Source organism: Neltuma alba, unplaced genomic scaffold (assembly GCF_004799145.2).
Source record: "Neltuma alba isolate B1F8T4 unplaced genomic scaffold, ASM479914v2 tig00010245_pilon, whole genome shotgun sequence".
In the NCBI taxonomy this organism is placed as follows: domain Eukaryota; kingdom Viridiplantae; phylum Streptophyta; class Magnoliopsida; order Fabales; family Fabaceae; genus Neltuma; species Neltuma alba.
This window is the reverse complement of record NW_021635173.1, coordinates 247,161-319,249: the sequence shown is the minus strand read 5'-3', so window position 1 is coordinate 319,249 and position 72,089 is coordinate 247,161. Positions and strand designations below refer to the sequence as shown.

At 32.4% G+C, this 72,089-nt stretch overlaps 1 protein-coding gene across 1 annotated transcript; it reads right to left on the bottom strand.

Annotated features, from left to right (window-relative positions):
• Positions 1-30,213: 30,213 nt before the first annotated feature.
• LOC114755261 (receptor-like protein EIX2) lies at positions 30,214-59,618 on the bottom strand. Its single transcript, XM_028944125.1, has 3 exons — positions 58,727-59,618; positions 56,307-58,172; positions 30,214-30,392 (listed from the first exon to the last, which is right to left on the bottom strand). The coding sequence occupies exons 1-3, from the start codon at positions 59,616-59,618 to the stop codon at positions 30,214-30,216; spliced, it is 2,937 nt and encodes a 978-aa protein (XP_028799958.1).
• Positions 59,619-72,089: the final 12,471 nt, after the last annotated feature.

Below are 72,089 nucleotides of genomic sequence, written 5' to 3'. Positions count from 1 at the left end.
CAACCAAACAAATTTTCACATTCCTTCTCGCATTAGATTTCAAAAACTGAATACGTTTTTGCATTATATCTACACATTGCCATTCACAACCTCTTATGTCTCCCTTATCAACTTTATTAAAAAAGTCTTGGCAATTAGTCTCCATAATCATCACTCCTCCCTATAAGAGTTCCCTATCCTCCAAAACCTCCAATAATGCTAAACTTTCTGCCATAAAAGCTGAATTGGCTTCCACCTTCTTCCTTGTCCCTCCAATAAACCTTTCTTGCTAGTCCCTTCCCACTATTCCAATTGTAGCTTTTATGTCTTTGTAGCAAAAAGAAGTATCAACATTAATCTTCACTGCTTTAAATTCAGGTTTTTGCCAAGTCAAGAGACAAGTTATCTTCTTAGTTGTGCCTACCAGTCTCTTCTTTTTCTCATTTGCTTCCCAAAAGTCTCTGACTGACCTTAAAAAACCTGCAATGCAGAATATAGGATCAACATCAACATGTTCAAAGATAAACTTGCACCTTGCTTTCCATATTCCCTCCAACTTTCATCTGGTCCTCTAACCATTTATCCAATCTAAAGCAACCATTACTTCTGATTCTTAAAGATAAAGGAGAACCATACCAATAATGACTAGTCTAAGGACAAAAAAATAGTGCATGTTCCATAGATTCAACTTGCACTCTGTGACTTTCACATCTTGGACTGGAAGAACATCTTTTTCTTATATAGAGCTTCCTTTGTCGCCAAATCTCCATTAACAGCTTGCCATAGAAAGTGTAGAACTTTTGGGGGCATCTTGATTTGCCAAATCCCAAACTACAATGACTTAGAAGGGTTATAAGAGGAAGTAGGACCTGGTGCCTTTCTTTCTACATCTTTATTTAAGGCCACCTTGTAACCCAATTTGACACAGTACTCTCCATCTCTGCTACACTTCCAAATGTAGCTATCTTTCTGATTAAAAGCGGGAATCCAAATCTTATTGATCTCCACCCTATCTTTCTCAGTCAACTGGTCTTCATAGCCATCAAAACACCAAGTGCCGTCTTTGATTAGGTCTTTCACATAGAGATTTTCCATACCTTCAGTCAGGTCCCTACTCCTCATTTTTCCATTTTCTGAATTTTGCAACCATTTGTCAGTAAAAACTCATATCAGATCCCCATTACCAACTTTCCAACAGAAATCATCTTTCAACAAGTCCCTTCCTTCTAATAAGCTATTCCACCCCCAAGAAGCCTTATTACCTCTCTTAGCATGTAAGAAGTCACAATCAGCAAAATAGATGCCTTTCATAATTCTACACCACAATTCATCAGGATTTTGAATTATCCTCCAAGCCTTACTAAAAGCTTTCATATTTCTAAAGCCCATTCCTCCTTCATTCTTTGCTTTACTTAATTCTTTCCATGCCTTCCAATGTATTTTCCCCCTTGTTCTTTCTATCCCCACCAAAATTTTGACACCATACTATCTAGTTCACTACACACTTTCTTGGAGAATTTAAAACAGGATATTAGATAGACTGGAATAGCATTTGCCACTGCTTTAATCAATATCTCTCTTCCTACAAAACTGAGCAATCTTTGTTTCCAACCCTGTAACTTTTGCCCCATCTAGGGCTGGTAATATGAGCTAACCTGTGGGTTGCGGGTAATAGGCTGAACCTATATGGATCAGGCTGAAAAGGCTCGATTGAAGACGAGTTGGTGGATTGGCCCACCAACCTGCCAACACTTATTTATTTATTTTTTTGAAATTTTTTTTTACTTTTAATTTTTTTCTTATGCAATACCCAAAAATAATAATAAATTTTTTTTTCTTGAAATATTTGATTGAAAGTATCAAATAAATTAATGGGTATTTTTTTAATTTTTTAGATAGGATATAATATATAATAATATAATTATAATAATTAAGAAAATAAAAATAAAAAAAATAAATGTGGGTTAGCTCGCGGTTTGGCAAGCTAACCCACAACAGGTTGCGGGACTGGCGGTGCGAGTTAAAAAGACGCGTTTACTGGTGGGGCCAACCCTAACCCGCTATTTTTTGCAGGTTGGCAGGTTAGACCCGTGGATCCAACCCATATTACCAGCTCTAGCCCATCTTACATTTTACAAAGGAGAGAGCTTCCGCATTCGATTTCCCCTACACCATATGTCACACCTCTTTTATTACCTCATTATATATCTATTGGAACTATTTAAAGTCATCACGCAATGCTTAAGAATGGAAAAAATTTCAATTTCAAAATTTTCAATTTCAGATTTCTGTACATTATTCATTAAATTATGGGCCAACTTTGAAAATTCATAATTAAATGTAGAAAAATCAAAACTAAGTAGTTCCAATTTCTATTTAAAGCTTGTCATGCCCTCTATAAAAAAAAAATACTCATTGGACTCATATCCATTTGAAATAGAGCAGGACAATTTGACAATTTGTACTATTTCTTTGGTCAATTTTTGAAATTTTAGTATTTTAGCTCAACTTTGGAATGACATAACTCTTAGCACAAAACTCCAAATTTAATGGTTTACCACATGTTTTAAAGATAAAAATGAGATTTATAAGACTGACAAATTTCAGATCCAAATTCATCCATTTGCTCATTATTTTATGTGGCACAAGTTTGCCTCTATTTTAGGCAATTTTATCCCCTAATCATTATTTCTTGAATTTTCCTTTCTTTTTCCATGTGCCATCTGATTTGAGCATTCCATCATCCATAATTCCAGCATCCAAACGCATTATATAAACATGGATATAAAGCAATACAAACCATAATACATTACAATGTTGTCATGAAGTTTGTCAACATATGTTACATAACATCATATAAGCATTACATAATTCATATCATTCCTTCAACTCAACACTAATTCCTTGCCCTTGTCCATGGATGAGCTACTTCCTATTTAAGACATAATTTAACATAGGAAGAATGAGATTTCATAAAAATCTTAGTGGCAATGAACTATAATTCTTATGTAAATCAAGCAAGCTATAATGTGACATACTTTAGAACTTCAAGGAATCCTCAAATTACATAAAATCATGTTTTGCATCATAACAAAAAGAGGAACATCATTGTATCACAACACAACTTTCTCAACCAAAGCAATTAACATGGCTCAAAAGATAGCCCACAAACCAAATCACAATCCCAAATCATTTTGAAACTTTATCAGTTACTGTTCACTAGTAACATTCCACAATTTTTTTAGCCCTCCAAAAATTCATTTCTCTCCATGAAAAATCCCTTTTCCATACAAGGGTATGATCTGAAAATTTTCAAAAATTTTCTCCACCTTTAAATATCTATTTTGAAATTTTCCTAATTTGGCCCCTATCGGTGCAACTGTGGGAAAATAAATTCCCAAAAATTAATTCCTAAGCTTTCAAAGCCTAAAATTTTTTTTATAAATTTAAAAAAATATGTATACAATTTATCCTTATTTGTTTTAGAATTATTGAGGCCTCTAACTAATTAAAATAATTGTTTTCCTCTGGCTTTTAATATTTTCCCCAAAACCTTCTTTTATGGAAAATTCCATAACAATTTATTTTCGTAATAATTCCACCTTTTGGGCTTCAATCGAGATTCTAAAACCTCTAATTTACATTTTTTTTATTTTTCAAAAATTTTCTAGAATTTTTCTCAAATTTTCTTGTTTTGCCCTTTCTAGATTGATAATTATGAAAACGCCAGCCCAGACCTTATGGGAGTTTCACATCAAAAGTTGTTTTGTTTCCCTGTGTAGTTTCTACATTAGCCCTTGTCCCAATTTTTAACTTCCTGTGTCCAGGTAAAATTTCTCGAGATGTGACACCATAGGCAAACCCAAGTACTTATCAGGATCATTTCTTGCATTAATGCCTAGCTCCTCATGTACATCATTTTTCACTTCATAGCTGGCATTTTGAGAGAAAAATATGCAGGACTTGTTAAAATTAACTACCTGCCCAAAAGCCATACAATAACAATCTAGCGGTCTCTTCAATTTTCTACAATTTTGCCTTTTTACACTTATAAAGAATAAAGCATCATCTGCAAACAAATAATGTGATAACTAGAGCTGGTAATATGCGTTGGATTCACGAGTCCAACCCACCAAAAATGACTGACTAGAGTTGGCCAAAAGCCAACCCTCCAGTAAACGAGCCTTTTTAACCCGCACCGCTAGGCCCGCAACCTGCGAGTTAACCCACATTTATTTTTTTATTTTTTTATTTTGTAATTATTATAATTATATTATTATATATTATATCCTATTTAAAAATTAAAAAAATACCCATATATTTTATTTGATACTTTCAATCAAATATTTTAAGAAAAAACAAAAATATTATTATTATTTTTGGATATTGTATAAGAAAAAATATTAAAAAGTAAAAAATTTCAAAAAAAAAATAAATAAATAAGTGTTAGTGGGTTGGCAGGCCAACCTACCATCCCGCCTTTGTGGGTTAGGGTTGGGTAAAATCCAACCCGCCTTCAAACAAGCCTTTTCACCCTGACCCATATGGGTTCAATCAGCTGCAAGTCAACCTGTAACCCATGGGTTGGCTCATATTACCAGTCCTAGTGATAACACAAGGCATTTGCTTGCTAGTTTGATTCCCCTCAAAGCACCCCTATCCACATTCCTTTGAATCATCTTTGATAGTACATCTACAGCCATGATGAAAAGGTGGGGAGATAAAGAATCCCCTTGCCTTATTCCTTTCTCCATTTTTATCTCCGCTACATTCTTCCCAGAGATAACCAAATTCAGTTTTGCAGAAGACACACACTTCATTATCCAACCTCTCCAAACTTCCCCAAATCCCATTCTCCTCATTGCTTCTTTTATAAATGACCATTCAAACCTATCATAGACCTTCTTCATATCAATCTTGACTGTGAATGGAATAATTTCATTAATAGTGAATTTGAGGGACAAGAAAGTGAGCCTATCATATGAGAGAGATAAAGTTGAGGAAAAAGCTACATGAAGAAGCAACGTGACACTTCAATGACTTATCTCATATGCCACATGATTAATTTGGTCAAAATGAAGTTGACTTAGCAATTTGACGGTCAAACAAATGATTTTGTTATGAATGGATGTGGATGTATCATTTTAAACAATTTAAGGGTGAAGTTGTACCATAAACAATTTTATGACATTGGATATATCTGAAAAAATACTTTAGAATGATGAGTATAGATTAGCCTTTTAACATTTACACAAGGTTTATTTCAGAAGATTCCTATATAATTTAACATCAGAGATACTTTTCTTTGCATACATATTAAGTACTTAATAACTAACATTATTATTTAAATGACATACATGGAAAGAGGCACACATGGATTTATTAATATTATTATCAATCACTAATTAATGTTGCGTTTGAAATTTGAGGATAATAAAATTGTTTTTAAATTAAAGGTAAAAAAATAAATTAAAAGTTAAAAAAGATAGCTGCATAGAGGGAGAATCAACATTCATAATTGATTATATCATAACTTGGTCCAACTGCATGGATCTTCTCTCCAGTTAAAAATCACTATCCTCCTATGTGAAGTACGCTTATGTCTAATGAAAGGATGGTAATTGCTTTTCTTTGTAATAGTCATCCATTTTTCCTTAAAAAAAAAGCTAAATTATACAAAATTTCCTTTAAATTTGTGAATTATTTTTTCAATCCTTTAAATTTACAATGAACTTTCCCAAACTTTTAAATTTATATAAATAACTTCCATACCATTAATTTTGTTCATTATTTATTTCTAAGTAAAATTTTTATTTATTCTGTCTTGCAATAATAAGGGACTTAAGGACATGAAGCTAATGGGATGATAGGTATATTTAAAATATATATATATATATATATAACAGTTATATAAAGCTTGATATATATATGTATGTATATATAATTATCTACTTTTTTTGCCAGATATTAAATTCTGTACTTTATAGTTGGTCAAAAGCACTACCGTATCAAATGTTTATAATCATAATTTTACTATGTATATCTTAGATAAAAATATCACAAATTCATCATCGTATTTTGAACAAACACTCAAAAAGATAAATTATTCTTGTATTGTAAATTCAAACAATACAAAGATAATTTTAATAAATAATATAACAAACACGTCAGAAAAAGTTACTAAAAAGGTCTAAAATTCCATCACTATTATATTTCATGGGAAAATTCCAAAAAAAGTCCTTCGAATATAGGAAATTCCAGATTGGGTCCTGAAATTTTGAAAATGACAGAAAGGGTCAGTGACCCAATCTGTCATTTGTGAAATTAAGACGAATTGATAATTTTGCCCTTGTCTAAGCAAAAATGAGTAGTTATTCTCTAAACAAATCTAGGTAATGCTTACATTGTTCTAGTGATTACAAAATTAGTTGTAGTTAACAATAAGGTACCTGACTATGAAAAAGTGAGTAGTTATTATCTATACAAATCTAAGTAATGCTTACATTGTTTTAGTGATTACAAAATTAGTTGTAGTTAATAACAAGACACCTGACTATGAAAAAGTGAGTAGTTATTCACTACACAAATCTAGGTAACGCCTAAACCCTTATAGTTATTCCTTAAATTATTATAGTGAATGAATACAAATGAGGACAAATTTGTCAATTCCTCTTGATTTTACAAATGACAGATTGGGTCACTGACCCTTTCTGTTATTTTCGAAATTCCAAAACCCAATCTAGAATTTCTTATATTCCAAGGACCTTTTTTGGCATTTTCCCATATTTCATCAAAATAAACAATTCTACTAGTAACGTCAATTGCTTTCCCATAAGCTTTTTTATTAGAGTTTATATGGATTAGCGATTGTAAAAATGATTTTTTTCTCAATTAATTATTATTTAAAATTTTCCAAATATAGTTACCTACTTCGTTATTAACCAAACTCTCAACATTTTTTTAATTTAAAACCAAAAAATAAATTATATTCTTAATTGTCAATGGAACTTTGAATTTGATTAAAAAATTAAATGACTGAGTTTTATATAATAAAATAAAATAAATAATTCAAATCATCAGATTAAGCTAAATCATATTTAATCATTAATTTAATATTGATTAACTGTCATCATTAATAAATAAAATTAATAAAAAAATTCAAAGCTAACCTTTGAGTATAATATTATCTTTTCCACCGTAAATCTTGAGTTTCAATTTTTCAAATTTAAAGATGAAATTTATTTTGGTATTAATTTTTAAATCAATTATAAAGATTTAAATTGAAGATCCATTGGGAAAAAAAGTATCCGTTGCATTCGGGTTTAACTTCATGGCGAAGCAGCTCTTAGTCTCCTGCACTTCAAAAAAGCGGTTAACCGACAAAGAGAACGACAGCAAAGTAGGGAGCCGAAATCGACGAAGAGGCGACGAACCGGCGACGGCGATTTGATCGATGGAGATGGCAAGGCTAACGTTGATGTCTCTGCATTTCTTCATGCTTCTCCTCTGCTACAGGTGATTCTTCGCTTCTTCTTCTTCTTCGAATTGCGAAAGAGGAACCTTAAAACCCAACTTTCCCCCTTTTTTTTGGACGAAACTTACTTTTCATTTTTCAATAACTTGCCTGTGGAATGTTCTTTGAAGGAGCTGTCCGACGCAAACAGCGACGGTGAAACAGCGGGTGGTTGACTGGACTGAGCACGGCGGACGATGACTGCACTATAGTTGACAGATTCGAATCTCCGAACTGAACGGTGAACATATTTCACATTTGGTTTCTTTTTTGCCACTTTTTTCTGTGTTCGACTTTCCTGATATATATATTTTGGATATATGTTTCCGACACGTCCCTTCTCCCTGAAATCAAAGGAGCCATTTTTATTTACTATTCATCTCCCAACCCTGGCTTATCTCTAGTACTTTTCTAGATGTTTCCTGATATCTTAGTTTGATATGATACTCTCGATATTATTGATGCTTAGAAGTTGTCTACTTCTAAGTCGCAAATTACTTATCCTAGCAACCTTATTACATTTGCTCTTGATTGGTTTGCCGTTTTGTTACTGAATGGATTGTTTTCCTGTGCTGTGAGCCTGTGAGTGTGCCAGGATTGATGTGAGGTAACTTTATTTTCTTTCTTTTATTTTTTTCTCAAACAAAACCTACAACGTTCTTTTCCTGCCCTCTGTTGGTTGGGAGTGCTTTTTTTTTTTTTTTGGGTTTTTTGTTTTATTTTCCAACAATCTTTGTAACAAGGGCGAAACATCCTTTTAAATTAATTTAAAATTTCTAGCGGTTTTAGATATGAGGTACTATTTATATTTTTCTGCAGAAAAAAAGAAGAAATATATATAAATATCTATATTTTGATATGAAAAGAAAATTAGTACTGAGATAGAGCTTATATTTGTATGGGCTGTAAAAAAAGAGACGTTGGCAACGAAATGGGCCATGGCAGATGGTTGGGTGAAGTTTTTAGATATGCCTCACCGTACGTAACTAAATCTTAGCTCTCAAGGGGTGAATAGAATTGTAAGCTTGCTGTGCCCATAAAGAATGATTCGCGGATGTAAAAAATTAAAAACTTGATATTGGTTCAATGGCATGCAAGGCTGTTCTAATTATTTTATGCCTTGTGATTTTATGGAATTGCATAAGTGGCTTATTTGGGAAATAAAAGTTTTTTAAGGTATATAGATGTACATGCTTTAGTATTTGAATTTTTATAGTTAATGCACCCTTGCAAGCCTTATTGAGATTTATATCATTTGATGCCTAATCTTAAAAGTACATAAATACAAGCAAAGGGGTTTACTTACTCTTCAGCATAGGATCTCCATGTCTTTATTGCTCTGTATCCCTTTTACATATATTTCTCAAATTTTTAGTATACGTGCACTTGCAAAGATTGATGATCGATGTGTATTTACAAATGTGAAAAAATTGAGACTGATACCTATTTAAGAATGTGATAAAATTGAGACTGATGCTTATTTATGAATCTGGGAAATTTGAGACTAATGCCTAGGTCTCTTTTTTCTTCTTTACTACATATCTGATAGGATAAGCCCATCCAGGTTCACATTTATCATCTGATGCTTCCCACCAATAAGGTGTGTTACATTCACAATCAGGGTCACATTCTTCTAGCGTATGATCCTATATGAAAGTACCATTTATGTGGGACACATAACAAGGTAACATTTTAGAGGATCTCGCTTAGATGGTTCATAGGTTGAGATGATTGACAAAATGTGTCTAGAATGAACAAAAGGTCCTTCTTGGCCTAGTCTTGAAAGAACAGATTAATTGTGTCATCTGTGAGTCTTTCTACTACTAGAGAAGTGGAGGTGTGGACATACCTTTGAACACCACGAAACTATTTTTCATAATTGGTAATCTACTCAGGAGACATCAATTGAGTAAGTTCTTTTTTAAAAATCTGCTGAGGAATTTGGATGATAGAAGTATTATTAGCTCATTCAAACACCACATATAGAGCATCTTTATTGGAGTTTGGAAAATGAAGATCAAGAGCATCAATTTGAGGTCTTTAAATGATTTGACGATGTAAGGTTGCTACAATGGCTTTGGAATCTTAATCTGCTCCAACTATCTGGATCTAAACTTTCAATCTATCCGTCAGAGTTGGATGTTAAAATCTGGATGACACTTTCATTGCTAAAAGTGGTTAAGATGGAACCAATCAAAGTAGTAAAGATAGTATCAACTAAAACAACATTAGCAGTAGCCAGAATCTCTTTTTTTCCATGGAGTGTTAGAAAAAGATGTATATCACCAACATGGAAATGGATATAGTCTTGAGCCTTTTTATAACATCTCCTTTAATATCATATTATATATTAATTGGAACCATCATAAAGCATTACCAAACATTTTTGGGTGAAAAATTTCAGTTTCAAAATTTTTCTTTTTATTCTGTCCATACACTGTTCATCCGAAATTAGGCCAATTTTGAAAATTCATAACTAATTCCAGAAAAATCAAAATGAGGTGATTTCAATTTTCACGTGAAGCTTGCTAAGAGTTCTATAGAGAAAAAAATATTTATTGGACTCAATTTCATCCAGAATAACACCAGAAAATTTGACAAAGTGCACTATTTATATGGTAAATTTTTTAATTTTCAGTATTTTAGCCCAATTCTAGAAGGGTATAACTCTTAGCACAAAACTCTAAATTTAATGGTTTACTACTTTATTTAAAGCTAAAAATGAGATCTAAATGTCTCAACTTTGCTCCTAATTCTATCATTTGCTCATTATTTTATGTGTCACAACTTTGTCCCTGATTTAGGCATTTTTATCCCTTACTTCAATTTTTCTGAATTTATTTCCCTTTTTCCTCTTTACACATCCTTTTAATATTGCACCATTCAACACTTCAGCATTTGCGCATGTTATACAAATATAATTTACAACATGTTATTATATTCCATTATAAACTCAACATAAAGTTTGTTAAACCATTACTAAACATTCCAAAATAATATAAACATGCACAAAACCCTTTCATCCTAGTACTGATTCCTTGCCTTGATCCATGGATGAGCCATTTCCTAAATGATAAATAAATTAACATAGGAGGAATGAGATATCAAAAAAATCTCAGTAGCAATTGAACTATAATTATCATGCAAATCAAGCAAGTTAAAATGTGACATGTCATAAAACTTTAAGATATTCTCAAGTCACATAAAATCATGCTTAGTTTCATGCTAGGAGAGGAACATCAGCACTTCCACATTAACATAATTCAATGCATTTGGCCAAAGCATAATCCAAAACCATCGAATCAACCAAGATCACAACACAATTCCTCAATCCAAGCAAACAACATAATCATATTAAACAAGCAAGATAAACAATCAAATTATAATTTAATGCAACCTTTTATTACTTGTCCAATTCGGTCACCTCAAGGGACAATAATCCTCCTTGATTCCTCTTCACAAAGCCTATTAAATCAAGCATAAACATAGACCACATTAGTAGCCAAACCACTTAAACATAACATTTTATCTTTAACTTAACATTTCCCTTTTTTTTTTTAACAAAATAATTTCTCCTTTAGAATCAACAATCTCATGACTCACTCCCACACAATTTTTCATGAGAAATCCAAATATGAAATCATATTTTTAAAAATCAAACTTCTTCCCCTTCAAGTTGAGTTGGCCAAATAGGGTGTATAATCTTCCAAAGATTTCATTTTTGATTCTAATGATTCACTTTCCAATAGTATATCCCTACACAAAAACACATTTTAAATTTATTGGAATCATCAAATCGATACAAAACAAATGCCTCAAGCAACAACATCCCTTGGCGGAAATAAATATATATAGCCTTAGGTTGATTTTCCTTCAAAAATCAATCCATACACCACTTAATCATGCACCACTTGATATTTAAGGTTTCTATGCTTCCCTAAATATCACATGATCTAGTGAAAATTTGGCAGCATATACACTTGATTTTTCAATTCAAAATCCTAACTAAATTAGTGTAAAACTTAGGGATAAGGAGGCTCAAACCCTTCACAAATTCAGTCTCCCTTGGTCTGGAATGAAAATGGTAGCACCTCCCATTCTTTTTCTAATTTTCTAACATTTTTTTTTTGTATTTTAAGAGGGGGTATTTATAAAAAAAATCCAATTTGCCCTTCCTCACCCTTAGTTGGATATCCAAAATGGCAAAAAAGAGGGTGAGTTGATAGCCATCAAATGCCACTTAGCTTCAAATTCAACCATGTTTCCAATTCTAGAGTTTTCTAACAATTATCCTTTAACTTTGCATTTTATTTTAATTAATTCTGTGGAGTAGGCAACAAGCAATGAAATTGGGTCCTTATTAGGCTCAATGTGGGCCCCACAAATGGCTTGGGGTGGCCCCAAAAGATGGCCTACATCCCAAAGCAAAATCTCAAACCAATTTAAAAATTTATTAGTTAAACTCTTCTTACTTACTATCACAAATAATATCCTACTTTTGTTTGAATTGTTCTAGCTTTGATACCACACTCGAGGTGTGTTAGCCAGCTAACATAGTTTGATATCTAAAGATCTAGTCTAGGTAAGGCCCACGTTAGGACTCTTATCTTTGAATCTCAGATCCAGGAAAACTCAAAAAATTATCACTAAACACTCTTTAATAGATCGTGGTCAGATTTTATTTCTAACATATAAGATCCTTTTTAAGAGGCAAATACAAAGCATACTCAGAATTTCAGGTGACAAAAGAAAAGTATTATAAGTGAGGTTTTCAAAAGAAGAGAGAAGTTTAAGAGAACTCATGAGGAAATCACACTTGATTTATAGTAAACTTATGACATATCGGTAGAACCTGATTTATATAAAGGCACTGGGATTACAACATGACAAACAACCTGGAATAATTGTACAGACACAAAAGCAAAGATTCTTGACACACATGACATAAAGGCAAAGATACCTTTGATCATTACAACAAGACAAACATACTTTTAATAAAGGTAAATTTAAAGTAAACCTATGACATAAAGTAGATTCCTTGAGTATTATCTCTATTACAAGCTTTTTTGCATATGGGTTCATGAGTTGGGGATAGATTCATGACATCTTTTAGATAAGAGTTTTTTGTATCTGAGTCATAAATTCCTGTCATGTAGTGTGAATGGTGTTTTTTCCTTGTGAGCTAATATTCTTCAAAATGTGAGAGTAGGGACTCATCATTATCATCATGGTAAGGGTCTTGGGATTCATTCTCCTACAAGAAATAGAGTTTGTGATTGTGTTTCCTTTATAGGAACTGAAGGAGTGAGTTATAGGATAAAATTTCTTTGAAAACCTTCAATAGTGGAAGTGCTGGCCCTTTGTGGCAAATTGGGAGGACTTGGAGGAAAAAGTCCAAGAGAGGGGAAGTAATCCAAAGATTCAGATGGTTATCTCTATAAAGATTTTCATCAACATCTTTGTGATAACACGTGTGAAAAGTAAATAAGAAGAAAAGTTTCTTTTATTTTGAAGATGGTGCATTCCAAATATTATATTTATTAAGGACATTGTAAAGTTTTCCTCTCAATTAGGGATGAAAAGCAAGCATTTCAAAGAAGATGACAAGATGAAAATTTTGGTTTCTTAAGTCACATAGATGGTTGTATATGGACAGGCCTGAAAAGGTTATGACACAAGTGTAATTGGCTGAGAGGGACTAAAGGTACCATAAGAGTTCTTCTGGTATAAGTCCTTGAATGATGAGAACAGTACGGTATGGAGTATCAGCATCAAAATGTTTAAGATATGGGTAGATTCTAGTGTTCACAAAAAGAGGGTAGAGTCAATAAAACATAATGCTTCTGGTAAGGTTTTGGACATTTATTAGGATTTCAATACAGGATTCAAGAGCAAAAATGGTGGCTTTCACTTTGTGAGACATTTTTGGTTCAGAGATGGTTAAAATATAAAGAGAGATGTGCGGAAAATAACAAGAGCTTCTTTGGAGAGGGAGAAGCTTTATGAGGTCTTGAGAGATAGTCTGTAATGGTACTTTGGTGCCTTTTGAGATAATGGACAGTGAATTTATAGAAAGAAAACAAATCTTTCTATCGAAGTAATCAATTATTTGGCAAGATATTTCCCATTTGGTTTAAGCATCTTGGGAAAAGATATATTTTCCATTTCTACTCTGAATTGATAATAAGATGAAAACTAAATTTTTCAATCCCTCTTTTAATTTCAAGAATCTCCCTGTAAGAAGTATGATAATGCTTTCCTAACTCCCTAAATTGTCTGCCTGCATATTCACACTAAAATTTTTTTTCCATTTATCTCTTCAATCAAAATAGCACCCCAAAATCATAACTGGAATTTGTTTGTAGAATCCATATGCCTCTAAAGGAGGCAGATGCTAAGCAATTCTTTTGATAGTTTGGATGAATGAAGTCGGATTTGTTCCCCATGCGAGATGATTCTTTTCCAAAAGCTTAGACAGTTGGCTAGTGTGATGGGACACATAAGGGATAAAAACCTTGAGATAAATGTTGATCCTCGAAAATTGCTGAATTTGCTTTGTACTGAGATTCTTATCTAAAAGCTTGAGCAGTTCTTCTGCAATATGATCCTATATTTTTTTTAATGATTTTTCTAAATCAAGTTAATAAAAAATTTTAAGGGAATCTTTATCTTTTGAGAAATGTAAAAAGTCATCTATGTGGATGAGAAGGCTATTAAGAATAGGTTCAAATATTTTGGTTATGGCCTTTTGAAAAAACGATGGGGCGACTTTGAGTCCAAATAGTATAACAGTCGATTAATATTTGGTATTTAGAATATAAAAAGTAGTTTTGTGGTAATATTTTGGGTGAATACCTAACTGTCAAAAACCTGCTTTAAGATCAAATTTGGAAAAGATTTTGGCCTGTCTAAGATGGCCCATAAATGAACTAGGTTTTGGTAAAAGAAATTTGTCATCTTGGAGAAAACATTAAAAGGTTTATAATCAATGACTATTTTCTTTCTGACAAACTCAATTATTTTTATTTATTTTGGTATCTTTTATATGAGTTTTGTCAACTTAATTGGTCTCTTTTTGCCTTAATTGATTTAATTTATTTTATTTTGAATTATTATTTTTTAGGGGTAAAATTGTCATATTTTGGTTTAATTGTGAGTAATTGGTTTTTTTGAGGACAATTAATGCGACCTTATCCTTGAATTTTGCTTACAGGTTCTTGGAAGATTCAAAAAGAAAAAAAGAAAAGAAAAAGAAAAAAAATAAATTAAAAGAAAATAATAATAATAATAATAATAATAATAATAATAATAATAATAATAATAATAATAATAATAATAATAATAATAATAATAAGGTGGGGGCAAAACGTTGCGTTTTGCGCCAACCTAATAATCATCATCAGCTGGAAAGAGGAGGAGGCGAGCTGGGGCGGCAGAGAGAATAAAACGAAACAGAGCAAACTAAAGCACAAACGGAGAACACGACGCCGAACACGAGCTGAAGCGGAGAAAGACGCAAGCGGCACGGAGAAAGATGTTGAACACGCTAGCTGGAGGAGACGCACACACGCTGGGCAGCGACCGACGAGCTGAGGCGGAGACCAAACGAGCTGGGGGCGGCGTGAACTGAAGAGAACAGCGAACCAGAACACTAGTGAGCACGAGCTCGACAGCGACGAAGCAGGGAGCTGAAGGCGTGAACAGTGTTCCTCCATGGAAATTTGCAGCATAACTTTGATTACAGCAACTCTTATGGCAATCCGTGGCTAAGGTCCCATAATTCTCTAATTCAACAATAATGGCAGGAGCTCGGATCATCAAATGGGAGTTTAGTTACTTTAATTTCCTGTCTAATAATCGTTTAACAATTCCTAGGTCTTAGGATAGTTATTCTTATTATTAGAAAATTTTGTATTGTTAAATCTGATTATCTGTGGAGATTATTGTGATTGGATTATTGTTTAGCATTTGACATTGGGCTATTTATAGCTTTGATTTCAATTATGATGTTGTGGTTATGACATTTGTATTGATTTTGGAGTTAATATATTGTGATTTTCTAAGGTGGCTTGGAATCTTGGATCATATTGTCTCTTGCTAGCTTTAAGTCTATTGTTGTGGATTTAAGAATTTAATTAAGCATTGGTTTTTAGTTACTATTCATGGTGTTTAATTAGAAATTCTCAAATCAAAAATCCTTTTTATAATTTAGGTTACTTGCATTTATTTACTAGGATTTAATTCGTTTTCGGCTCCTCAAAGTGAATACGACCCGGATTGTGCACTATATTGCATTAATTCGGTTAATTTTTGGAGTAACCCCAAAGCGACAATTAAGGGCAGTTAAACTTCAAGTGGCGCCGTTGCTAGGGAGCCAAGAAATTGGTTCCCTAGTAATTAAGTGTCAAGTAGCCTTAATTGGGGTTCATTTGTTGAGCCTTTTTAGTTTTTATTTTTGTTAGTTTTTGCATTTCCTTTAGTAATTTGCATTTATTTCTTTTGATTTTTTATAGCATTTCTTTTCTTTGCATAGAAAATTTTTCAAAAACACAACTAAATATCTTGATTTTTCATTTATTGCATTTTTCATTCTCATACACATACACTTGCATTGCATTGCATTCATCTGTTTTCTTTTGCTTAATTGCTTCTGGTTGATTGATTGTTTATGCCAAGAAAGGGTAGGTCTAAAACCCTAGTTCCTTCCAATCTTGAGCTTCAAAGTTCTTTAAGAGAAGTTAGACAAGACCAAAGGGTAGAAAGGGCTAGTGAGGTTGAACTAGACAATTTAACTGATCTAGATTTGGTGGTTGATTTAGGTGACATAATGGAAACAGTTAATAATCCTAATGGTAACAACAATGGTGGTAATGAGAGAGGGGGCAATGGACATAATGGGGAGTATGATAAAGTAGGAGAGAATAATGGAGATAACCCTAGAAGAAGAACCATTAGGGAAGCCACTACTTCTGATGCAAATTATGATCCTTTTAATGTTGCATGCCCTAATGTTGATGTTAATTTTGAGATTAAAGGTCCACTGCTTAATTATTTGCCTAAATTTTATGGTTTGACAGGTGAGGATCCGTACAATCATCTGAAATCTCTCTCTATGGTATGTGCTAGCATGAAGCCGGTTGGGGCTAATCTGGATGAGGTTCTTTGGAAGGTATTCCACTTGTCTCTGGAGGGCAAAGCGCGAGAATGGTACATGAGCTTGCCTAGTTATATGGCAGATGCCTACCATAACTGGAACAACCTCAGAAAAGCGTTCTTGGAGAAGTATTTCCCTGCTTCCCGGACTTCTACATTGAGAAAAAAGATCTACTCTGCAAAGCAAGATTGTGATGAGTCACTTTATGACTACTGGAACCGTTTTCAGGACTTGCTTTCTAGATGTCCACACCATCAGATTCCAGATGAGCAGTTAGTCCAATACTTTTATGATGGACTTAAGACCCAAGATAAGGGGATGTTGGATGCTGTTTCTGGGGGTTCTCTCATTGATTTAACTGCTGAGGAGGCATGGAAACTTATCAAGAAAATGGCATTGAACCATCAACAGTATAGCATCAGGGAGTCTAAAAATATCAATGCAATGCATGCTAATCCTTCTTCAGTCCACATTCCTCAATTGGACACATTCACTTCTCAAATTGCTGCTTTGACTACACAGTTGAATAAGCTTGCATCTCACACTCCCCCTACTGACACTCGGAATCCTAATTCCATGGAGATGACTGCACCTAGTTGTGAGCATTGTAACTCTGTTATGCACATCTCTGCTGCTTGCCCTCATAGATATGAGGAAGTTTCCGCCATGTATCAAGGAAGGGCCAATCAATCTAAGCAATGGAACCCATACTCAAACACATATAATGAAGGATAGAAAGCTCATCCAAATTTCCGATGGGGAGGAGGTGACAATAGGCAGGTTCAAGAGGGGTTTCAAGGGAATATGGTTCCTCAAGGGCAATCTTACTATGGAGGGTTACAAGGAGAATCTTCTAGAGCCATGTCTACCCTACAGCAATCACAGTCTAAGGATGATGAGCGGTTCTCTCGAATACTCAAGGGCATTGAGGCAATGACTGAGCACATATCTAAATCTGAAGCTAAATCTGAAGCTAGATTTGCAGCCCTAGAGAATAGGATGGAGCAATGGGAAACTAGAACCTCTAATTTGACTTCTTATGTCACTAAGTTGTCAAATGGTGTGAGTGAACAACAAGCTAAGACTAGTGGTTCAATGCCTTCCAACACGGTGATAAATCCTAAATCTTTGAATGCAATTACATTGAGAAGCGGTAAGGAAATTGGTGCTAAGACAGTGCAATTCAAAGATGATGAAGAGGATGAAGAACCGGTTGATGAAGAGATAGAAGTTGAGTCTCCTCCTTCTAAAACCACTCAAGACATTCCCAAGGCTACTCAAGAGACCTCCATTCAATCCAAAGAGCCAATAGAGAAAGGATCACCTCCCAAAGGTGATGAGGTAAACATTTCTGACTTGCCTTTTCCTCATTCATATCTCATGAGTAAGAAAGTTGTTGAAAAGAAAGATAATGATGAGCTTTTTGAAATGTTTAGCAAACTTGAGGTTAATGTGCCATTACTTGATTTGATTAAGAAGATGCCTAAGTGTGCTAAGTTTCTGAAAGATCTATGTACAAACAAGAGGAAGTATAGGCATAGTGAGAGAATCCAACTGGGGTCTAGTGTTAGTGCTATCTTCAAACCACAGCTGCCTATTAAGTGTAAAGACCCGGGTTCCTACACTATTCCCTGTACCATAGGCAAAACAAACATTTCACATGCCTTACTAGACTTAGGTGCAGCCATAAATGTTATGCCTACCTCTATCTATGAGAGTTTGGGTATTCATGCCTTGAAAGACACCAGTGTTGTGCTAGGTCTAGCTGATAGGACTGTGAGACATCCTAAGGGCTTTCTTGAGGACGTTCTTGTGCAAGTGAAGGGTCTTGTGTTCCCAGCTGACTTTTATGTGCTAGATATGACTGATGAGATTAAAGCCGATAGCACTTTGATTCTAGGAAGACCTTTTCTTAGAACAGCCCAAACCATAATTAATGTGAAAGACGGGGTCATTACCATGGGCTTTGGGGACCAACAGATTACCTTCAACATTTCTGATGCTATGAGTCAAGGTTATGCAGATTGCTCTTACTTGGGTGTTAATTTGATTGATTGTGCTGTTAATGATGTTGATGATTTGCATGAATCTGAGATGCATGAACATGACTGGTATGGTGAGATTGTTGAGCATGATGATGCATTTACTTGTTTATCTACCCCTCATTCTTCTTCTTTTTGCTCATGTTATGGTGACGTGGTGTGTGTTAACTGTTTAGAAGTTGATCACCTCCTTTCCATCTCTCATGATTTTGATGCATCATCTTGTCTTAACTGTGATTCTGCCTTGAACATTACACTTGATGATAGCCTTGAGAAAGGCGAGTTTGTTGATTCTGCAGGTACTGATGATAAAGGAGCTGTTACACAAGCTACACCGGTAGCTTCTCCTTTGAGTGGTGCTGGAACATTAGAAGAGGCTAGCAACAAGCTTGCTACTGACTTAGTCACTTCTAATCCCACTCTTTCTTGTGATTTACTTGATGTTTCTGTTGATAAAATTGATACCGATCCTTCTTTTTGTAGGTCATCCAAGAATGGCACTGAGTTGGGAAGTGGAGGACATACACATCATGATGAGCTTATATCTCCTTCCCTAAGCCATATGGACATGCCGCTTGCATTGAATGCACTTGACATAAAAGAATTAGTTCCTTCTGTTGTGCAACCTCCTGATTTAGAACTGAAACCCCTCCCCTCTAATTTGAAATATGTCTTTCTTGCTGCTGATTCTAAATTGCCTGTTATTATTTCCAGTTCTTTGAGTAGTTCTGAAGAAGAAAGATTGATTTCTGTATTAAGAGTCATAAAGGGGCTATAGGATGGTCTTTAGGGGATATTCTGGGGATTAATCCCTCAGTTTGCACACACAGGATCCTTTTGAATGAAGGGTCCAAGCCAGTTAGGCAACCACAGAGGAGACTGAATCCTCTCATTCTGGATGTGGTTAAGAAGGAAGTCTCAAAGTTGTTGAGTGCTGGGATCATCTATCCCATATCAGATAGTGAGTGGGTAAGTCCGGTACAAGTAGTACCAAAGAAGAGCGTATCACAGTAGTGAGAAATGAAAATGATGAACTGATTCCAACTAGGGTTCAAAATGCTTGGAGAGTGTGTATAGATTATAGGAAGTTGAATGATGCTACGAGAAAGGACCACTTTCCATTACTTTTATAGATCAGATGTTGGAAAGAATTTAGGAAAGTCTCACTATTGTTTTCTTGACGGTTTTTCTGGCTATTTTCAAGTGCCTATCGCTCCTGAAGATCAGGACAAGACTACCTTTACATGCCCTTTTGGTACCTTTGCTTATCAAAGGATGCCATTTGGGTTGTGTAACACTCCAGGCACCTTTCAAAGGTGCATGATGGCAATATTTAGTGATCTTCTAGAACAAAACATGGAGGTTTTTATGGATGACTTCACTGTTTACGGTGAGAGTTTTGATGAGTGCTTGAATAGCCTAGAGCAGGCTCTTGAGAGGTGTATTGATAAGAAATTGGTTTTAAACTTTGAAAAGTGTCATTTCATGGTTGATAAAGGGATAGTCTTAGGTCACCTCATCTCCCAAAAGGGGATTGAGGTTGATAGGGCCAAAATTGAAGTTATTTCATCCCTTCCTTATCCTACTTGTATAAAGGATTTGAGGTCTTTCTTAGGGCATGCAGGTTTCTATCGACGCTTTATTAAGGATTTTAGTAAAGTTGCTCTGCCTCTTTCTACCTTATTGAAAAAGGATACTGAATTTAAATTTGATGATAAGTGTAGACATGCTTTTGACACTTTGAAATCTATGCTTGTTTCACCTCCTATTCTCACTGCACCTAACTAGAATTTACATTTTGAGTTGTCTTGTGATGCTTCTAACTTTGCAGTAGGTGCCATGCTTGGACAGAAGGAGGAGAAACAGTCTAGGGTCATCGCATATGCCTCCAAGACGCTTGATTCCGCTCAAGTGAATTATACCACTACGGAGAAGGAACTGTTTGCTATTATTTTTGCTTTGGATAAGTTTAGACAGTATCTTATAAACTCTCGAGTGGTTGTCTTTACAGATCATGCAGCGGTTCGATACCTATTTAAGAAGCCTCAGTCTAAACCTAGACTGCTGAGATGGGCTTTGCTGCTACAGGAGTTTGATATCGAGATTAGAGATCGAGCTGGAGCGAAGAATCATGTAGCTGACCACCTTAGTCGGTTACCTGAAGGCACATAGGGAGTTGATTCTTCTGATCTTGTTATTGACTCATTTCCTGATTCTGCACTTTTTGCCTTGGCTGTTCATGAGCCTTGGTACTCTAATATAGTTAATTATCTTGTCACTGACCTTATACCTCCTTCTATGTCTAAATTTCATATTGATAAGCTGAAGAGGGAGGCAAGATACTATATCTGGGATGCTCCAATCCTGTGGAAGCAATGCAGTGACCAGATCATCAGACGCTGTGTTCCAAATAATGAGATCCACTCTATCCTTACCTTTGCACATTCTTTATCTTGTGGGGGGCATTTTAGTGCTAATAGGACTGCTAGGAGGGTTTTAGAGTGTGGTTTTTATTGGCCTTCTCTATTTAAGGATGCTTATTCTTTTTGCAAGTCTTGTGATTTGTCAGAGGTTTGGGAGTTTGGGTAGGAAGCATGAGATGCCTCTAAGACCTATGCATTTTTGTAAAATCTTTGATGTGTGGGGCATGGATTTTATGGGTCCCTTCCCTTCGTCTTTTGGATTTTCATACCTATTACTTGCAGTAGATTATGTGTCTCGATGGGTAGAGGCAGTGCCAACTAGGAAAGATGATGCTTCTATTGTTGCCAAGTTTTTACGTTCTCATATCTTTTGCAGGTATGGCATTCCAAGAGCAATCATCAGTGACCAAGGAACACACTTCTGCAACAGGACCATTAAGTCTCTATTGGCTAAACATGGAGTCAATCACAAGCTGGCCACTCCTTATCACCCTCAAACGAATGGGTTAGCTGAATCTCTAACCGGGAAGTGAAACGAATACTTGAGAAGATCGTGAAATCATCTCGTAAGGACTGGAGTGGAAAGGCTTGAGGAAGCTCTTTGGGCTTACAGGACTGCCTACAAGACCCCTATAGGCATGTCCCCCTTCCGGTTGCTCTATGGCAAGGCTTGCCATCTGCCTATGGAGATCGAGCACAAATCTTATTGGGCAATCAAGGCATGTGATGCAGATCTCGAATCTTCACTTGTCAATCGGAAGATGCAACTCCAAGAACTTGAAGAAATGAGACTTGAGTCCTACGACAATGCCAAAATCTACAAAGACAAGCTGAAAATGATTCATGACAAACAGATTCTGAGGAAGCAGTTTTATGAAGGTGACAAGGTTCTGAAATTTAAAGCCCGGTTGAAGCTGATGCCTGGGAAGTTTGTCACCAAGTGGGAAGGTCTGTTTAGAGTTACTAAAGTATATCCCTTTGGCACGGTAGAGCTCGTAGATGAAGAGACCGGTATAACTTCACAAGTCAACGGCCATCTGCTGAAGCACTACCACGAGGATCAAAGACCCCCTGATCACCCGGTTGTTCCCTTCCACCCTACTCTTTTACTTTCTATTGTATTGTTGGTGATATCTGTTTGCTGAGATAGTTAGGAGTAAGTGTGGGGGAGGGAACTTTTCCAGTAGTTGTAGTTGTAGCTGTTTATTTCTGTTTAGTAGTTGTTTGTTTTGTTTCCTCTTGATTCTGCCATCTCTTCTGATCACTTGATTTATACTTGTCTATTTTCATTTCACATTATCTTAACATTGAGGACAATGTATTGATCAAGTGTGGGGGAGGGATTGTTGTTGAGTTGTTGAGCTTTCTTTTGGAAAAAAAAAATTTGCCTTTGAATTTGCTCATGTTTCCTAAGTATTGCTGCTATAATTGCTCTCTTCTCTGCCTTATTGGTTGATTTCTGAATTGCATCGCATGATTTGAGAGTGATTCTTGCCTGGGAATTTTACTGCTAGTTTCTATGTCCTCCTGTTTTCATTCGCCTCAGTGTTTTGCACTACTGTATGGGCGAGTTGCTGTTTTCTTTGTTGCTGAATTTTGACTTTTGTAATCCTTGGGCATCTTTTTTAAAATCCTTTTGCACAATGCTTGTGAATGTTGCACTGCTGAGTTTGATTGCATTTGAATTGAGTGATTTCTATTCTTAGTTGATTAGCATAGTAGACTACCTTTAGTGCAGTGTTATTAACCTTGTTTCATAGTTTGATCCTTAAGGAGGAAACATCTTGGAGAAAGCCTTGATGGAAGGATTGTTGAGCCATATATTTTCGCATCTTGTGTGACTTTCACCTATTTTTGGTTAACCTCTAGAACTTATCTAGATTCTTTTTCAAAACTGCATTAATACCTAGCTTTGTGAAGATGATGGGGGCATTCATTTTTAAACCTTTACCCAAACACAAACCATTTCATTTAACCTTTGTTCACCCCTTTGAGCCTTCACTTTCATTCCATTCATTTTTTTTAAGCAAGTGTTTTGCATTTGGATTTTTTTTTTATTTTGAAAAGTACATCATTAAAGTCTATATCTTTGCCTTCTTGGGTTTGGATGCCAAAAAAAAAGAGAGAGATAGAAAAAGGCAAGAAAGAGAAGAAAATGTTTAGAAAAAGCCAAAGAAAGAAAGTAAAAAAAAAACAAGAAGAAGAAGAAGAAGAAGAAAATAAGTTGCAACAAAAGAATAAATTTGAAATAAGGCATTCCATGGTGGTTTAAAGAGCAAAGATTTTTGTCTTAAAAGGTTAAAATCTGCACATTAGTGTTGTTTTATGATTGTACTTTAGCTCACTTTGAGTTGATTATTTACTACTCATGCATTTCACTTGTTAGTCCATTTCATTCATTTGGCCATAGTTTCCAACATTACAACCCTTCAAGTCCCCTTGATCATGAGTCTAAGGTATGTTAGTGGTGGAGATATTAGAATTTCTACAAGCTTATGGTAGGTGCTAATCTAGGTGGATTGAGTGAAATTTTTCCCATTTGAGAGATGAGTGAAACACTTGTACCATATGTGAGCTCTATTATGTTTCTCTTCTTTTATCCTGCTATGTTTCTTGTGTTAATTTCTTTACACTGAAGTATTCTATAATTGTTGATTAATTAAGAATAAAGGTTGCTTAAGTTAATTGCACATTCATGCTTAGTTAGTTTTATGTTTGCTTGCATTGAGTGTCTCTATTGGATTCTTCTTTAATGATGTTTTGCCCAAGAGTGCAAAAGGCTAAGTGTGGGGGAGTTGACAAATTCAATTATTTTTATTTATTTTGGTATCTTTTATATGAGTTTTGTCAGCTTAATTGGTCTCTTTTTGCTTTAATTGATTTAATTTATTTTATTTTGAATTATTATTTTTTAGGGGTAAAATTGTCATATTTTGCTTTAATTGTGAGTAATTGGTTTTTTTGAGGGCAATTAATGCTACCTTATCCTTGAATTTTGCTTACAGGTTCTTGGAAGATTCAAAAATAAAAAAAAAAAAAGAAAAAAAAATAAATTAAAAGAAATAATAATAATAATAATAATAAGGTGGCGTTTTGCGCCAACCTAATAATCATCATCAGCTGGAAAGAGGAGGAGGCGAGCTGGGGCGGCAGAGAGAATAAAACGAAACAGAGCAAACCGAAGCACAAATGAAGAACACGATGCCGAACACGAGCTGAAGCGGAGAAAGACGCAAGCGACGCGGAGAAAGACGCTGAACACGCTAGCTGGAGGAGACGCACACACACTGGGCGGCGACCGACGAGCTGAGGCGGAGACCGAACAAGTTGGGGGCGGCGTGAACTGAAGAGAACAGCGAACCAGAACACCAGCGAGCACGAGCTCGACGGCAACGAAGCAGGGAGCTGACGGCGTGAACAGTGTTCCTCCATGGAAATTTGCAGCAGAACTTTGATTACAGCAACTCTCATGGCAATCCGTGGCTAAGGTCCCATAATTCTCTAATTCAATAATAATGGCAGGAGTTCGGATCATCAAATGGGAGTTTAGTTACTTTAATTTCCTGTCTAATAATCATTTAACAATTCCTAGGTCTTAGGATAGTTATTCTTATTATTAGAAAATTTTGTATTGTTAAATCTGATTATCTGTGGAAATTATTGTGACTGGATTATTGTTTAGCATTTGACATTGGGCTGTTTATAGCTTTGATTTCAATTATGATGTTGTGGTTATGACATTTGTATTGATTTTGGAGTTAATATATTGTGATTTTCTAAGGTGGCTTGGAATCTTGAATCATATTGTCTCTTGCTAGCTTTAAGTCTATTGTTGTGGATTTAAGAATTTAATTAAACATTGGTTTTTAGTATTCTTAATTTCATTTTACTATTCTGGTTGCAGTTAGTAATTTGAATTTTTGGGAAAATATTTTGAGGCAATTCGAGATGGCTCGATTGTTGGATTAAAAGCTTAATTATAATTCTTAATTCATTGTTTTAACTCCTACATCTTTTAGAGTGATGATTGCCTGAGTTGTTGAATTGGAGAATTGATTTTTATCAGTGTTATTTGTGTGTCTCATTTTTATTTCTTTAATCTTCATTCATTTTAATCATTTTTACATAAAAACAAAAAAAAAGTATTTTAATTTCAATTTAATTCATGGTGTTTAATTAGAAATTCTCAAATCAAAAATCCTTTTTATAATTTAGGTTACTTGCATTTATTTACTAGGATTTAATTTTGTTTTCGGCTCCTCAAAGTGAATACGACCCGGATTGTACACTATATTGCATTAATTCGGTTAATTTTTGGAGTAACCCCAAAGCGACAATTAAGGGCAGTTAAACTTCACTTTCCTCTTTTGATTTCTAATCTTTTTTCAATATAGAATGCTTGACAAGCTAATCAAATTTTGTTGGCTCAATAAAACCTTGTTTAAGGAGGGCAGCATATTCCTCTTTGACTAACATAAGATTTTATGGATTCATTTCTAGATGAGAATGCCTATCCAAAGTTAGGCAAAAATATTGAAAAAATTAAAAAAAATGATCAAATAAACAATACTTTTTAAAATTAAAACTGAGCTTGAATTTTGAGACAATTTGTTCAGAGCTTATTTTTCTCCAAATGATAATCCAAAGAGCTTCCAATAGAACTTGGAATCATTCAATTTTTTTTTTTAAATTAGTTATGAATTTTAAAGTTTAGCCAATTTATAGGTTGCTGTGAATAGTAACCCGTGAACAACATTTTCCAAAGTCAAAATTTTCAAGCTTTTGGCCATTTATCTCTAATTGGATGGTTACTTGGCAAACAGTAAAGTTGTAGATATGATTTGTGAATTGATCATCATATTCGCATTGATCATAATTCACATACTCATGCACATATCATTGATGACTGGCACTCTCATATTATTGTTTGTTTGGGAGTACTTGTATATGGCATGCAACCATGCTTCATCCATGACTCATACCTATAACAAGTTCCTCTATTCTTTTTCTACTCTTTTCTTCTTCTTTTTCTGTTTTTCTCCTTTTCTCAATTTTTTTAACTAAAATTACAAAGAAACTAGATACTATAAATAAATATCAATAAAGCAACCAAGAATGCCAAAATAAATAAGAAAAATTTCTCCCCAAGACTAGGCAATGGTTCTTAAAATAGATCTTGAGCATGAAGTAGGAGTAGGAACTAGACTCTGATGCCAATTGATATAAGACGAGAAAAATAGGAGGATTTAACAGAAGAGAGAATGGAGAAGGAAATAAGGGCGAAGACAGAAGGAAAGACAAAGAGAAGAAAAGGCTAGGAGATATTAGTTCTTATTCAATTATCAAAGCTGAATACAAATGAAAACCCTAACCCCTTTTTATAAAGCTTTTAGAGATATACAATAATAATAAAATCCTAAATCAAATCCTAATTATAATCAACAATAAAGATGATTACAAATACTAAAAAGCAATTAATGTAATAAATTCTAACTCTAATGGATACATATCCTTATTCAAATCCCAAATGGATACTTTAGATATCTAATGAAATCTTAATTATTTCATATCCCATACTCCATCACCCAAATCTCACTCCATCACCTGAATCTCACCATTTAATACCTAACTATAGTAGGTATTATGAAATATCAATTCTTATTCAATTATCAAAGATTTGTAGAAATATACAATAATAATAAATTCATAAATCAGATCCTAATTATAATAAAAGATAATAAAGATAATTACAAAATATTAAAAGACAATTAATGTAATAAATCCTAATTCTAATGGATACATATCTTTATTCAAATCCCCAATGGATATTCTAGATATCTAATTAAATCCTATTTATTTTATATCCCAGACTCCATCACTCGAATCTTAGCCTATAATACCTAACTACTCTTTCAGTCCTTAATATAAAACCCATTTAACTAATTTGATTAAATTAAAGAAGTTAGGTAAGTTAGTTAATTATAAGAAATGTGACACGTTTTTTCTAAAATACCCCTTCTTTTTATTATACTTGATTATGGTTGAGGAAGTATCCATAGGAGTAATTTAAAGAAATTTGATAAATATGAGAAATGGGTCTTATATTTAGGACCAAAACCAACTCAATAATTGGGTCCTATATTAAGGACCGGAGGAGTATAATATTACTATGATGAGCATGAAGAGAGGAATGCATGAGTTAAAGCAATGAAATTGATATGGAGAATTAAAGACTTGTTTATGTTACTGAGCATTGTATCAATTCTCTTGTCATGCTGAAGTTAAATCCAACAAGATGATAAGACGTAATTATATATAATATTTATAATACGTAAACACATATGTGATGATAAGAGTAGTATGTTGGGATATTCCCACATAAAGGTTCAAAACTAGGACAAGGTAAATTCAAAGTAAATGTTTGAATGTTCCCATGAAATTCTATGAGTGGTTAATACACATCTTGAGATTTAAAAGAAGAAGTAGATCAACTCAATTGGATGTGTATGCTTTTACATGATTTTGCTAAGTTATGGTAGAAAAAATGGAAAATACTATAGAACAAATTAATAACTCTGTGTGATTTCCTGATACTAATGATCAGGTGATCATGAATTGGAAAATATTGAAGACAAAATGAACATTGAGAGAGCTTGAAATCTAGACCGACATTAGAGTTGTCAGAGGAACCAAAAATTTTAAACTTTTTAAATTGTTTTGTGGTACTATACACCAAAGAAGATAGTGAACCTTGAAAAATCAGTAGAGCATTGTTCTAGTTCCAAATCAAAGCTCTTTCTCAAAACCTTACAATTCCACGGGCAACCTTATTATTCAATTGCTACTTCTAGAATTTTTCTAAATTTAATACCTCAACTTAGCATTCAACCAAAACAAAGCTAAAGCTAGCTCTTGATTTCTTTTCTCTTGGTCATGAAGTCTCCCATGACAAATATCAAAGCCTAGTATTACATAATAGTAACACATCAATAACTAGACATCAAGGTTGCAAGATAACTTAAAATAAACCTCCCCTAAGCTTAGTCTCTTTAATTTTTGGCTTCTACAACCGCTTGTTTAAAAATTATTCTAACATGCCTATTCTACATACTTTTTCACGAGGAAACCATTTTTGACCTTAAATTTATAAAAATTGTGATTTTCATTCTCTTGTTATGATTACTCGAATCACTTGTCTTTCTATATATTTAAGTTTTGATCTAACTTTGATCATCTTTTCCTTGACTGAAATCAGTTTTGGACAGCAAGGAACTGAAAGATTCAAACCCATGAAACTACTCTAATCCATCTCTAAATTTAACAACATCACCACCACAAAGTGACTTACCTACAACAATATGAATTCAATCTTAGTCTAAATGAACAATACATAATCTTAGTGTATACGTTATTATGCAATTACAGGATTTTAAATAACTACTGCCACATGACTAAATAGAGCAATTAATGCACATTCAGTGATGGGATAAAAAGTCTCAAGTACATTTCTTGATTTTTAGTTTAACGGAATAGACAGATCTATCTCCTTACTATATATGCTACATAATCAAGTTTAGCTTGTTTCTTAATGACGTTCAAACGAAACAATTACAACCAAATGGAACAAGCACATCCTCTAGTATGTTGCATAAGCAACCTCAGCTTCTTTAAGAAAGCTTGTTTTGGTCCGAGTTCAAGCACATCCTATATACTAGAAAGAGTATCATATTAGAACCAAATATATAGTATCACTATCATGCTTCCTAATTAAGCCTGCATTTTTTTTTTTTCCCAACTAAAACTGTTTGACTGTCTTTGACATCTTGCCTCATAATTTAATTTAATTTTTCTTATGCATACCTTTCCAAGACCCAGAAAAACTATGGGATCACTTTAACTAAAGTATCTCAAACAGATCCTACCACCAAAAATGCCATTCTAATTCAAAAAAACAAAGTTCTTGAGGCCAACATCAAAGTACCTATCTAATGGTTCTTCAACATCAACCATAGGAATATTTGAAGGAATAAAAATAGACTATTTTTAGTCTTGAAAATTCTTCAATTCAAATTGTAAGTCAATACCTTAATCAGCAACAAATAAACTATCTCATTTAGTTTGTGGAAGATCTCACAAAACATTGATATCCAAATAGCAAGCTCATTTATCAAGTTTTGCAAACTTTAGGTTGCATACAGGAGAACTCTTGGGGGGGGGGGGAATACTGTTGGGAACAATAGAACCGTTCTTTTTATACCCCACACTTAGACAACAAGAAGAGTGACTATGAAGTAAACAATCAAAATTTATTCCAACAAGCAGACGAAAATGAATGTGAGAAGGAGAAGATAAAATACCCTGATTCCTATAAGAAGGATCCGTCGCTCTCAACAAAAGCAGGAGCTTCACTATGAATGGGCAACAAATACTTAATTTCAACGAAATGCAAAGCTACGTAAAAGCACCTTAACAAAGTAACATGACAATGACTAATGTTTTGACAAATATAAATTGGTATATGGTTTCTTACTAGTTTCACTCTTGTCGTCAATAGGCTCCTCAAAGGACAAAAGAAATATCAAATATCAAGCAAGACCTATATCCAGGAGGTGTAAAATGCTAGACAAAACAAGAAGAGATAGGAGCAGGTAAACAGAACTGTAGAATCACATCTTCAAACAAAAGCCAAAGCTTAGTGGACGTTAACTGATATAGAAGGCGAAGATAAATAGACTTCGATTTCAATTATCACAGTATTTTTAACCACGATCCTTATAAATCATGCCATGAACCTACAACAAAACCTTTGAACAATGTGGTTTTCCAACTACTCTATTATGTAGCTTCAGAGCACATTTAAAGAAAAGGGTACACGCACTTGGGTCAATTTCCTGTGGGAGAAAAAATACACTCGGATCTATGAAACACTAAAAGCTTATAGCTTCACGATGTAATTGATTAAACTTTGTTCCCAACTCAAATTACAGAACTAGAAAAACAGTAACCAGGAAACTCAATATACAAATAGAATGTGACACAAGACTTACGTTAATAAGAGGCGAAATCTGGAGCCCTTCAGTTTCGTTCATATAGAAATATTTCTCACCCAGAAGCTGAGTCCCCTCCAACGCCAATCGATTCGAATGGCTCTAAAACGCAATCAAGATCAACGGCAACCTTCCTGTTGACAACCTTGCCAGCGAACGCATTAACTATTTCCCCACCACCAGTTCCGGCATCCTTCTTGGCCGGCGGAGGCGAAGCAGCTGTGGCTGTGGCACCTGTAGCATACTCAATGGCACAGTTGAGTAAAATAAGAGCCGAACGTATATATTTCCGAGTCCCAACGTTAAAATTTTTGAAAGACCGACTTCTCAAAATTTACCATCAACTTAACGGCTATTTTTATTCAAATTACTAGAGGAAACAGATCGGCCGAAATCCAATTCTTATTTGATCATTGATCATATGGGTAATTTAGACTTCAAATTATCGTCTAGGCCATTGAAATAACTGATGGCGAAAGCCTATTATGTCTGGTAAAAGGCTAAAAAGGATTGTTAATTTAATTTAAATAATAAAACAATCTGTAAATTATTTTTTAAAAAATAAAAATAGGTTTTGGTTTGGGGGTGATTATTGCAATTCTAAAGTTCATAAATCAGTGGCGAAAGTTAGGTTTGACAATTGATGTGTGGATTGATTCCGACGTACCACAACTAATAATCATTAATTTATTATAGAGGAACCTAATTAATTTTTTTATTTTTAAGAACCGCGTATTTCTAATTATCTTAAAACATCCAATTATATTGTTCAGGTTGGAGTTAAAATTGTTATATATTTTTGAAGTAGTTCAAGTAATCTGGTAGTAGAATCGAATTGCTTATAATTAAGATGTAAATTTAAAAAAAGGTTAATATAATTTTTTGTCCTTATTTACTCTTATTTTGGTTTTGATCCCTCAAATTTCTTTTCATTTTAAATATTAATTTATATAATTCAATAAAAACTAGACTTTTTTACTTCTTGTGAGCCTAAATCATATGCTTTGAAACTTAAGGGGACTAAAACCAAAATTAGAACAAACTTAAAGAACCAAATATAACCCACAAAAAAATGTTAATGTGCTGTGCTATCCCTCCCCTGAATTGTGAGGTTAGATTATAACGGGATAAATGATTGAAATACTAAATAAATCAAATATTAAATAGGAATAATTAATATGTAAGTCCTTATAATTTTAACTGGTTTTTAATCATATCCCTATAATTTTTTTCTTTTTATCAGGTCTTTGTAATTTCACATGTTTTTAATCAGGTACTATTAATTTTTTCTTTTTATTAGGTCCTTATTATTTTATCTTATTTTTAATTAGATCCTTGTAGTTTTTATTCTTTATTCTATAAATAATAAATTATTATAATAATAATCTTATGTTAATATTCTTTTAAATTTTTAGTTAAACATATATAATATTTATTTTTCAGGTCTAATTTTTATAACTATAAAATTCAAATTATAATAATAAAATTTTCTAAGCTTAGAATATAATTATAAATAATTTATAGTCAAGTATGATTAATTATTCTGGTTAATTATTAATTACTAGATGATTATATTAATTATTTTGTCCAATGATATAATTATTAATTTAAAAATAAAATTAAGTTTAAAGAATAAAGTTAAAAAATAATTTTTTTTAAAACTACATATGACCTAATTAAAAAACAAGTGAAACTATAAAGACCTGATAAAAAACTAGAGGGGTCTAATTAAAAATACATGAAAGTAAAAGAATATAATAAAAAGAAAAAATTTTATATGGACCTGATTAAAAATCATATGAAACTATAAGAACCCAAAAATTAATTATCCCTATTAAATAATTATAAATTCTAATCATTCTTTTATTCTGGCAAAAAAAAAAATCATTCGCTTTATAGAACCGGTAATTTTTTTTCTTTTATAGTAATTTCAACTCGAACTTCTCATCTCATTGTAAAATCAAGGGAAAATCACAAATAAAGACTATGGAATTAGAAAAATCATAAAGTGAAACCCATAACAATGTTAGTATGAATTTTGATGACAATAATATGAGTTTTGATATCAATTTTTGTGAACTGGTTCTTGTGTGTAATTTTTCTAATTCCGCAATTTTTATTTATGATTTTTCCTAAAATCAATAAGTATTTAGATGTCAAATCAATCCAACCCTATCTTTCAGGTTGAATTTCATTCCCATCTTCCTGTATATGTTTAATTATAAGATATAAATTAAATTTTTTCTAAACAGGTACTTTTCTCATTATGAAATTAGATTATAACAAGTATGCTTATTCAAATATTAAATACTTTGAAACTACTAAATAATTATAAATTCTAATAATTTCACAGTAATTAAAAGGAAAGCTGATATAAAAAGAAGTTGAAAATGAGAAATTCTTATATACGCTCAGCATACCAAGTCATTTGTGCTCTGACTAATAAAAACCTAACACGTGAGCAACTTTTAATCTTAGGTGTCATTCCTATCTTCTTGCTATTTCCAGTTTTTCACCTCTTCATTTTTACAAATTCACTTTCCTCCCCATCTCTCTTTCCCTCTCTTCCCGTAAAAGCAACATCGCCAATCTCTTGACTGCAAAGTTACAGGACTAAGATTAAGTCGAAAGCTACAACAAATAATCAAGGTCTCCTAATCGGCCGCATGACTTGGTAGACCAAAGAAGAAGCCAAAATCATGAACAAAAATCATAGCTTTTCTAACCAAGTGCGCCAGCTTCAAGCACTTTTAATTTACCAAACACAATTGTCGCCTACATCAAAGACCCACAACCATTGCTTTCATAGCATACTTCCTGGGATTATTTAGGGATGGGTTCGATTTAGGTTGAATTAGATGAAACCCACAGTTTGAGGAAGAGAGGAGAGAAAGAGAAGGGAATCGCAAGACTGATGAAGTTACCTATGCAATGGGCGGCATCGCCAACGGCTAATACCTATGGTAATCGACGGTGAGAAAGTTTCAAGGTGGAGCTTCATTGATGAAGAGGGGCACTGATAAACGATCCATGGATTAGCAAACCTTGAGAAGGAAATCCTGAGAAAAGAGGTTGGCAGAAGAAGGGGAAGCAGGGACTTGAAGCTCCTGCTTCTATAGTTTTACGGAAAGAGAGAGAAAGAGGGAGGTGGGTAGAAAAGTAAATTTGTAAAAATAGAGAGGTAGAAAACTGAAAATAGAGTAAAAATAGTGAGGCTCAAGTGACGTGGTATGCTGGGAGTATACAAGAATTTCTCAGTTAAAAATAACAATATTTCAATTAAGATACTTAAAACTTCAAAATCTCAGAGAAGGAGGTGATGCACAATTAGATATTTTGAAAATGTAGTTAAATGACAAAAATGCCTCTGTATCAAAAAAGTTTATTAAAAAGGTTTGAATTAGCAATAATAAGTGTTGAACAACAAATGATAAGAAATGTACTACTAATGACAAGTTATTCATTAATAAGTTGTGAATTGACAATAACAAGTGTTAAACAATTAATGACAAGAAATGTACTGGTAATGGTAGATTTGATAGCTTTTTTTTTTTTCTAAATTTGATACAAAGGCATTTGAGTCATTGGACCACATTTTCAAAATATCATATCAAGAACTACTTCCTCCTTTGAGATTTTGAATTCTTATATGACTAAATTGGAATATTACAATTTTTTACTTCTTTTTATGTCATTTTTCCTAATTAAAACTTGTATTTGTAATTAATCAGAAGAGATAATATTATTTACATCTCGGATTATTCAAATGCCATTTAAATTCAAAAATAAAATCTAATTATTAAAGAAGTGGTGTTTGTCTTCATTTCTTGGAAGAATGATAGAAAAATAATTTTTAAATTTCAAAATCTCTAAATGATCACTTAAATAAGCAAAATTTTAGTTTAGGTACAAGTGACTAAATTGGGATTTACAAATTTGGTAAAATGACTATATTTCCATTTAAAAAAAAAATACTAAACACCCCCATCGGCTGGTCAGGTGGTGGAGCTTTGGTGACAGCAGCGACTGCCAGAGTTTAGGTGGGCTGCCATCATCAAAGCTCTAGCGGGCGGTCATTTGGCAACTATTTTGTTGGAAACTTTTACAACTTTAATAATGTAGTTAAAAAAATTTTTAACGCTATTAATAAGTTCGGTATAGCAATTAACTATAGGTTTTTCATAAAATTCAAAAAATGACATTTTTGTGACTTTTGTAACGCAGTTAACAACTTCTATAATGCTATTAATAAGTTTAATATAACAGTTAACAACATGTTTCTAAAAATTCAAAAAGATGAATTTCTTTAACTTTAGTAATGTAATTAATAAGTCATGTAATGATATTTATGACTCTCATAGTGCTATTAACAAAATTTTCCTATGAAGGTTGATGTTTTTAAAATTAGTCCCTATGAAGGTTGCGCATCAAAAGCTTTCTATTTATTAGACAGTAACTATGGTTATAAGAGTTGTTAATATCATTACATGATTATTAAAGTTGTTAATGATATTATGAGAGTTGTTAATATCATTAAATGACTTGTTACTCAGGTTATTAAAGTTATAAAAATGTCACTTTTTGAATTTCCTACAAAACCTGTTATTAATTGCTATATTGAACTTATTAATAGCGTTACAGAACTTGTTAACTATGTTATTAGAGTTGTAAAAATACTACTTTTTAAATTTTTAGAAAAATCTATTATTAACTACTATACCAAAGTTGTTAATAGCGTTAAAGAATTTGTTAACCATGTTGCTGAAGTTGTAAAAATTCCCAAAAAAAAAAGAAGTTACAGGACGATCAACCACCAGAACTTTGGCAGCCACTGCACTGGAGCTCTAATGTTCGGCCGGCCGGTAAGGGTACTTGGTGGCTTTTTAAGAAAAGAAAGGTCAACATGGTCATTTTAGCAAATTTGCAAATTTCACCTTGGTCACTGATACCTAAACTAGAATTTTACTTATTTACATAACTATTTAGGAATTTTAAAATTTAAGAATCATTTTTCTATCATTCTCCCTAATTTCTTCATATACAATTTTGGAGGATTTAGATCTATAAATAGTGTAATAATAAAAACATTGTATAGTAAATTCATGGCTGTTTTTTCCTTAAACTGTTGGTCACTTTGTCAAACAAAAACTTATAATGTGATGGTAGTGCAAGATTTTGTGATATACAATTGAGAAGAAGATCAATTCGTTTTATTTATAAAAAGTTAATTAAATGTATTTTTAATTTATATATTAAATGAGTTGTTCGCTTTAAACGGTAGAGTGCTAAAAGGATCCCAGTGAAAGAAATATGTATTCCGAATATATATGGTATACAAATTTAATTTAGAACAAGAAAATGAAATACATAATATACAAATTTTATTAAATAGTTTATTACTTTTTTCTTCATATTGATTATATATCGTTAACAAACAAGTCAAAAAATATAGGGAGAATTTCACAAAAAAGAAAGTTAAAATTACTAAATTTCAAATTTGCCACATTTTAATAAGTTTGACAACATTTGATTTCATTTGACTTGCAAATAATAACATATTTTTATAAAAGCTCCTGATACAAAATTTTATAATTTCAAGCTCTTTTTTGTGCGATTCTCCCAAAAATATATTGTTGACGAATATTAACTAACAGGAAATAAATATAGTGGGCTAAAAAGGAAAGAAACTAATTAAAAATGTGGTTCATTACCATATCATCTATTTCTTATAATGATCATGCCTTTAGAATCAAGATCTATTATCATCCATACCATGTCAAACTCACTAATAATATGTTTTGAAGACGCCAACAATATTTATTTTTTCCTTTTACCATTAGAAAAACTTTTGCTTTGGCTTTAGTCTTTCCCATTATAGTAGAGAGTTTCTCAGTAGGGGCCTATGAGCTCAATTTCCACCTTCTTATCTTGTTTCTTCAATAGTAAATTTTAGTAACAATAGTGCCTTCAATGAATAAAGTTTTTGTTTCATTATTTTTTTTTTTAAACTCATGTTAAAGCTATGGACCTTTGTGGTTAGATTATTCTTCGTTTTTTATAATTTCATATCTTCTGTACTCTGAATTGAATTTTGATGATGAATAATTGCGCAGCAAAGCCTTCCATGTTGCTTTATTTCACATCAATACACACACACACACACACATATTTTACTGGAAACAGGTAATTAAACATGTGATTGTTTGAATCTCTTTCTAATAATACTTTCATTGATGATCCTCAATGGTGTGGGGTTAAGTTTTCACATAATCATATTGGTTAATTGTCTTACTTCCTTAGCGGTGTTCTAAATGCATTAGTAGACTCCATTATGAAACAAATGCTAATCGATGATGAAGAAATTGTTTTTAAATGCATTTATAAATAGGCTTTAATTTGAAATATATATGAAATTAAACAACGAAGATTAAAATATATATTTATGCGTGATATTATAGTTTGATCTCCAAAAGTGTAGACGTTAGATATTTCACGGTAGTCTTTTGAGATAATTTACGAAATAAATACATAATCATGTTACTTATTAAAGGGGAAAAAACAAAAACAAAAACAAAAACTCCTTCATCACAACAAATATATTATTATACAGTGGTGCAAAGTTGAACCACACAGTCTTTGTAAATGAGTTTACATATTCGTCAATTACATTATTATAATTGAAAAGCATAATATGATTACAGGAAACATAAATCACTCGTATCTTCTGAAAATTTATGCATATATCAATGCATCATTTGTGTTAAAGTTAAATATGGGACATTGCTGGTCAAGAAAGATTTCAAAGTCTTGGAGTTTCTTTTTATATAGAGGGGCAGATTGTTGTGTCCTTGTGTATGATGTTTGTTGCGCCCGGTTCCTACTCATCCTGTAAAGAGAAAAGAAAGAGGAGTCGCAACTAAAATTTTAAAAAGTTAATTTTAAAAACCTATACAAAAAAATAGTCTAAGAAAACCGGATAGGGTTTGGTAGTTGATTGTGTGTGGAGAAGGTGTTAGGCACCCCACAACACCCGTTCAAGAGAATAGTTACCCTAAGTTAATTACTCAAAATTAATCTAACCTTTTTATTATGTTTCAATTATCCTAAAAAAATAAAGATAGAAACAAAGAAAAAACTTTTTATTCATAAAAAGAAAAAAATAAATTGTTTACAAAGTTGGACTTGATCTAGGATAAAAACCTAGAGCATACGTACCTTTTAGAAGGATGAAAAGCCCACATAGTTCGGGGGTAAAAGTGCGTGTCACTTGGTTAGCATTTTTTGAAAAATACTTATTCAATTAAAAAAGGTGTTTTTTGGTAGGTCGGTATTTTTAATATGTGAAAAAAAATTTGTATTTTTATTTAGAAAATATTTTTGAAAGAAATTTTGGATTACCTTCCCTGGGAGGTTCTCATAACCTCACAAAGAAGAATAATTGTTCGAGCTTGCGGAGATTCTAAAAACCTCATATAGCTCTAAAAAATATTTTTGAGATTATATATACATATTAAAAAAAGAGTTTTCATTTTATTATTTACTTATAAACATGAGGCCAAAATTATTTTCTTTCTTTTTATTTTCAAAAGAAAACTTGCACGACCACATTGATACTCCTGTAAAGACTCCTATAGTCTCACATGGTTTACTAATGAATCTAAATACCTACGGAGGTTGATAAAACCTCTCATGGTATATATTTAAAAAAAAAAAAGAAGCAGTTTCAAAAATAAAAAGAAAGAACATCCAAAAGGAATTCATCATGAAATTTAAGTTAAATATAATAAATAGGAATGAAAATTCATAATTGATGCTCCACTTATCAATTGGCTAAGAAAAAGAGAATACATTATATAATAAGCCAATAATAAAAAATACTATATGCACATATTAGCAAAATGACATGGACAAAAAAAAAAAAAATAAACATAAAAATAAAAAAGGAAGAAAGTAAGTGTCTAAGTAAGTCCATATGGGGAATAATAGATAAGGGCATATTTCAAACAAATCAAAGAAAATAGGAGTAGTGAGAATTAACTTAAATCATATTTGATTCAACCCTCTAGCTATTACTATTTAAGCTCACAAATGTGATAATAATCACAAGAGCATAGGCTTTCTTTTGGCAAAACAAAGAAGAAGATGAATAATGGATTTTCCTCTAGTTAGGCCTCCTCTCTCTTTCTTCAACCCAAGTCATTGTCATGAAATCAAATGATAGAAGAGCTCTCTACCCTGCCTCCTTTTTTCACAAAAAATTCTGGAGGTCCTCCTTCAGCCCTTGCTTTCCTATTTATAGGCTCTATCTAGAGTTTTTCAATTTGTCTTTACTTTTCATTTTTTAATTTCCCTTAATTATGACTCATAATATAATTTCCTATCAAATTACGATTTTTTTATTTTTTATTTTAAATTTTCACAATTATAACCCCAAAAGATATTTCTAAATTGAGGAGTCAATCATCTTAAATGATGAATTTTGATTTTTTTAATTTTCTTATTTTTCTTTATTTTAAAGGCTCCACCCTTTATTTCCTAATTTGGAGGTCAATTGGCTTTTAATTCTCATCTTTTATTTTATTACTATTTATTATAAGAGGTATATTCTTATTTAATTTTCCTTTTTGATTTGTCACATGGAGGATTTCTCAAACTTAGCTTCAAAAAAAAAAAAGAAGAAGGATATTACTCTTTTATTATTCTTTTATTTTGTTTTTTATTTGTTTTATTTCCATTTAATATTTCTTGTGGGGCTAGACAAAATTGGGTGTTCAAAGTTGCCCCTCTTTACTTGTGAGTTTCTCACCTATGAAGCAAGTAAAGACAAGAACATGTATTTTTTCTGGTCAAGTATGTAATGCAAGAAGATAAAACTAGGTTGTCCCAAAGACTAAAGAAGGTCTGGACAGAATACACTGTCCTTGCCCTTGGTTCACAAGAGAGAAGGTGAGGAAAAAAAGGCCAATAGAACTGAATCTTCTCACATTTTAGAGTGCTTATTTGCATAGCACTTTACTAGATGCCTGCTTTTACAGATTTTGGGAGATTGTGCCATCCGTTACTAGGATTTGAGAGTGCTTACCACTACAGGGCTTTGAAGAGGTGCCTATCATCAATGGCTTTGAGGAGCATCAGCCAGTATTAGACTTTGAAGACTTGCTAGCCGTTACTGGGTTTTGATACTGCCTACTGTTACAAGGCTTTTAAAGAGGTACTAGTTGCTATTGGGCTTTGAAAATGTGCTAGCCGTTACTAGGATTTGAGGGTGCATGTTGTTACAAGGCTTTTAGAGTGCCTGCTGTTATAGGGCTTTAAGAAGAGGTACCAACTAGTACTAGCCTTTGAAAGGTGTAGCCAGTACTAGGCTTTGGAGAGGTGCTAGCTGGTACTGAGCTTTGAAAGGTACCATTCGGTATTGGGCTTTAAGACTACCTGCGGCTACAGGGCTTTGGAGAGGTGCCAACTGTTATTGAGCTTTAAAAGTGCCTGCTGTTACAGCCTTTAAAGAGAGGTGCCAGTTGGTACTAGGCTTTGAAAGGTGCCAGCCAGGACTAGGCTTTAAAAAGGTACCAATCGTTATTGGGTTTTGAGGGTGCTAGCTGCTACTAAGCTTTAAGATGCCTATTGTTATAGGGCTTTAAATAGGGTGTGATATTAGACATGTGATGCCCCTAGTGAAATGATGTATGATAGAATAAATATAAGGTAGATAAGAATGATGATGATGATGATAATGATGATAGCGAAATCCTAATAAGGATGATTATGATGATGTGATGCCCTAGATAAAGTGGCATATGATATGAAGATGACAATGACAATGGTATTAACGATGAGATGGCAGTAATGGTGTGATATGATATGCATGTAGTACCCCAGATAATATGATGTATGATTGAGCAAATCTTGCAATATGGTAATGATAGTATTGATGATGAAATCCTAATGAGAATGATAATAATGATGATGATCATGAAATGTTGAACAAGATGTCATAATTGATGATGATGATAATGATGATGAAGTCCTACTATGGATGTTGTGAATGAGATGATAGTGGTAATTATGAAGAAGATGATGAAAACAATAAAGAATAACCCAATTGGTGATGTCGCCCCTTCTTTGAACTTAATGATTATGAGTTCTCAATAGCTTTTTAATAAAATTTTTTTGCATCCATAAGATAAGTACTTGCATTAATATGCATGATGCTTATTACTCGTACTTAACTCGGGTACTTTAAGACTATTGAGTGTCACAGTTAGAGCTTTAATTCTTACGATTTCACAAACCCTATGATTCCAAAATAGCTCATAGGGATGCCATAATCTTGAGTCTCTGGGTTTATGTCATTTTACTTTATTAGTTTGTCAAATCATAAGAATTAAAGCTCCAATTGTGACACTTAATAGTCTCAAAGTACTCGAGCTAAGTAGGAGTAACGAGCATTATGCATACTAGTGCAAGTACTTATCTTATGGATGCAAAAAATTTATTAAAAAGCTATTGAGAACTCATAATCATAAGAAGGCCTTTTTTCTTTTAAAAACAAAATCAAATTTACCCTAATATGTGAAGCAACTTGCAATGTGTATTAAGAATTGTAACAATATTATTGATGCAAAACCCAGTATCACTTGCTTATGTGGATACTTATTGTAACAAGTATAAATTTTTCTGAGTTATGTGCAATGGGACAAGATGTCATTATCTTCAATGCTTGTATAGCCAATGAATAAAAAATTGTTTTGACTTCATTTAATTATACCAATATTGTGACAAAGAAGAAGCCAAAAAAAGGAAAGAGCTCAATCTCCACCTTGGTTTTTTCTATTGAAAGGTAATTGGAGAGAAAGAATGCCCCATAAGTAAAGCAGTAAGATTGGGAAAAGCTCACATCTCTGGCAAATACTTGGGATGGTAAAGTTCCCTAAGATTCAACCACTCAAGAAATTAACTCTGACAAAAATGCCCACATTACAAGTATAGAGGAAAAATAAATATATTAACGCCTTGTTATCCAAATCATATCACCCACCTTAAATTGACTAGCATCAAGGTAAAAGGTTTAACAAGAATGCAATGTCTAATAAGTTTTCTCTCACTTGGTAAGTGTTTACACTCATCATTCAATGTTTAGGGGTTAATGTTTTCCCTTTATATCCAAATTATCCAATTCCCTTTTTATAGGTTTGGCAATAATTTAAGTTCTCTATCATTTGAAAAGTCATATACTAACATAGATCACAAGGACTTTTTTTATTTGGGTGCGATATTAGAATAGGGCATAACAAAATATAAAAGATGTTTAAGAACCAAAAATGGATACTCAGGATAATGAAGAGCAATTAAAAAACAAATATAAAACAAGCGTACACCCCAAAAGACCTTATACAGAAGGAGAACATAAGGAAGTTCTTACTATATTTTCTTAGTGTTTGCCCATCTTTCTTTCAATCTTTTTCTTTTTTTCATATTTTTGACCAATTTTTTTTCTTTTTCTTTTTTTTTTCTCAATTTCTCTCTTTCTTCAACTTTTTGTTTTATTTTTCTTTTCCTTCTTCAACTTTTTTTTGCAGCTTTGAAACATTCATAAGAGAGAAATTTAACAAGACTAAACTGATAGCATTAACAATTATCAGAGTATACACCCACTTCCCCTGAAAATGAAAGATGAGAAAGATATTTTTTATGGGCCAAGGGATAAGAGAGGAAAGTCATATAGGTACAAATAGCTACAAAGAGTTAGAACATTATGGGAGGATTCTATTTTAGCCTTACTTTTATTAAGGATAAAGAAATGAATGCCTTTACCATCTCTATATCAAGCAAATGAATGTATAATTTGACCTCAAATAAGATACATGTCAAGTTCTAGATTAGGCAGGGGATAAATGGTACACACATAAAAATGTCAATAGGCTCAAATCCTGACATGGTTTGTGTAATCATTATCACATTGCGTCTAGGATAAACAATTTTTCCTTCAACTAGTCTCATCAAGGTGGGATCAAGTCATTGTCAAAACTAAGCAACCTCATATTATTACCTCTAAATAAGTAACTTGTAAAAACCAAGTTTTGAATCCCTTAGTTATTTTCTTGATTATGAATAGTCCAAGATAGTGAAAGGAGAGAGGAAATTTTGCCTCGCATTGGGAAAAAGGAAAAAATGATTAAAGGAGATATGCCATAGATGATAGTGCATGACATAGACACATTAAATGAAGCCAATTTTAATGAAAAACGATTTATGCAAGTATTATCTATTGAAGATAAGACTCCTTATGTCTTCTTTTGTTTTTTTATTTCTTATCTTATTATTTTCTTCACTTCTGTTTTTGTGTTCTTATTTTGTATTTTGGATTTGAGCAGCCAATGGGTTTCTTCTTTTAATGCTTCTTAAATGGTGTTAATAATGAGAACTGAGAATATGCTTTTTTTAGCCCTTAAGCTATTACATTTCTTAGTGAAAGATCAAAAGAGTTCATCTCCTCTAGATACCTATTACATCATAGGGAAATAAAAGTTGCATTTAACTTGGAAGGGATCAAAATCTCTACACGGTCAAAGCCAAGAGCATGTAATCTTAATATATTGATGATGGTAGGTTAGTCATTTTCCTTTTTTAAATTTCTTTTTTTTTTACGTACAAAATTAGGGATAAATTCTTTAGTTACGTGATACATTTGTGAAGGGTTTAGAATCTATATATGGTTAATGCCAGAGGGACATAATTTCCAAAAAAAAAAAAAAAGCTAGAGAGCTAGCAATGATAGATGATTGGATGAAGTGGTATTGAATCTCTTGTTAAAAAACAAGTTGGTATTGAATCAATTAAGTTTATGCTTCAACTGGTCAGTAAGTCATCTAACGTCGTATTAGCATAGGGATTTGCAAGTACCCTCTAGCCTCCTTTGAGAATATATTATTCCATAGGGAGGTCTAGAGTTGATCGTTAGATGAGAAGAACCTCAAATCCTATCACATCTAAGACCTTAGGGTTAATCATTGCCATTTAATAGCCGGTAAAAGCCCTCTAAACTCCTCCAAAAGTGTGTTACTCTACAAGGAAGCTTAGAGTTGATCATCAAGTAGGAAGGGCCTTGAGTCCTATCTAGCTTAAGATCTCATTGTTGATTATCACAACACGTATAAACCCTCTATTCTCCTTCAAGAATGCATTATTCCACATGGAGATTTAGAGTTGATCATTTTAAATCCCATCCAACCTAACCCTTTTTGACAATTGTAAAAACATGCATAGAAGTGAAAACTAGAGCATATATGAAATATCAAAACTCTATTACATTATTTAATTCCTTCATGATTTAGTTAAATAAGTTGAGAAATTCAAAGATCTCGACTAGTGAATTTAGTAGGCTAATCATTCCTTTTGTGTGATTGAAAGTTCTAACGAGTTTTAGAATATTGGCATTAACAAAATTAATAGACTCTCTGTATCTCTTCATCATATTCACCTATTCGTGATAAAGGATCTCTTACTTTGCTAAAACCTCTCTTTGTTGATTCAACTTATTCAAGAGGTTTTGAATTGTCACAATAATGTTTTCCTATATAGCAAACAATTCATTCATCTTACTCTCTAGGAGTTGAGTGAGGTTATTGACTGCTTCTTGTAACTCCTTAAGGGGGCCATCATCTTTCAAGTGACTCTTTTTTCTTGACTATCCTCTGAGGATTTTATCTTCCTTTTCTATATCTGTGACTCTTGAGCATTCCTCTAGGTCTCTTCTCTTTGTCCTTTCTGACATTTTTTCATGTCTACTTAAGCAAGCTCTTCTAACTCCCTCTCTCTTTCTTGTTTCTATGCTATCAACTCTTTGTTCACCACTTAGGCATCATTTTCAAATAAGGGATCTTGAGGGGCATAAATAGGATTAGCCTCTCTAATTCTTTTTTCTAGCCAAACTTTATAGTCATGTGTTACACCTATTTCTCATTTCCCAAGCTTAGCCTTTTCCTTATACATTATCTTACCCCAAGATTATTTGATTCTTTGGCACATCACCTTCGCGTCTTCTTTCTCATGGAGAAAGTGTATGGCCTACACTTCTTTCTCAAAAGGAACTCTTTGTTGAAATGTTAGCTATCTTATGAGGGGCACATTTGGGAAGCCCCCACAATAATAGACAGCATCTTTGCCTTCCTACTAATCTATCTTCCACAAAAAGGAATTTTCTGCCAACTATGAAAAGACTAACTTCCACTCATTCTGATTCGTTTCATTAAGTCTTAGAAATTCTTGAATGAAATGAATGGATTACCATGTTTGTCATCCTTTTTTTTTTTTTTTTTCTGAAGAACAACTTCTTGCCGTACAAGTGGCTCAACATCCATATATCAAGCATTATGGGGCAACATCTCATCTGACCGCCTTTCTTTGTATGGGATTGAGATAATGACATATAAGTCTTTGCCAAGATTACAGGTATCTAATTGGCTTGATGATACTCCACTAATTGGAAGATGCTGATAGTCTCAAGGTTAATTAACCCCATCGATAAAGGAAAAATGATGGTACCGTAAATAGCTAATGCAAAGATTCTGTAAAAAATTTCACAATCTCATTGTGCCGTAAAGAGTGTCAAATGAGCTTCCACGTCATCTCTGAAAATTCCTATGATTTGCCTAGGTCATATGATTTGTATCTTATTTTTGTAAACTTTTGATAGCTTTGCTATCCCTCCTTGGGAAGGCAAATATCCTTGAAATTGATAGACTTGACTATCCTTCTAAATATGCATCCTGAGAATCTCTCCATACTTCTCAATAGTCGAGTTTATTTGGAAATTGGAGAATGTGAAGCACCTTAGTGTCCAATACTAGTCCAATTACACTAAAGCATCCTTATATATCAATAATTGTAACAGATCGAGGATATTGCCGTATTTGTTCTTAAGGCCTAGCTTAATTGAACCCTTGATGAAGCGGCTTAGGTGCACCAAACTCTCAAGCAGCTCAACTTCCACAACTAGTCTAATTCCCTTTCCTTTGTACATCTTTCCCGTGGGGGCTTGATCTGAACTCAATCCTTGTGCCATCAAACCACATGCCAACTTTTCACAATTACTAGATGACTTACTACTCCTCCCTAAAAGAGGAAAAGAGAGGAGAGAAAAATAAAGTGTCAAGATATGCTTTGAATGTGTTTAATAATATGCATGTAGTATGAATGATGACATGTACTTCAAGTTTTAACATGGTTTATGGACATCAAGAAAAAGAACTTTATCTCCTCTGAAGGCCCAATATCTTACAAGGAGAATGAAGTGCACATTAGCTTGTGAATGGTCCAGACTAATACACAGTTAAAGGTTTATATATAGTTATTACGTTCAAGGCCCATATCAAATGATATTATATAACTATTCACAGTATAATGATGTGTCATAAGCCTTAAAAGGTTATCCCTTCTAGGAACATTTCTAAAATGATGAATGTGATGATCTCATAATCTGTTAGGGTTGGAGACCCTTAGATTAGGGTTAGTTATCTAATATATGCATCATAATTGTAATGTATCTATATGCAGAGTGATGCAAGACATATACTCAGATGGAGCGACAGTCAGCCGCTTAATCCTAGGGCTATATTAATTATGTAAGGATAATGATGATGCATTAAAAGGAAAGAGAATATGCACTAAAGGAAAGAGAATATGCCTTCAATTATCCTATTTTAAGAAGAATCCTAGGCTAGAGATTTATTCTAAGAAAGGAGTGTACTGACCAATTAAGAGGGTCATTAGGTTTCCTCTAATGTGTGCATTGATTTTAGGGTTGTTCTAATCCTCATAAGCAAAGTTCTCCTAGCTGCCCTCATTTTAAAGATGAAGACCCTATTTAATGAAGTTGGCCTCCAAGAACTCAAAAGTTCCATAGGGATCAACTCCATTAAATATGTAACACCTAAGATGAGGTCTTCACAGTAAACTCCAAGGGTTCTAAAAACCCCATAGGGAGACCGTTAGAAACTTCCGCTTATTAAGTTACTTACAGACCGGGGTATAAGGCCCAATATGTGTGTGAGGTAGATAGTTAGGTGCTCAGTGTATGTGGAGAGCATACAAACCTGTTGACCTAGATTCTACCCAACTCTTCTCTACTAATCAAATCACAGAATAAATAATACAAAGTATAGAAAAACAATTGAGAAACACATAAATGGAAAACAAATAATATACAAATACAAGAAATAGATAACAAACAAATGAACAAATAAAAGAAGGGTAATAAAATATAATGAAGGCCATATCATTTTGAATAATCAATTTAAATGGGCTTGACTCTTTACATATCCCCAGCAAAGTCGCCAAATTGTTATGCCTGATTCCTGGTTATCCTGTAAAAAGGAAAGAAAGAGGAGTCACCATCAAAATTTTAAAAGGTTAATTTCAAAAACCTAAAAAAAATATGGTCTACAAAAACCAAATAGGATTTAGGAGTCGATTGTATGTGGAGAAAGTATTAGGCATCCCACAACACCCGTTCAAGAGAATAGTTACCCTAAGTTAATTACTTAAAATTAATATGACCTTTTTATTATGTTTTAGTTACCCCAAAAAAAATAAAGATAGAAACAAAGAAAAAAAATTTATTCACAAAAACAAAACAAAAATTGCTTACAAAGTTGGACTTGACTTACGGTAAAAACCAAGGATCTACATACCTTTTGGAGGGATCAAAGCCCATGTAGTTTAGAGGTAAAAATGCGTGTTACTTGATTAATATTTTTTAGAAAATATTTATTCAATTAAAAATGTGTTTTTTGGTGGGTTAGTATTTTTTAATATATAAAAAAAAATTTGTATCTTTATTTAGGAAATATTTTTGAAAGAAATTTTGGATTATCTTTCCTGCAGAGGTTCCACAACCTTATAAAGGAAAATAATTGTTCGAGCATGCGAAGGTTCTAAAAACTCACATAGCTCTAAAAAAACATTTTTGAGATTGTATATATACATATTAAAATTTTTTTATTTTATTATTTATTTATAAACATGAGGTCAAAATTATTTTCTTTCTTTTTATTTTCAAAAAGAAAACTTGCACGACCACATTGGTACTCCTGTGGAGACTCTTATAGTCTCACATGGTTTACTAATGAATCTAGATACCTGTGGAGGTTCTGAAAACCTCTCACGATATAGATTTAAAATAAAAAAAGAAGTGCTTTTGAAAATAAAAAGAAAGAATATCCAAAAGTAATTCATCATGAAACTCAAGTTAAACATAATAGATAGGAATAAAAATTCATAATTGATGCTCCACTTATCAATTGGCTAAAAAAAGAGAATACATTATATAATAAGCCAATAATAAAAATATATATATACACATATTAGCAAAATGACATGGACAAAAAAATAAATAAAATAAAAAAAGGAAGAAAGTAAGTGTCAAAGTGAGTCCATATGGGGGATAATAGATAAGAGCATATTTCAAACAAATCAAAAAGAAGGGAACTATTGAGAATTAACTCAAATCATATTTGATTCAACTCTCCATCCATCATTGTTTAAGCTCACAAACGTGATAATAATCACAACAGCATAGGCTTTTTTAGATAGAAGAAAGAAGATGAACAGTGGATTTTCCTCTAGTTAGGCTTTCTCTCCTTTTTCTCAACCCAAGTCATTGTCATGAAATAAATGATAGAAGAGCTTTCTACCTTGCCTCCTTTTTTTACTGAAAAATTCTGAATGTCCTCTTCCAACCCTTACTCTTCTATTTATTAGCTCCACCTAGGGTTTTTCAATTTTTCTTTAATTTTTTTAATTTCTCTCAATCATGAATCATAATATAATTTCCTATCAAATTGTGATTTTTTATTTTTATTTTTATTTTCTGAAATTTTCATAATTATGACCCCAAAAGATATTTCTAAATGGCAAAGTCAATCATCTTAAATGAGGGATTTTCATTTTTTTTTTGAATTTTCTTATTTTCCTTTTTTTTAAAGACTCTACCCTATATTTCCTAATTTAAAACTCAATTGGTTTTTAATTCTTATCTTTTATTTTATTGTCATTTATTGTAAGAGAGATATTCTTATTTAATTTTCCTTTTTGATTTGTCACATGGAGGATTTCTCAAACTTAGCTTCCAAGAAATAATCAAGAAGGATATTGCTCTTTTATGATTCTTTTATTTCTTTTTTTATTTGTTTTATTTCCATTTAACATTTCTTGTGGGGTTTGGATAAAATTGGGTGTTCACAATGTTAATGTGATGAGGTCTTTCAATACCCTTGACATATGGCATGTTATCCTGATATTTTCATTGCTTTGGTTCATTTGCATGCTTGGTTCCGCATATTTCCTCACGTGAAATGATATTTAAAAACAACAGGCCTCACATTTAAACTGCTTAATTCTCCTAGATAACTACTATTGTAGACTTGTGGTTTTGTTCTGTCCTGAATAAATGCCATGACATCATCAATTGAGAAATTATTATATATGAAGTTGTGTCTTGGCTTTATTTTATTTCTGCTTTCCCATGTTTTATCAAATTGTTTTTAGGGAAGTTTCTTTTCTATATCTTGCTATTTGGACTATCAGCTAGTTTGTTCTTGGTGTTCAAGATGGGAAATTATAGGGAAAAAGAGAAGGGAATAGCATAAACGGTGAAAAGTAAATTACCTGCCTTGATAAAAGAGTGCATAAAATGTTTCTTAAGTGTGATTGTCCTGGTTGAAGTATGTTTCTCATGTTTTACTCTTTCACCTCTTGATTTTATTTCCTTTCATTTAAAAAGTTGTTTAGACACTTTTCACACTGGAATCTTTATCATGCTTTTGCCTTTAGATTCCTGTTTTATACTTTCATCTATTGGACTTTGATTCCTTTCATTTGAAAGGGTGTCTTGATTCTTTTCAATGTCAGTCTTTAGCATGCTTTTGTTTGTAGATAAAAAACTATATTACTACATGATGTCTTGATCAAGATTATCACATAACGGTTAGTAGATATGCTATAGGATCATAATCTAAAGGCTTGGAACTTATGGTTATATTATTTTGTTGATTTACTTGTTCGATCTGAAAGGAATTCATGAATTCTTCTTCATCTTTTATGGAGTAGAAATGTTCATCTTGCTTCCATTGGATGTTCTACTTATAGATTGTTTCTGGGAGTTTCACTTGTGGATTTTCAAAGAGATTGAGTATCCTTTTCCAATTTGACTATATGTTAATAACCCAGTCTCCCAAAAACTTAAGCTGCTACAATTAGGAGGAGGCCCGAGATTGATTTTACTAATATATACTTCCCACCCTTCACATGGAAACCTTGTGTTGAAATTAATCTAATTAGAAAAATGATAGCAGAAGGAATTAAAGTCTTGACTATGACTATGTAATTATCTCACTGATAGCATGTCAAAAATCAGTTTTCCTAATCGGTTAAGTTATTTGGAAAGGTTGAAAACATGTTTATTTTACATATGGGAAATTTTATGATGGTTTTTTCATAATGAAAAGGAAATCCTTGTTTAAGTGACATTGTATTAAGGATGCGTCAGTATCTATTAGAAAAACTACCTTATCATTACTATTCACAAGTCTAAATAGTGCGATTTATTTATCAGATTTTGTATAGTACATAGACCCTAATATCTAATTTATAGTTATAAACAACTGAAATAAATTATTATCTCTATTCACTATTATATATATATATATATATATATAACAAAATTACAGCAAGTTATTCTATTCATAAATTATAAATAGTGTGACTCATTTTTCAAATGTTAGGTAATGCATGGGCCTGATATCTAGTTTAAAATGTTACTCTTCCTGATGATTTAGCAGCAGTTTTTGTAGAGAACTTTTAAATCTTTTATGGTTTCTCCATTATGAAGTATAAAAGAGGCATAGCTAAACGACAGTGTTTACTTCACATATGACCACACTGCTAATGAGTCATGATCCCCCCTCAGAACATGAAGAGAATCCACTTCCACTTCATAATATGCTGCCCAGTGCAGAAAAACTGGAATAAATACTTTAAACCATTGCATCAACACTGGATGAAAATTGAGTCCTCATTTCTGTTCATGTGGTAACAGTGACCAGTCCTGTTATTTGTTAGCCGTTGAGATACAGCCAAAATAAAAACAAAAATATGAAGAAGAAGAAGAGGTAAACATGAAAGAACTTAACAATTAGGCAGGAACTTCAAAATGATTCTGACTTGAGTCAATTGATTCCTTTTAGCATAATCCATGGACCATGTCTCTAATATCTGGAGTCATTTCTATTGATCATTGATAACTTCTTGTTTAGCTATCAAAATACTAGAATTGAACTCCTATAGTGCAGTGGAGTCAACCCTACGTCAGTTTTCTATGGTCTCTAGCCTTTAGAATTTCAAATTAATGAAGTTTAATTACAAATTAAGAGAAGAGACAATGATTTAAATTCTTTATTTCTAATTTTCTAAAACTAATTGCTTTTCCGTGATGGAGGAGTGGAATATGATAACAGATGATATGTGATTAGTAGCTCCTAGAGATAGTGTTCATGCTTGCCGCGCTTTTCTTTGGGATATGGAATTGATTTAACCCCCTAGTCAGATTGCAAACATCAAAGATATCACAGAATTAACTTCAGCCTCTAGTATGCTTTTAATTTCCACTTGGTTTTTAGTTGTCAAAAGAAAGCAAATCTGGACAAAGATTACTCTTCTAGCAACCTCCTATAATTTAATCACATCTACAATGCAATATCATGCCTAAGATGCAAATGCATCAAATCAATCTTGAAAATAGAAAACAATATGCCTTAATCAAGAGGAGTATCCAAAATTGCAAGCAATTACAAAGGAGATTGTCCTCCTTAAATGCCACACTCAATCGAGTGATCATACAAATTGAAAATCACAGTGTCTAATAAACTTAACATCTAAGTTAATCAGAAGTGAGAATCTAAATCTAGAGAAGAAACAAGAAGAAGTCCCTTTATGGCACTTAAGTTCATTAATCGACACCTCCCTAGGAGTCGAATGGATCAATCATTCATTTCCAATATGTCTTACATGGAGCCTCACACACCATGAAGCTTCCAATTCCATCTTGTTATTAAACCTTTTTTTTTTTTGGGAGGAACTTGATTCATAATATCATATTTTCTTGAATATGTGGGTTTAAAAAATGGGCAATTTTGATCATATTGTTGCTTTATTACCTTTAATTTTAATTTTTTCCCCTATTTTCTTCACTTAGCCCTTTCATCTACACTTGGCATTTTTGTCATCAGTATCTTATATGTAGTGCTTTAATAATGTTTTAACCGAAGTAGAAGACATCAACGTTTTGATTATGGGAAATATATCATCTGTACATATGAAGTTATGAGAGTGCACTGCATTGGTTGCTTTTTTTGTTTTTTTTTTTTAATTTGAAGATATTTGAGTCCACCCAGTGTGATGATGTTGATATTTTGTTTGGTGACGATGCATAACTAGAGTACAGGACTTGATCACAATTTCTTTTCTTATGTAATATTTGATTCTTCTACATCTTTATACTTCATTTTCATGTCAATATTTGACAGCTTTTTTTATCCTTCGACTTATGTTTTCTGACTGAAGATAAGCTCTCATTAAGATAAAAAGTTTCATAGACACAGCTAAATGCTCCTAATCTAAGGAAATTTCTGTTTAAATTGCTTGAAAACAAGGTTGACATTAATGGGGGAAACAATCGAGTGGTAAGCAAACGATGATGTGTTTTGAAGTTTTCTCATAGCCTCTTTTCTTTTAATATAAATATGTTTTTCAAAAAGAAAAATTTTATAAGAGAAGTAATTAAACTCATGATCTTTTCCCCAAACTATTGCCCTTCCCACCACCTAAGGAGCCTTATGTGGTTATCTTGAGCTCAAGTGTCTGAGAAGAAAGCATTGGACTGGTGTGCGTCAAAAGAAAATATTCCTTACTTCGAGACATCTGCTAAATAGGACTGCAATATAGATGCTGCTTTTTTGTGTATTGCTAAGACTGCTCCAGCTAATGAGCAAGGGCAGGATATGTAAGTTTTGCTATAAATTGGCTTGCCCATATTCAAAATCATATCAAGATCTTTACATCCAATATATATATAAATATATATTACATGCGCGTGTATATATAAAATGCAGGATGTTTGTCTCAATCTTCAGCAAGATTGATGGAACCTAATAATACTAGGAAATTAGCAAGACAATCTTACTAGCTAAACACTCAGTCGTAAATGATAGCAAGTGATCCTAGAAAATAGAGCAAAGGTGTGGGTGTGCATGCTAATGGAAAAAATCCTTACTGATTTATCTGATATACTTAGCCCTTTGACCCACATTTTTTGGGTCTTGCATTCTCCACCCTTCCTGTCTTTCTTGTAATTCAATCATTTAGATTGGTTTGTATTGGGAACTCACATTTGAACTTTGACTTGATCATTTTGTTGATTGTGATGCAATTGTTCAATTCATTTGCCACGAGTTGCTTAAGCTTATGTATTTGTCACATCCCGAGAAGCTTCACTTGGACATAGGGAATCAAAAATTGGAATGAGAGCCAATATAGAAACTAGATGGGGATACGAACTAATTTTTGATGCGAAACCCTGATAAGGTTTGGGTTGGCATTTTTGTAATTATCGGTCTAGCAAGGGCAAAATAGGAAATTTAGAGAAAAGTTCTAGAAAATTCCTAAAAAAGAGGAAAAGTATAAATTAGAAGTTTTAGAAACTTGGTTGAAGCCCAAAAGATAGAATTATCATGAAAATAAATTGTTACAGAATTTCCCATAAATGGAGGTTTTTTCAGGAAAATATTGAAAAATCATAGGAAAATAATTATTTTAATTAATTAAACACCTCAATAATTGTGGTAAAATCATATAAAAATCAGGAATTAGTTTTTTTAAATTTATAAAATTATTGTTAGGCCTTGGAAGCTTAGAAATTAATTTTAGAAAATTTATTTTCCCACAGTGACATCGATAGAGGTCTAATTGGAGAAAATTCAAAATAAATACTTAGAGGCAGCAAAAAATTCTGAAAAGTTTCACATCATGTTCTCATATCAAAAGGTGAATTATCATGGAGAGAAATAAATTTTTGGAGGTCTGAAAAAATTATGAAAAGTTACTAGTGAATATCAACAATAAAGTTTCAAATTGGTTTGGGATTTTGATTTGGATTATGGGCCATCTTTTTAGACCAGCCCAAACCATTTGTGAGGCCCACATTGAACCTAATAAGAGCCCAAATTCGTGCAGCTTTTGGACAGCTCCATATTTAATTAAATAAAATGCAAAATTAAGGGATAAATATTGGAAAATTCTAGAGTTGGGACACATGGTTAAATTTGAAGCTATGAGACACTTGATGGCTGCCAACACACTTCATTTCCTGCCACCTTGGATGTCCAAATTGAGAGGGGAATGGCAGATTATATTTTCTATAAATACCCCCTCCTAAAATACAAAAAAAATGTTGGAAAAATTGGAAAAAAGAGGGGAGGTGCTGCCATTTTCGTTTTGACCAAGGGAGACTGAATTTGTGGAGGTTTTGAATAAGGAATCATTCAGTTTGTATTAGGAAAACATCAATGTATGCTTAAGCTTCCTTATCCCTAAGTTTTACACTAATTTAGTTAGGGTTTTGAGTTGAAAAATTAAGGGTACATGCTGCCCAAAATTTTGATGGATCATGTGATGTTAGGAAAGGATAGAGACCTTAAATATCAAGTGAAATAAGCATTTATAAGTGGTGTATGGATTGATTTTGGAAGAAAATCCACCTAAAGTTCTAGGGGTTCAATTCGGCCAACAATAGTACATGGGGCAACAGTTTGTTTTAGCTTGATTTGATTATTCCAATGGGTTTAAAACATATTTTTGTGTAGAGATATACTATTGGAAAGTGTTTAAAATCATTGGAATCAAAAAATAGAATTTTCGGAAGTATATACCCCCTATTCGGCCAACATGATTTCATGGCAAAAGAGTTTGATTTTTAAAAATCTGATTTCATATTTGAATTCCTCATGAAAAATTGTGTGGGAATGAGTCATGAGGTTATCGATTCTAAAGGAGGAATTATTTTGTTGAAAATCCAAGAAAAAAGGGAGAAATTGTTAAGTTAACGATAAAGTGTTATGTTTAAGTGGTTTGGCTATTAATTTGGCCTATGTTTATGTTTGATTTAATAGGCTTTGTGCGGAGGAATCAAGGAGGATCATTATTCCTTGAGGTGACCGAATCGGACAAGTGATAAAAGGTAGCTTTGAATTATAATTTGATTGTTTATCTTGCTTATTTAATATGATATGTTTGTTTGCTTGGATTGAGGAATTTGTATTGTGATCTTGGTTGGTTGGACACCCTTGATTTATCCTTTGGCCAAATTCATGGAATCATGTTAGTGTGGAAGTGTTAATGTTCCTTTCCTAGCATATTGTTAGATATGATTTCATGTGACTTGAGGATGTCTTAAAGTTCTATAACATGTCACATTATAACTTGCTTGATTTGCATGATAATTATAATTCAAATGCTACTGAGATTTCTATGAAATCTCATTCCCCCTATGTCCATTTATTTATCATTTAGGAAGTGGCTCATCTATGGATCAAGGTAAGGAGTTGGTATTGGGATAGAGAAGCTTGATGATCATTATGTTATTTTGGAATATCATGTGATGTGTTACTAAACTTTATGTCAAGTTTGTAATGGATTATGAATGGTAATATGTTGTAAATTATATTGGTATGACATGGTTAAGTGTTGAAATATTGAGTGGTAGAATGCCTAAAGAGTATGGAAAAGGAAAAAGGAATATAAAATTCAATAAAAAAGTGATTAAGGGATAAAATTGCCTAAATTAGGGGCAAAATGGTGACAGAAAAAATAATAAGCAAATGATGGAATTTAGACCTGATATTTTGTAGGCGAATGGATCTTATTTTTAGCTTTAAATCAAGTGGTAAACCATCAAATTTGGAGCTTTGTGTTAAGAGTTATGTCCTTTCAAAGTTGAACTTAAATTCTGAAAATTCAAAAATTAACCATATGAACAATGTACATTGTCGAATTTTCTGGTGTTGTTATAGATGGAATCAAGTCTAATCAATATTTTTCCTCTATATAAATTTTTAACAAGCTTCACGTGAAAATTAGAACCATCTCGTTTCGATTTTTTTAGAATTAGTTATGAATTTTCAAAGTTGACCCAAAATCGGATGAACAGTGTATGGACAGAATTAAATGTGAAATTTGAAATTGAAATTTTTCACTCAGAAACACTAGAAAATGTGTTATAATAGTTTCAATTGACATATAATGGGGTAATAAATGAGGTGTTATAGTATTCATGTTCCTTCATAACAAAATTATCTAAGCAAATGTTGTAATAAATGGCATTTTATTGATAGTGCCCTTGATGTTTGGTTAAACATAGAATGAATTGCTTAATTTAGTTTGGTGATCGAATGCTGTGAATTGTGGTAGTTCTCTGGTATCATAAAATATCCTATTCTATTTCTTGGTCAAGCAAAGTTCTTTTTTCTTTTCGTTTTGCTTTTATTATTTGGACTGTACTTGATTATTGATGGTTATAGGTTTTGTAAGATGAAGTATTGCTTCCTCAAAGATAATGCATTGAATCTAATTCATTAAGAAATGCTAATAGTTGATTAAGCTTTGTAAGATATCAAAGCAAGCGAAGTTTAAAATAGAGATTTATGCATGATATTATGGTTTGATCTCTAAAGACATTAGATCTTTTATGGTACTTTTTTAAAGATAATTTATGAATTGGATAAAAAATTATGTATTGCCTAGTTTTATATGTAATGCACCTATTAAGAACAACCCTTTTGTCACAACAAATATATTACACAGTGGTATGACATTCAAAGTTGAACTACACAATCCTTGTAAATGACTTTATTCATCAATTACATCATCATTGAAAAGCATAAGATGATTATGGGAGAGGTAAATCACTTATCTCTTCTAAAAGCACGAACCTTCCAGATATAAGTTTGGCCTCAGTTTGCTTTCACCAGTAATAACGATATTGCAGTTTATACCATATCCTATCAATGAATTGAAAATAAGCATACCTCCATGAAGTACTGTAGAGCAAAGGACCCACTACTACCCAAAATCCCACAATAAATCCCAATGCCATGCTTACAAAGAACCAATGGATTCCATTTCCATGATGGACTTCTTTGTCTTTATCATTATTGGGGCTATTTGATGGACAATTGCTGTTGAGTGGAGGACCACATAAATCATTGCCTATAAAACTTGATGCTTCAAAGCTTTGTAATTGGGTCCCTGTTGGAATTTTTCCCATCAAGTTGTTGTAAGACAAGTTCAAGAAGCTAAGAAAGCTTAATTGAGAGATGCTTGCTGGGATTTTGCCTGAAAGTAGATTTCTTGACAAGTCCATAGACTCCAATGATTCCATATAGCCAATTTTTTGAGGAATTTGGCCTATAAAATGATTATTTGAAAGGTTCAGGAAATGGAGTCCTTTAAGGCTTGAAAGTTCTATTGGTATCTCTCCAGATAATTTATTACTTGAAAAGTCAATACTTGTAACAAGACCAAGGTTGGTGCTGTAATCATAAACTCTTCCTTTCACCAATAATGCTTCAACAAACAACGTGAAATATATCCCATCAATTTGTTGTGCAGAATAAATGTATGACTCTAAACTACTATTTATTACTGACATAGCATGCAAATGCTCAACACACTTTGGAATATATCCTATCAACTTGTTGTGCGCAAGGTCCAAGATTTGTAGGAAATTCATGTCACAAATTTGATGAGGAATTGGACCAGAAAAGTGGTTTGATCTCAAAACAAGAATCTTTAAACTTGACAACCTTTGTCCAACCCAAGATGGAAGTATTCCTGAAAATTGATTATCTCCTAGATCCAAGCAAATCATGTTGCTTCCGTTCATCAAAAAGCTAGGAAATTTTCCAGAAAAATTATTATTGCGCAGGTTCAACATTTGCAACTCCAACAAGGATGCCATGGATGTGTTCAACATCCCAGAGAGATGGTTGTTTGCTAAGTTTACTGTTGTAAGATATGGCCAGCTCATCCAGCAATCAGGTAAGTTACCTGATAAATTATTTGATGCCAACTTAAGAAACTGTAATGACTTTGTCTCCTCTTGTCTATGACACAAAAAGTGAGTAATGGATCCCAAAAACCAATTGCTTGAAAGATCTATGTACATCACATTTTGTGATACACAAGGTAATTGGCCATATAATTTGTTTGAGCTTAGATCAACGGCACCTCCAAAAGTAGTGTTTATCAGTATAGTCGAAAGCTCTCCTTCAATATGATTGTAGGAAATATTCAAATACTGAAGATTGCCCATTTTGCTCCAAAACGAAGTTGGAATAGAATCACAAATCATGGCACTGGAGATATCCAAATACCAAAGATGTTCTAGTGATTGAACCCATGATGGAAATTGGGGACCTAAATTCCAAGAATCCAAACTTAACTCCTCTAAGAGTAGAAAAGAAGGATTCCAATTAGGGTCCACTTTTAAAGTGAGTTGGTTTTTTGGTGCCCAAAATGTCTGCAAATGGGTCAAATTTACAAAATGGGCTTCCTTGACAACTCCTTGAAAGAGATTATATCCCAAACCAAGGTAATTCAATTTAGAGAGGGATCCTAGAATCTCAAAGGGATTTCCATCAAGTTGATTTCTAGTGAGAACAAGGTGCATCAAAGATGTTAGATTTCCAAATGATATAGGAATTGCACTGTTTATAGTGTTGTTCCAAAGAGAAAGATATACCAAAGATTTAAGATTTCCTAACGAGCTAGGAAGTGCACCTTTGATGGAATTGCTAGATAGATCAAGATATTTTAGAGATGCAAGGTTTCCCAATGAGTTAGGTATTAGACCTTGAATGGAGTTGTCAGAAAGATCAAGTTCAATGAGATTTTGAAAAGACCAATCTGGTCAGTGAGATGGCCAGATAATTGAGAACTACTCATATAAAAAATCTCTAATGCTTGGGAAACACATCCTGCTGAAAGAATTTTTAATACTTCAGAAATTTGATGATTGCACTTATTGTTTGAAAGAGCCAATTTTTTCAAGTTGCAAAGATTTCCCATAGAAATTGGAATCGGCCCATTTAAAAGATTATCACTAAAATCAACAGTAATAAGAGAAGTCAAGTTTCCAATGTTAACAGAAATTGTGCCAACTATGTTGCTTTGAAAGAGACTGAGAGACTTTAAATGATGAAAGTTGTACAACCAATCAGGAATAGAAGAGTTGAACTGATTGTAAGATAAATCAAGGTGTTGAAGGAGAGTTAAGTTTTGAATACCAACAGGGAGGGGACCTTGAAAACTGTTATTGTTTAATTGAAGATGAACCAATCTTTTCAGTTGAAATACCCAATTTGGGATTAATGAAGTGCCAAAATAAGAATCAGAAAGGTGAAGGACAGCTAGAGATGAAAAGTTTATGGTGGATGGTTCAAAATGATGGTTGAAATCACATTCTAATAAATGCAACTCTCTCAAAGAAGGAAGTGCATGTAGAACCTGCAACCAGTCAAAGGTGTTGGAGAGGTTTGCATAACTCAGCTCAAGATATTGAAGAGAAGAAAGAGCTGAAACCCATTGAAGATTTTCAATAGGTATTGCAAATCTATATCTGAGATGAAGATTGATTAGATTCGAGAGGTTTCCAATTTGATGGGGAATGCTTCCACTAAATTGATTATCTCCAAGATCAAGATATTGTAAATTGGAGAGATTTCCAATTTGATGAGGAATGCTTCCACTAAATTCATTACCCCTGAGATCAAGATATTGCAAATTGAAGAGCTTCCCGATTTGATGAGGAATGCTTCCACTAAATTCATTACCTCCGAGATCAAGATATTGCAAATTGGAAAGCTTTGCAATTTGATGAGGAATGTTTCCACCAAATACGGCATTAGATAGATTAAGATATGTCAAACTTGTGATTGAGCCAAGAAAAGTAGGAATTTTCATACCTCCAAAATCATTATTGCTCAAGTCTAGATAATTCAGATGCTTCAGGCCAAGCAAAGAAGAATGTATCTCACCACCAAAACTTAATGTCTCATTGAAAACCATGTAGTGAAGCTTTGAAGGAGGTGGAGTTGTGAGGTGGAGCTCAAGAACATGGCCTGTAATGTTGTGGCAGATAACAAAAGCCCAGTTGCAGCAATTTCCATTAGGAGACCAAGAAGTGAGCCTGTTTGAAGGATCTGAGAGATGATGCTTTATCTTAAGTAAGGCATCTCGCTCACTTGGAATGCATTCAACCTCACAAGATGCTCCGCGTATGCATAAAACAACATTTGATAAGGTAAGTAACCAGACAAAAACAAACACAAGAATATTGCAGGGACCATCCATGACCACGTCAAGGCAAAATGTTTTTGCTATCCGATATTTTGATCTAATCGATGGATGCTTTGATGGACATATAGCTCTTGGAGGAAAGAGCTGGTATTTATAATGCCACTTTCGATTTATTTTGTTTGAAGATTATTTTCAGTTATATTTTAATATACATGGAAAAAAACTTTCTTTTCAACTTCATTTTTCATCATGTGAGGAGCGAACAAATCTATGGCGTAAAACGGGGGAAAAAACCTCCTCTACGTCATTCTTTTTAATTCGCTCTTTAGTCTGAACATAATGACTTTTTCCAAGGATAATTTTTTTATCTATTGTAAAAGATTTTCAAATTATTTATTAAGTCCTTTTACTTGAAAGAGTGCTAAAACAAAAATAATTTCATCAACATTTAAATAACTCGTCAACATTAAGAATTGAAAGTTTCAACAATAATGCTATTGAGGTAAACGTGTGTGTTCTAAGGTTTTAGAACAGAACAGAAGAGAAATGGACGAGACGTTCTCTATTATTTTTTAACATTCCGTGTTGTTATAGGTTGGGAACTGTCTATCTTTGTTTTACCATGGGGAACTGCTTCTCATTAATCAATAAGAGAAATTTTTAGAAAAAAATTCCTTGAAAACCCAATTGAATAGCCCACACTCTAATTTGGGTCATTGCCCTTATGCAATTCCTAATGAAGTTAGGTGACTCTGCTAGTGATTTTAAAATCTAGCGAAATGACAAGGGTGGCCCTATGTAATTAACAAGTTTGGTTACCTTTTATTGCAATGCATTTGCAATAAATCTTGACTAAAACTTAAGCACAACACACCCTTAAAAATTAAGGAGTTTCATTAAGTAGTTTACAAGTTATAATTTCAAATTAACAACTTACGTTTCACCAAAATTTGAAATAACTTAAGCACAATAGATTATTAAAATTTAACAAGTTTAATTCCAAATTTTAAAAAAAAAAATTCTTCATAAAACAATTCTGATAAATCTTCAAGAAAAACTTCAGCACAAGACAACCTTTAAAATTAACAAGTTTTATTATGCAATTCACGAGTTTTTATTCCAACTTAACAACTTCGCTTTCTTCACGATACATTTACAATAAATCAATATTGACTAAACCTAGGGGCACTGAAGTAATTTGATCAAGTTTCTAAGTTCCTCTCTGGGTCATATTTGTCTGATTAGAAATTTCATAGGTTCAGTTTGTGAGATTAGAAATTCGGTTGGTTTTTTAAGGAATTTTCTGAAATTTTTATGTATTGAAGAAGAAATTTATTTTCATTCATCATGTCCAAATTATTTCCTTTTTCTTGAAATTCTTCCAAGTAAGATTAACAAGCAAATCCTCCAATCTATATTTGAGTGATTTTTTTCCATCGAGGGATGTTCAAATTATGCAGCAAATCCTGTTATATTAAAAATATTGTCGAAGTATAGATAATTTCAACATGACATCTAAGTACCTCGCCAAAATAATTCTTTTTTTTTTTCACTTTATTATTATACATGGAATCATTGTTGAATTTGGAAATTCCCAAATAGTCACATGAATAAGAGAAATTCCTATTTAGACACACATGTTGATCAAATGGGGATTTTATATAATTTGATGGAATGAACATATTTTCCTTATGAATTTTTTTATTAGAAAAACAATTTTAAGTCTTCCTCACCGATAGCATTGGCGGCCGCCAGCGACCCATGCTGGTGTTTGGGTAGGCATTTTTCTTATGTGTCTGAAAGAAAATTTCTCTTACTTAAGTAGTTATTTAGATATTTCTGAATTCAACAATAATTTCTCTGTCATTTTCCATGAACACATCACCATTATCGATATTCAATGTAAATAATAAAATATATGGAAAATCCTAGAAAAGGGGTAAAAATTACAAAATCCTGAATCAGAAATTCTTATAAAACTATGTTGTTGTTCGTAAGGCAATTATTGCTAAAACCCGTTAAAATGTTGTAACAAATCTTGCTGTTGAATATTATAACTTTCACAATCTTTAGCTGTCATTTTTTTCTAAAATGTATTAGAGTTGCACTATTTACAATGATTTCTTGGAGTAAAGTTGCATCTAGCACTCCAATTTTTTTTTTTCCTTATGTTGCATCCAGTACCTCGATCTTTATTATGGTACATCTAGCACCTTGATTTATAATAATATTTACATATTTGTCAATATTACATATTATAATTTTATTGAAAAAAATTAAGTTTATGCAAATATGCAAATGGAAAATAAAATTGAGATTTGATATGATAGTTCTACAAAACTATTATATGATATCATTTTGTTCAAAATAAATTGATCAAATGGATGCAAGATATATCATGGCGATTCTGAAAATAAGTTTTCTCATCTCCAAACTGAGTAAGGCAAGTGAAAAGTATATTGATATTTCAACTTATGCAGAAGATATATTAGAGGAATATAATACATTTCAACAAATAATTTGATGACAACTCATCATGCATAATTCAACTAATAGAAATATCATGCTGTACTTTTTTTTTCTTAGCCAAAGTTTTGTATCACATGATTTTCCTTGCAAGGTCTTTTTAACGATGTAGCTTCAATATAAATTAATGAAGCACAATATTTGTTATTGACATCCAAAGGGTAGTATTATAAATATTATACATGTAGATGTTCATAACCTGTAACTCTTAGGATTCTTTATTTTTGAATTTCCTAAACCCATAACCTTTCCAATGAATGACTTGTGAGGAGTTTCTCATGTTTAATGTCATTATGCCTTTCTTCATTTTTTTTTTTTTTACAATCTTAGAATTAGACTTTAATGGTTTGAAGCCTATAAATAGAGGATTGGTACCCACAAGTGAATAAGACATCCTTATTTTTTCTTACAATTCTTGTTTTGCTATTCTTTTTTCCACTTTCTAGCTTTCTTGTTTTCATAACAAAATACAAGGTTTTTCCTGAAGATTAATCAATAGTAAATAAAATACCGTTATTTCAAAAAAAATTAATGTGTGCGAAATACCTGCCATCCCCCTTATTATGCTTTTGCTTTACAGGAATAATAAATGAAAGAGATGTGGAGAAAAGAAAGCTAATAGCCTTATGGTCTGATAACACGAACATTGTCCCATAACTAGAAGATAGTGAGCTTGATTTCACTTATAACCTTAGAATATTAATATTTGCCTCCCTAACTAAGGAAAACAAATAAGAGAAAGTATTAATGGTGCTGCATTGTGTAAAATTTTTCTTATAGTCATTATCCAACGCTGTAAAATCAAACAATGGACTCTTTAATCTTGAAGTCTTTCACAATAATTTCTTGTATTCATGTTTCTTTGACATCTTTAACCATTGAATCTTGACTCTTTTAATTTACCAGTCAATAACGCAAACATGGGGCCCGAATTACTCTTTTCTTGAAAACCATCCGCGTAAGAATAGCAATCAACTTTTAACATTTCCACACAAGAACAGTTCATGGAAGACTTAAAATATAAAAATGTTGAATTATGATTAAAGAAGGATCTTCATTGTCAGCTTGCTGAATTTAACACGCACAAAAATAACAGCATGAAAGACTTTTTCCCCTTGCGCATTAGTATTTTTTTATTGGAGGTGATCTTATTTGTTTCTAAATATTTAAAATGTTATGTCGATTAAGATAATCTGAGTATATATATTTGACTCAAAAAATGTATTGAAAAGTAAATAATTTCACATCTTACTTGACTTGTAAATTGTGTTATTGAATGTATTATGGATTGCTAGATGATTTATTTTTGTTATGATGATTTTGTCTACAAAATATATTGAATTGAATGGACTAGAAGTCCCATATATTTGTTCTATAATAATATTTGCATATCTTGTTGATATAACGTAATTTTATGGGAGAATTATCATGAGGTCCTAAAAAAAAATTAATTACCAAAACATTTTAAGGATAAGTGACCAACTTGAACCTATTATCATTCTTTACTGTAGAACTTGTTATTGCATGTTTTTTAGTTGTCAATAGACTTTAGGATAATTAAATCCCTTCTTTCAGATCTCATTGTAATTCTCCCTAATTTCATTGGTAAAACTAAGCTTTTTCAGGTATCAAAGTGGATAATGAAATTAAGATTTGATATGATACTTCTACAAAATTAATATATGATCATTTTGTTAAAAATAAATTGATTACCTTGATGCAAGATATATCATGACGATTCTCAGAATAACTTTTCTCCGTTATCTCTGTAGCCCATAAGGGTATATTGATATTTCAACATTTCAGTAGATAATTTAGTGACAACGCATCATGCATAATTCAACAATAGGACTGTCATATTGTACTCTTTTTCTTTAGCCAAGGTTTTGTATCACATGGTTTTTCTTGTAAGGTTTGTTAACGAGACATCTTATATATATATATATATATTAAGACATCTAAGGAGTAGTATTATAAATATTATATATGTTAATGTTCATAACCCCTAACTCTTAGGATTTTTTATCATTAAATATCTTAAACCCATAACCTTCTCAATGAATAACTTGTGGGGCGTTTCTCTTGTTTAATGTCATTACGTCTTCTTCATTTCTTTGTAAACTTAGAATTAGACTTTAATGGTTTGAGGCCTATAAATAGAGAATTAGTACCCATAGGTGAATGAGAAATACTTCCTTATTTTTTCTCACAATTCTTGTTTTGCTATTCTCCTTTCTACTCTCTAGCTTTCTCATTTTCATAACAAAATACAAGGTTTTCCTAAAGATTAATCAATGGTAAATAAATTAGCGTCATTTTAAAATATAATTAATGTGTGCGAAGTGACCTCCCATGCCCATTATTATGCTTTTGCTCTACGAGAATAAAAAGGAAAGAGATATGGAGAAAAGAAAGCTAGTAGCCTTGTGGTCTAATGACATGAACTGCAATTAAAAGATGGTGAGTTTGATTTTACTTATAACCTAAAACTATTAGTGTTTGCCTCTCCAATTAAGAAAAACAAAGAAATGAGAGTATTAATGGTGCTGTGTTGAAGAAAATTTTTCTTACTGTCATAATCCAACTGTGTAAAATCTTTCACAATAATTGACTCTTTACTCTTGAAGCCTCTCACAATAATTTCTTCCACTCAACTTTCTTTGAAGTTTTTACCATTGACTCTTGACTCTTGTACCCGTCAACAACGCCAACATATGGCCCAAACTACGTCCTTTGCCCCCTTGAAAACCGTCTTTGTAAAAATAGCGATCAACTTTTAAAATTTCCACAAAAGAACAGTTTATGAAAGTGACAATATATTTTCCTCGTTTGGATCTACATATCGCATCAATGTTGAAAAACTTAAATATAAAAATGTTGAATTATGATCGAAGACCTCATTGTCAGTTTGCCGATTTTAACACGGACAAAAAATAAGAGCTCAGTTATGAAAGACTTTTTCCCTTGCGCATATAAATATTTTCCTATTAGAGGTGATGCTATTTATAATATTTTTTTAATGGGAATTAATTAGATTATATATATGAAAGAATTTGCAAAGCTATATTATGACTACAAATTAAAACATAATTTTCTCCGCATGTTGCGACTAATTGTGATATTATTTATTAGTGTAGAAAAGAATTTAATTTCCGCAACGCAGCCATTAATTAATACTTTATTTTCTCAATTGACAGCATTAACGCATAGTAATGGGAATGGATGGAAAGTTATTTCGAATACATTAATAATTTTTTTTGACATGAAGCTATTTTATTTATGATTGATTAATCTTCTAAAAAATGTTTATTGTGACTACTTTCTTTTTGTTTAACACTAATTTATTTTTAGAAATTGATTGTAAATTTTAAATATATGCAATATTTGTTATGATATACACACATACATATTAAAAAAATGTCATCAAAATAAATGTTATTTTACCAATAATTACAAAATCATCAGTTAAATGAAAAATCTACCTTTCAGTGGTAACTTTAAAATGTCGCCACTAGAAGTCTATGGCTGAATATAAACCTTCAAAGACTTTGAGTGGTGACTCTAGAAAGTTGTCATCGAAAGGATGCCTTTTAGCAGTGACAAAAAATTGTCGTCACTGAACATGAGACCTTCAGCAGCAACTCTAAAAAGTTGATGCTAAATATATGCCCTTTAAAAACTTTTAGCAGTGGAAAAAAAAATCATCACTAAATATAAGAGCTTTGGCTGTGATTTTTCTTGTCGCAATCGGAAGTCATACTTTTACCAATGACTTTTTTGTTGCCATTGCAAGAAACCTTCAATGGCAAGAAATAAAATTGCTATTGAAAGTCGACTTTTAGTGACGACAAAATCCCTGCTGAAAGTCTATTTTTTTGGTATAATGTTCTTTGATCAAACCATAAAAGTAGACTAATTTATTTGGGTCACGCGGAAATCAATTGTCAAAAGGAGTTGGTAAGGTAAAGATTGATATATAATAGAAATCTTCCATTCCATTTTAAGTGATGTTTGGATAGTTAATCATGAGAGCCAGAATCATGATTTTCTAGAAAAATATTCGAACGCCCCTATACATATTAAAATTAATTATGAACTTGAAACCAAACACATGTTTAGTGTGGGACCATCTTCTTCATAAGTAACAAACGTTCAATGGCGGACTCAACATAGCTTAACCCCTTCCTATATCTGAATTTGGTGGAAGAATTCCTCATCAAATAAGCAATCTTTTCTATGTTCTATGCCTTGACCATGAAAGATAAAAACAATAATAAGACCATCAAAATCAGATATCCAATTTAGTCATCTTTATTGACCTATTTGGCATGCAACCGTCACACGCTTGGGAAACGCAAACTCATCAAATCTAAACAGATTTGGACAAATTCATATTTTTAATTAATTATTTTTAAATAGAAAAAAGATTCTTTTAAAAAAATGATAGTTAAAAGATTATTTTTATCTCAAATTTATAGTCATTCAAATAATTATTTAAAAAAAAATCAAATCTAGACCATCCAAATCAAATATGAATGGCTCATATCTGATAAGCTTGGAGTGCTTATTACTTGGGTCCCACATGCTTGGAAACTTCTTCCCTAATAAAATATAATTATTGCATGAATAATATGTCCTTGTGTCATTCAAGAAATAATCAAATTCTTAGACTTTGAAATGTGCATCATTTATAACAAGTTGTGATTATTTGATTATCTTTATTTCAGTATGTATCTTAGAAAATGAGGGACTCGGATGCAGAAAGCCCCATATTCAACAATTTATAAAAACTGATGAGTGAATAGTACCTCTAGTCTTAATTACAAGGCCTCGTTTGTAGACTTAATGAGTGAATAGTATTATATATTGTCACACCTTACTTTTACACATCATTTTATCTTATTTGGAACCATTTATTATGGCTTGAAGTTGGAAAATTTAAACTTTGAATTTCTTGAAATTCAAGTTACTATTCATTGTAACCCTAATTAGGACTGAACTTAAAAAAATCATGATTAATTCTAGGAAAATGGAAATGAGATGGTTCTAAATTCTATGGAAAGCTTGTAACATTCTCTTTAAAGAAAAAATACTCATTCTCATCCAGCAGTCACCAATCAATCCCATATTTCATTTAAAATGGTACTATTCATTTGGTAAATTTTTAATTTTTGCCCAACTTTGAAAAGGCATAAATTTCTGCACAAACCTCCAAATTTGATAAATTACCACTTGTTTTAAAGCTAAATGAGCTCTATAAGCTTGTCAAATTTCAACTCTAGACTCAATCAATTGTTCAAAATCTCATTGGTCAAACTAGACCCCTAAAAAAATCAACTTTTATCCCTTAAGTCATCATTCTTGATTTTTTCCTTTCCCTCTCAATTCAAGTCATCCATCCACTCAATAATTCAATACTAAAACAGAACTTTTGATCAAATATTAACATACATATTATCCTTAGTCCCTAATACAAATATTCAACATAATTCACAATAGTTCACATTAAATACAAACATTATCTAAAGATGCACATTAATCAATTTTCTTTCAAAATGACTTCCTTCCCTTTGATGTCCTTGCTTAGCCCAACTCCTAAATGGTGAATTTTGAACACAAAGAGTGAGATTTCATAGAAATCTCGATAGCAAAAAACCATAATCATCATGCAATTCATACTATGTAAAAATGTAACATGTGTACATAAAATCAACATCATTATGTAACATTTTGTATGCATACCATTTGTCATGTAAAGAAAGCAATTAATCAAGCCATTAAGCCATTCCTCATACATATTGTCAAGGCACATTCAACATATAATTCCATACATAGTCACATGATTTGCTCAATCACATCATGACAACATAAATCACATAGCACATAAAAATTTAAACAAGCAAGAAAGCAATCAAATTATGAGTTCAATGCTACCTCTTAGTGGATAGTTCAATTCGGCCTCTTTAGGGAATTGATGTTCCTCTTTGGTCTCTTGCAATGTGCCTATTGTTCCAAGCATAAACGCATTCTAAATTACCAACAATGCAAGCATAAACACAATTGCTTGACATTAAGCTCAATTTAACCTCTTCTTCCTTGATTTTTCACCTAATTAATCCCTCTTTGTTTCAATCAATATCTTGGCTCTTTTCTACACAATTTTTCATATAGAATCCAAATATCAATTCAGATTTATCAAAATCACACTCCTTCCCTTTCATTTCATCTTCGCCAAATAGGGGGTATATATTTTTCAAAAAATTTATTTTTGACTCCAATGATTTTAAATACTTTTTCTTGGTATTCACCTCCATAGAAACACATTTTAAACTCATTGAAATCTAAATCATAGCAAAACAAACTCCTAACCCAAGAGCACATGTTGGCTAAAATGACCCCTTAATAACCCTAACTTGGTTTTGTTCCAAAATCAATCGAAACACCACTTAAACATGATAATTCTAACTCATTTTTAAGGCTTCTATCATGTTAACTTGCTTGGTTGTTACATAATATTATTACATGAATATATGCTATGTTGTATTTGAGATTATTTGATGAAAATGACATGCTAGTTGATTGCATTGTATGCCTTGGCAACATGCATTAACATATTATTTATGAGTGGATTGTGATGATCCTTGCATGGCATAGAATGTTCATGAATCTATTTGTAACCTACCCTAATACATAGACACTTCAACTGAAATTGGGCAGCAACTTCAACTTAGAAAACAACTCAAATTTCCAACCAAAATAAGCTTTAATCTTAACTATAATAAAGCTTAAACATACCTTGATGAATTCTTGACTAAAGCTTGGTGATTTCTCCTTTAAATACACTTACTAAGATCAGTTCTGAAGCTCAAGAAAGCACTTGGACAGCACCTCCCCTTTTTTGTCAATTTTTTTGCTTATTTTAGTGTTTTTATGGGGGTATTTATAGAGCAAGAAATCTGTTCTCCCCCTCTCATTTTAGGCTTGTGAAGCTGCCACCTAAGGGGATACTTAGCTGCCATCACATGCTTAAAAATTTCAGATCATGCCATGTGTACAAGCTCTAGAATATTCTTTTGATTTTTATGTGAAAATTAGGCTTAAATCCAATTTAATTATGAGGCCAGGCTTTAGCACGAAAATTTGGGCTTTTCTTGGGCTAATGTGTCACCCGATTTGATCTAGAAAGTTTCAAGAATTTAGCCCAACAATAAAATACTAATTCCAAGCAATATTTAAGCTTATCGATTACTATTCACTTGTAACTTTTTATTATTTTTTTAGGACTCCAAAATCATATTTTTCTCCATAAAAAATCCTTTTTTAATATAATAATATGATCTAAAAAATTCTATAACTTTTTTTCACCTCTAACTATTTATTTTGAATTTTTTCTGAATAGGATTTTATTGGTAAGACTTTTGGAAATAAATTCTCTAAAATAATTTTCTGTGCTTCCGGGGCCCAAAACCAATTTTATAAATTCCAATAAATATTTAGATAATTACTTCATTTTTTTTCAAAATTATTGAGGCCTCTAAATAATTATAATAATTAATTTTACCTAATTTCTACTATTTTTCCAAAAAACCTCTATTTTCATAAAATTCCGTAATAATCTATTTTCACACTATTTTCACCTTTAGGGCCTCTATTGAGGTTTCAAAACCTCTAATTTACCTTTTTACTATTTTCTAAAAAAATTTTGAAATTTTTTCCAAATTTTTCCATTTTACCCTTTCTAGACTGATAATTCTAAAAATATCAGTCCAGACCCTATCAGGGTTTTACATCAAAAGTTACTTTGTCCTTCCATCTACTTTCCATATTGGCCCACAACAAAATTTTTAACTCACAGCAGTAGGATGAATTTTCAGGATGTGAAAAATACTACTGCAAATTTATAAATATTTTACATGACATACTTGACAATTATTCTAAAAACTATCAAATAAGAGGTGCCTAAACAATACTTGACAATTATTCATAATAAATGTTAAGTATTTTCTTCAAATACTTTATGGTTTTAAATAACTGTTAAGTATTGTTTTCAAATACTTGACGGTTTTAAATAACTGTTAAGTATTGTTTTCAAATACTTAACGATTTTAAAGAAAAACCATGAAGTATGGTTTGGCAGAGGAATATTTGATGATTCTTTAATAGAACCGTCAAGTATTTGAAGAGAAAACTTGACCGTTATTAAGAATAACTATCAAATATTTTCTTTTTAAAATCCTTAATTTGTTCATTTCTCTTAACTCATTTGAAATTTTTACTATCCTTTCTCTATCGTGTGCTCTCTCTTAGCCTTTGAAGATTCAAATCTTCCTTCCTTACCTAACTTTCAACTTTCCCTAGTGATTTTGTGCTTCTCCACCATCATTTTCCTGTTTTCCACTTCACTGCCATCAATTTTGTTGTTCGCCGCTACCATCATGCTCTGTTTCAGGACAGTACAGGAGGTGGTTTGGCTTTGCATTCCAGGTTTATCACCTTTCTTTTTCTTCTATAGTGTTTTTAAAATGTCTAGATTTATAGTGAATACCATTTGCATTAGTTCTTCTTCTTCTTCTTTTTCTTCTTTTGAATGTTGGCCGGGTTTGTTAGTTGTTCTTTGTTTCAATGTTGGTTCATCTGTGTGGGTTATATGTTGTTTACAAGCTTTAAAGGTGCTGGGTTACGTTATCTGAATTGTGGGTTATATGTTCTGATTCTGGTTTGCAAGGTTTGATTTCTAGTTGAATGGAATTGTTTGGGTTCTATTCAAGCATTATTCTTGGTGGTTTGAATGATTACATGTTACATGAGATATTATTTAGTCTAAATTAAATTCCCATGAATAATTGCCTTGCTGGTTTGGTATTGAAAGATTTATTTTTTGAAGTTAAAATAGTGGAAGGAGAAGGCACAAGGCTTGGGAAGTGCTCATTTTAAGCCGTTATGCTGCCAAATTTTTTCCAATTGAAATGGGACATGATTGATCAATTGATGACATTGTTTCTAAATTCAATGGCTTTGTTTTTAGTATGAAGAATTAAACTTTCATACAAGTTAGTTGGAATTCAGTGGCTTTGTCTTTCTTTCATGAATGTTGTTATTAGTTATTATATTACCCTGTTGCTGGTCTGTTGTTTAGTAATTCTTTTGAAGTTAATATAGTTCAAATAGAGGGCATAAAGGCCGAAAAATACTCATTTTTAAGCCGTTATGCTGCTGAATTTCTTCTCAAATGGAAAGTCTAGCAAGATTTTTGAAACACCTAATTTGATATGTTCAATTGCCAGGTAATTGAAAACCTGTAGCATACAATAATTATACTTGTATCTTTGAAGCATGCATAGGAATGGTGTTCTACCAAGTCTTGAAACAATAATTATATAATAATAAATGGCTAACAATCAAGCCGTAGATTTCATAATAATGAATGGCTAACAATCAAGCCGTAGATTTCAGAATTCACCATATAGCGTCATAGACTATTTGCTGCATATTTCATACGCCAATAATATACTAGTATCTTTGCTCAGTTGTTTGGATAGCATTGGATACATCTATTATTCTCCCTTCACAACAAGTAAATTACCCGATGGAAATTTACAACTTCAAGTTGTGAGATGAACAAAAAAAGATTCCATGAACAAGACCATTGTTATTTGGCATGGATTATTATTTTATATTTATTTTCTGTCAAGGGATAAATGACACATCCTAAAAATTCATCCTACTGTTGTAAGTTAAAAATCTTGTTGTGGGCCAAAATGGAAAGTAAATGAAAGGAAAAAACAACTTTTGATGTGAAACCTCGACAGGTTCTAACTGATATTTTTAGAATTATTGATCTAGAAAGTGCAAAACAGAAAAATTTTCAGAAAATTTCCAAAAAATAGTAAAAAGGCGAATTAGAGGTTTTGAAACTCAATGGAGGCCCTCAAGGTAAAAATAGTGTGAAAATAGATTATTACGGAATTTCCTGAAAATTGAGGTTTTTCAAGAAAAGTA

Bases quoted from the DNA above. Each gene is read 5' to 3' on its own strand.
- LOC114755261 (XM_028944125.1), bottom strand. From the start codon at position 59,618: ATGGATGGTCCCTGCAATATTCTTGTGTTTGTTTTTGTCTGGTTACTT. The intron at 58,173-58,726 runs GTGATTTCAACC...CTCACTGACCAG, and splicing joins AGAGTTGCATTTATTAGAAT to ATTGGTCTTTTCAAAATCTC. The intron at 30,393-56,306 runs GTACTTCATGGA...AGTATGCTACAG, and splicing joins AGTGGGTCCTTTGCTCTACA to GTGCCACAGCCACAGCTGCT.